The following is a 72,089-nucleotide window of genomic DNA, read 5'->3' on the forward strand; positions in this document are numbered from 1 at the left end:
CAGAAGAAGCGTTACAGGAACTTGTCATTAATGTCTCACTGTGACCCGAAAGCTGCTTGTTGGATGTTTAATGTAAGATTAGAAAGTTCAGCTGGTTTATCTCCTCTCAGGTGTGTGTAAAAGAGAACCTGGTTTTAAAAAAGAGCAAGGTTTTAAATCTACTCTGAGAATAGTGGACATGATGGTAAAGAAACCAGTCCAAAAACCATGGCGATCAGGGCAGAAGAAAAACATATGGCCAAGATGACAGGGAGAGCCATGGCATTTATCACACTTGCCCTCTACTTCTGGATATATTACAGAAAGTCTCGACTTGGACAGATGGATTCTGTGTAAAATCTGTTAAATCTACACCAACCTTTTGTAAACGTACAGAAAGTATATAATCTGTATATGTAAAATATTTAAATAAATAAAAAGCAGTGCTCGTGTTATTACAGGAGGTGACATTTTGTAGGAAAACCTGAACAGTGAACACACCTCGGGGACGTGCACTGTAGGGTTGACAAAAGGCCAAAAACGCTTTAACAACAAGTTTCAGCTCCAGTTAAAGGAAAGTGCTGGACTCAAGTAGTTTTTTTCCACTACAATTCCTAGATAACCGGTTTAGAGTACAAGTAAAATATACTAACTTGTTGATTTGATCATATCACATTCCACAACACTGATTAAACCTGAGGTTCTGATTCTCACAGGGGCCTCTGTTACTGACTGTTTAATACTGTCTCAGTTCTGAGATTCATTTAATGTTCAGTCGAAGTGAATAAGTTTCATATTTAGTGTAAAATATTCGTGTAATCCACCTGTTTCTAAATTACATTATATAGCACATCTATCATGTGCACACTGAAAATTCAAGTCCCAGATGTTTCTAAAACTACACACAACCGTGTGTATATATGTATACAGGAAGTCACACACACACCTCTACTGCATCCTCCAGGAAACACGAATGTAACCTCACCTTTCTCGGCTTCTAATACTCATTCATCTGCTTTAAATATACTTTTTTTCTACACATCCTCAATTCACAGCACCTGTTAATTCTTTATTTCCTTTTTTCTACATCTCTCTCTCTCTCCTAAACTAATCATACACAACCTCAGCTCACCCTTAAGATATAACCGTTAAGTAAAATTTTCCTTCAGCCATCAGGACAATACATTAACTCTGACTTGTTTGACTGATAGCATTTCGCTTCCGTTCTTGCGGTTTTGTAAACATCGAGTATACGGACACTCCGATCACAGGCTTGATCTCGTATAGCTCGTATCTTTAACCCTGCAATTACACGGTTTTAAGCTATTTAGATCGTCAACACTGTACGAAACATTCCCAATAAAATCTTGGACAAATTCTGTAACAAATTAACACGCGTTCTCCGTTTTTGATCACACGATGCGGATTCTCTAATGATAGACGTGCGATTAAAGAAAATGACCACATCCTCAATCCTTACATCATCAATCAGCATGATCTGGGGTTGTGTAGAAAGCGGGCTTGTATGAACGTGTGTGTGTGTGTGTGTGTGTGTGTGTGTGGCTTTCACCTGCCAGTTGTAATACATGTGGCAGAGTTTGTAGGTGAGTCTCTGCATGTGTTCTGGTTTGAGGACACTGCTGTCGTACACCATGTTGTAGTGAGTGGGGGCCACACTGCTGAAGCGCACTTTGTGACTCACGATGAAGTCGTACCTGACAAATCAAGCCATCAGCGTTTAAAACACACCGAACGCAACCTGAAGCTGTGATCAGAAAGACCACCAGAGAAAGAGAAAAAGATGGATGAACTGTGCCTGAAGACTCCACTCGAGTCACGTGACTTCGGCGTCGATGACTGTTCCGGGAGGAGGGCTGCTCAGTCTGGCGTCCAGGAGAGCGAAGAATCTGGAAGAGATGCGTTTCTTCACCACCAACACGGTCAGTTTGGGCCTGTACACAGAAACACTGATGGCTGAGAGAAAACCCAAAAAGCGTGCGTCAAATTTGTTTTATCGAGATGTGTCGAGTCTCACGCGTAATCTTCACCCATGGCCTTGGTGGACTGCGTGACCTGAGGCACTTCATAGTCGACTAAGCTCAGCAGCACGCCGTCGCCCACGCCGTCTCGGTACACCACGATGAGTGACGGCAAACATTCGTTGTATATGAAGTAGGCCTTCAGCGCAGCTGAGGAAAAGAAATCAAAACAAAAAGCCATGTCTTAGTGCGCTTCTTAACTGAAGCGACAATTCTAAAATCCCTCGCTTTTTCTCCCACGTTCCATCAGACTACAACGTGAGTATTTCATCCTGAGTGTAAAGTCGGAATTCAAAGAGACTGCAGTGTAACGAGGTCATTTATGAGCATGATGTTCCTCCCAGAGTGCATTTCATACCCTGCACACTTTGAAAACCACCAGAGAGAAGGACGGTGCTCTCATGGTTACAGAGCAGTGGCACATAGCATACAGAGCACATAGCATACAGAGCACATAGCATACAGAGCACATAGCATACAGAGCACATAGCATACAGAGCACGGCCCAGACACTTTATGAGGAGGATGAAGGTGGCGGTAGCAGCGAGGAAAACAACGTTCAGAGGATTCAAGACTAAAAGATTGTGATTCTGTCCTTCAACTGGAAGGAAATGGAAATACAGAGAAGAGTGTGTGAGATTAAGAGAACCAGCTCAGGCCTGGGTAAAGAATCCTGAGATGCAGGAAGTAGTGTTAAAAGTCTCTGAAATTTCCCACCACTGAGCTGAAAAACTCTTGTTGGATTCATAATCTTTACTGATCGTTTGTAGAGGTAACAATATGCAGATATACGAGGGATTAAAAAATATCAACAAATAAAGAAACCATGAACATGCTGCTATATGCAGAAAGATTATCAACCAACGACAGGATGGTGTAATGTGACGCACCACGAAGCTAAACAGGTCTTCCTGATGCTTTTTATTCCTTATACCACAGCAATTTGACAATTAAACATTTTAATCATTAAAAGAACGATATTGTACTTTTTCTCTCTCCTAAAGTTACGATGAACCACAAAGGGTAATGCCCTCTCTTCTGAAGACTGGTGGAAAAGTTCAAATCTAAAATCTAGTTCATTAAACACAACCCTTATTAAAGCTGTTTACAGAGTCCACACAAGTCATGCTTTAAGTACCTGGACATGCCCGGGTTGAGGCTGGCCACCAGTGCACCGATGGATCTCTTTCCTGCGGCACTGTCATGGTAGCAGTCGATACAAACATCATCAGGTGCTTCAACTGAAAGAGCAGGAGAAGTCACTAAAACAATGTTTTAATAGAATAACATCAGGGTTAGGAGGTGCCACTGTTGATCAGTTACAAGATCAGATATTTATATATTTATATATTGCAGTTCCTCTGCAAGGAGATCTTTGTGGCTATGGTCATGAGGGTCTGAGGTCTGCTGAGGGTGCGAGCCACCACACACTGGCTTGGAGTGGGACAGTCCACACACAGGTACTTCTTCACGCAATCGTATTTATCCTTATGGTTGGCTGACATGATCACAACCCCCTTACACACATGATTTAAAGTGAGTGCTTCAGAACAAGAAGTAATGGTAATCTGTAGACTGAGGCTGTTAATCTGAAATTATCTTATGCCGTATGCTTAGACCCATAAAAGGATATACTGTGACAAAAATCACATAGAAGCAGTTCCACTGCACTGCGTGTGTCACATCACAAAAGGTGAAACAAAACAAATCAAACAGCAATATCCTTAAACATTCAATTTAAAAATTAAATAAATAAATAAAAACAGTTTCATTTGACTTATTTACTAGAAGTGTCATGATCCTAGCTTTTATTTTCCTTAATCGAAAGCTTGAGTATCAGCCGATACCCATCCGATATTGTTTTCTTTAAGATCTACAACGCTCATTATTTTAACTGAAGCACTCGTTTACCATTAAACTTTCATACAGAAACCCATACATAAAGTATGAATATAACGAATTCAATCCTAGTGAAAGAACAGTCACGTCTCTTTTACATGCATCAGTTATATGATTTGATTTCTGTTATCTCTGATGGCTGATCCACTGTTTAATTTGCTGCTATCAGGTCCTGCATCAGTGCCATCTAGGGATGCACGATTATGGCCAAAATGATAATCCCGATTATTTAGATTAATACTGAGATCTCGATTATCACGATTATTCAGTGATTTTAGTGATAACATATTTTTTATTGTACTTTCACATTTATTAAGTTCTCTCATGCTACAATACAACACACAAGTAGGCATGAGAAAACTTGAGCTGGTCAATTATGACAGAATTTAGGAACATCGTGTGAGCCATGACACATTAATTTACCTTCTGATAAACTAAATCTAATATTTTCAGTTCATTTTACAGACTGTATGCACAAAACAACCGTTAACCTGTTTGGAGTGTGCTCCTCTTAAAGATATTTAAAGCTGCACTATTAGACATTTCCACTGTCATGGTTCTGGGCTGGAGTCAGTTCTCGAACCGCTCTGTGTGTATTGTGTAGATATCTGAATAATCTCATATAGGATGTGATTGGGTGAGTTCATTTACCCGTCAGATGCAAAGCGCTTTAGTTTAATGGTGTTCATTAGGGATGCTCCGATCAGGATTTTTACAGATGATACGATCCAGATACCAATCTTTTTTTATTTAAACTTTAATCATACAGTCTATCATAAACAGTTAAATGTAAGCTCTCTGCTCGTGGTCACTGTTAACTGAATTAAAATAATAGCAATGAGATACTGTTGGTTAATTGATAAATAAACGAACATAAAATATTTATTTTTAGATATCTTAAAAACAATAAAGAGTCCTAATTAAAAGTAGACTAACACAAAAGTGATCCAGATTAGGAAAAAGGCTAATAGCTTTCAATGAAATAACGAACTAAGTTTAATGTCAAATTGATATTAAATGCAACCCATAGTAATTAAACATTATTTCATTTCTCATTTCATTTATATTTAATGAAGTTATTATAATAATATATATCCATCCATCCATCCAACCTGGAGCCTATCCCAGGGAACATCGGGTACAAGGAGGGGTACACCCTGGACAGTCCATCACAGGGCACAATCACACTCCCACTCATACACTACGGACACCTTAGACACGCCAATCAGCCTACCGTGCATGTGTTTGGACTGGGGGAGTTAACCGGAGTACCCGGAGGAAACCCTCGCAGCACGACGGGGAGAACATGTAAACTCCACACACACAGGGCCACAGGAATCGAGCCCGACCCTGGTGGTGTGAGGCGAACGTGCTAAACACTAAGCCACCGTGTGCCCTATATATATATATATATATATATATATATATATATATAAAGATTTATTTATAACTAAGCACATTTTCTGTCTTTACATTTTAGTAGTTTTATTTTTGTTTATCAGTTTTAGATCAGTTCCCCAGTACAGTGTCCATGTCTGCTGATAATATTTTGGGGGGATTAAATTAAAACATGGAAACTGGAGTTGACTTTTCTAGTGATATCTGGCAACCGTGAGTTTAAATGAAGTGAATTAGAGTTAGTGAAGGAGAGCGGCAGTGCACTGTATGTTTACAGACGGAACAGTTGCTACTCTTGATTATGATTGGTGAGGAATTTTTTAATAAAGAAGTCTGAATTAAACCCACCTTATAGCGTGTTAATGTCATGATTTCTCCTCACGCAAAGCGCTGGAGCTCGAAGCGAACCTGGCAGCTCGAGGGCTAAAATGCTAATGCCGTTTCTGGGTTTTGGCACTACAAAATGACCTCATCGCTGCGCTGCCCTATGGTGATTGGCTATAAGTGTAGGAAGTGCTTGATTTGATCTGCAGTTGAGTTTTCTATTAGCGGAGGACGAACTTTAAACGTTAATATCGCAGTCGATCATGTTCATTTAATCGTGGGCTGTCAAAATCGTAATCGCGATCGATATTCGATTAATTGTGCAGCACTAGTGCCATCTATATTATTTACCCATAGTAATGTGGGTTTTTTCTTCTCGCGCCACTTTATTTTATTTATTTTTAAATCAAAGTCCTTTCTCTACAGACTGTTCTGTGTGAAAAGCCCAGGAGATCAGCAATTTCTGAAATACTCAAACCTGCCCATCTAATACAAACAACCTTGCCACAGTAAAGGTCACAGAGGTCACAATTTTCACCCATTGTGATGCTTGACGTGAGCGGTAACTTTTTATGCATTGACGTGAACATTAACTCAAGTTCTTTTTATGCATCGTGCCGCTGCCCCATGAATGTGAGGGTGTTTCTAATAAAATGGACAGCGAGTGCATTACTTATTCAGTCAAATAATGAATATAACGGTCGTTACATTACTAGTCACATGTACGGTTTTTCTAAGCAATACAATACATTTTCTATACCTTAACCCCTATAAAGTACGGATGCTAACCTGAACATTTTCAGCATAGTAAAATACTTTAATACTTGAATCCTAAACAAACTACATGGTCACACTTGATTCTACCCAGTGTGTGAGACCCACCATCTGAACCTGTTGCACCGCTCTCTGCTGCAGAGCTCTCAGCAGAGCCTCCTGTCGATCATCGTACTCCATCCTGCACACAGAAAAAAAATGAAATGGCGGGGGGATAAAAAGTGTTAATGCTGCAATTAAGACATGATCCTTGCTCAACATGGCTCTGGTTCAAATAAAACACTACGCACAGTAACCACTGCCTTCCACTATGAAAAAGAAAAGCTGTCGAGAAGCTCTTCATTTTAGAGCGTGCAGTTCGGGAAACACGTTTATTTGCCGAGACCATTGAAACGTTTGTGCCTAACTGATGGACTGCAGCTGAATACGGACAATATTAGAGCAAAGTTCTGCACTACCTAATTGACGAGGACCGCTTTAATAATTTGAAATTAACAGTGCTACACACTAGCGTCCCTTTCATGAAGCTCACGAGGAGTGATTTTTAAAAAGAGCCCAGGACGCAGTAATGGCACAGGCTACAATTTCTTTCTAAACACTGGTCAAGTGTGTTGGCTCACATTCCCGGCCTCTGAAGGTGGATGCCCACGGGCACTTTGTTGAGGGTCTGCAGCAGTGAGTGAGCGACGTCAGCGTTACGGCGCGTATGGGACAGCAGCCAGGTCTCCAGAGGCATGCTGGTCATCAAAGGAAGCCCTCGCATCTCTTTAGACCAATCCGCGTCACATGGGTTGTACTCGTACTGCGCACACACACTACACTCAGCAAGAGTGCGACACGTGTCGTGTGCAGTTGTGTTCTCTGTGGTCCCCCTTACTGCTCTCGCTCCCTGTAGGATCCTCTCAGCAGGAAGAACTCTTCCAGTCAGATTCAGCAGCTCGTTCTCAAAGCTTAGACCCCATGTGCTGAGTGTAGTCTGAACACTGGCATTCCTGGAAGAGATTCACTGAAAAATTCAGCAGTGTAAATTGGTATAGCGTTCATTTCAAACATTTAATTGTACACCTTCAGATCAAAAGGCTTTTAAGATCATGAAAAACATTCTAGTCGGGTGTCCACAAACTTTTGATCGGCAGTGTATATCCATCATTAAACTTAAGAATGATATAATCAGAAAAACCATCACGCTATATGTTCAGCCTCGTGTTGCCCGGGATAGTCTCTGTAAAGTAAATACACATCCCTTATATGCATGCTACAAATGTTTCTTTTGTAAAATTTGTCTCTGGCTTGCACGTTAAGGATAAATTTCTAAATTTACATTTCTAAAGAATGTATAAGTTTCTGTAAAGCTGCTCTGTGACATTGTACACTGTTAAACGCGCTATTCAGACAAAAGCAGAATTGAATTAATAATGCAGTCGCTTTTATCCAGTACCTGCTCATGTTGTTGATGAATCTGTTGAGGCGGTTCTCCCACTGTTCTGGGGTCAGTCTGGTGTGAGTGGAAAGGTCCTTCATGATGTTAAAGTCGTGCGCATCTTATCAGTCAGACCTGAGCAAGTTACAACAATTAGTGCGATAAGAAGCAGACAATGATTAAGCGCTGTGTTTCTCCCGCTCTGTGAGGGAGACCTGTGAGGTAGCAGAACTCCGGGATGAGTAAGACAGGTCCTGGTGGAGGAGCTCCTGCAGGACCCAACCTCCTAACATGACTGACCAGCAGAACCTGGTTCCTATCAGTGATCTGCAGATCGTATTCCTAAAAAATATATATTATATCCCACAAAGAAATTAAGACGGGAACAAAGTCAGCAGTGAAATGAGGCTCCTTTAATACTGACTACGTTTACATGGACAGCAGTAATCTAATTATTGACCTTAATCTGAGTAAGATAATGTGATTAAGGTGTGTACATGAGTCGCTTTTAGAATACTCCTGTCATGTTCCCGTTTTACATGTTTTAGAACATAATTAGATTAACAGCCCGCGTCATTACATCACCGCGCCACGCCATCCGACGTCCCTCCAGAATTTCACGTATCAACATACAGTTCGTCTTCGTTATGGTACCGTATACAGTTTTGAGTGTTTTTATTTATTTTATTTTTTTTTTTACGAACGCTTTAAATGCAGTTAATTATTTGTCATGCTGTACGTGCTAATAGACAACTGCTTGAAGCGGTGGGTGTATCCCAAATCGCATAGTTACCTTCTATATAGTAGCTGAGATACATGTATTTTTCCCCCCTACAGGCCTGTAGTAGGAAAGTATGCGATTTGGGACACAGCCGAACTCTCCTGTTCGCCGTAAAACATAAAACTGCCGTGTGTGATCGTGTCCTGTTGCAAAATGCGGTGAAAACTCCCACACGACGTTCATAATGTGATTAAGATGTTTACATGTCTGTAATACATGTCCATAATGCGACTAAAACAGGAGTACTCCACCTGTTTTAACCCTCTTATCCCTAAGTTCCCACAGTATTATGTCCCATAACCCTATATTCCCCAGAGAAACAGCACGCCAACCCTGAGTTCCTGGGCCAAAATCAACATTTTAATTTGAACATTTTTAGGCCTTGAAACAACTTATAATAATGTATTTGTGTAATATTACTTTGAAAATGAAGCAGTTCAGTGTTTTTACTAAACTTAGAGCACAATTCTTAACTAGAGAAATGACGAAAAATGCTCGCTAAAATCCTTCTACTCATTTAGAAGTACCATACGAGCATCAGCGTGGTCAATATATTTATAAATAATAAATAAATAAATGCACTTTAGTGCCAAAAGTCAAGTTTCTGGTGATAATCAGAGCAGCAGGTAGTGTTTTCACGAATGCACAGAAATGGTCCCGTTATGACTCCAGACACCTGCAGTGTCAGTCGCACTGGTTGATGCTGAAGATGAAGACGGATCAGGGTCTGAATCAGGAGAGATTGCGTCTCTATCAGTTTCGGCTTCTAGAATCCTCGCTCTCACCTGTGTAACTGTGTGTTTTTTCTTTTTTTCACTGTTTTAGATGTACCTGTGTTCACTGTAGGTGTAACTTTAGCCGGAACATGATTAGCTTGTCGCTTTGGCATTTTTAGTTCACTTCTACTAGTACACCAATATTCACGCTTGGATCAGCTTCATCGTAATGCCGGCGTAAGAACGTAATTACATCGTGACGTCATCAACCTTCCGGGCCAAAAAATAATAATTAAATAAGTAAGGAATCATAGCAGAGTAATGCCGGTACACCGGCCTTACGGGGATAACGTTTACACTGTAAATCCTCTATAGCGGCCTTACGGGGATTTGGCATAGACGACCAAGCCGGTCTATGGTCCTTACGGGAATAGATCAAAGACAGGCAAGCCGGTTTTTCAGCCATACAGGGTAAGAGGGTTAATTAGATTATTGCTTACTTCGATTATGACCTTAATTAGATTAAGGTAAGTAAAAATTGCTGTTCACATGGTAGTTTCTTAATTAGAGTATGGTCTTAATCGGATTAAGAGTGGATTATTGTTGTCCACATAAACTCAGCTACTGTTTAAAAAGCATCTCAGGGAAATTCCTCAAGATATCAAGTGAGAAATGCCAAGAATACATTTCTGGAAAAAGGGCATCTACTTTGAAGATCCTAAAAATTAAAAATTTATATCCTAAATTATTTTTGATCTATTTTGGATTTATTTTTTTCGGGGGGTGAATAAAGAATGAATGTGTCTAAATGTTTGACGGTAGTGTATGTTTCCAATGCAAGTGCTATAGTATAGGTGTGCTGGGTTATATCTTATATAGGTCTATTAGGTTATGCACATGTCTATATGCAGTGGTTGTAAGTTAGTATACAAGAACTGTGGCTGAATATCCAGTATATAGTTATTTATCTCTTTATTTTCCTTTATTTACGTAGTATTGTTTTGGTATAATTTTTTTTCCCCATTTTATTAGATTTTTTCTGCCCACACTCCAGTCCAGTAGGTGGCGGTAATGCACCTTTAGCGTTAAAACAAAAAAAGAGAACTATAGCGCCTTAACCCACACTGCGCATGCGCGAAGCCGGATGACTCCGCCATTAAACTAGTAAAAGAGCTCTAATTAGCCAGTGAAGCTAAATGTCGTTCTGCCACGTCCACTTATAAAAGTAAATCATGCAGTATTCTCAGACTGGGCAGTTATTGACAGAGTGAATTCATCGTTTTAAATAGAATCAAAAATAACATCGACCTATTTGCTAATCTCATTTCGATTAGCTTGCTCATTAATTACACTGCGCATGCGTGGACTGGACTGCCTCCTCAAAAGCTAGCACCGCTAGTATATTTGTATAATATTAACAATAATATTGAACCAGAGGACTGAATAAAAAAATGTTATAAAATGTTATTTCTCACTTCTTCTCCTCTTGTTCTTCTCCGTGCGGGTGTGAGTTATCTTTGGTCGGTTCCTCGGTGATTCGGTCATTAGTGAACCGAGCTCCGACAGTGAACCACTGCGCCGTCACCGCCTGCTTCATACTGATACACCTGAAACACAGGTGTTAACACCGTTAACTACACACATACACACAATACAGCACAAAACAGAACGGGTTCGGTTACACAGAACCGAATATACTCACTTCAGTTTGGGTCTAAACGGGCCAGAACTAACACTAACACCGCTTTCTGCTCCTCACTTCGACTTCTCGCGCTCGCGGTGACGTCACCAACGTAACGGACGTTGACGTAAATGTGAGTCTGTGAGGAGAAAATAAAATAAAATAAATCCAAATATTATTTCATAAAAAGCTTCATTATTCTCTTCTTCTTAAACACGATACAGGATAAGATATACAAATACATAAAAAAGTGCTCCTTTCTAATTAAATTTTAATTAAAAATATACTTTCTTACTCTTGTTCAATTTAATTTTTTTAATTAATCGATGATTGTAGACGTGTTGAGGTTTCACGTTCTTTGTGCTTTATTATCATAAATATACACTTTGTATAAACTTTTGAGTTTGGACACAAAATGTAAACATTCCTCATGAATCCAGAACATTCATTTGTTTATTATTTAGAAAGTAATAATTAAACAGCTGAATAAAATGATCAGATTAATCACTTGCAACATTTAGGATATGAATTTCTTGTATTAAGTGAGGTTTTTAATTATACACAGATATATTTTATTTGTAGTTTTCATATTTGACTCAGTACATTACACTACATTTATTTAATCAACTATTTATCAAGTTTAAAAAAAATATTTAACTGAATGATTGTTCAAGATCAATAAAAATCTTCAAATAATCTATCAACACCATCAATACATCTAATCAGTAAATTAAAAATCTACATTTATTCAGTTGATCTATTGACTGGTTTATTGAAAGGTTTACAGCTTCGGCAGGTAAAGAAGCCGTGGCTTTAATCTGATCTTCTGATTTCTAATGATAATTAAATGACAAAATACAGAATTAAAGAATATCTTTATTTAAATTCAAAATCATGAATAAAATCATTTAAAAATATGGACTACAAGTCATTTCTACAAGTGTTCATACAGACAAAGACCACAGATGAAACGGATTTAATAGATACAGGACAATTAGGACAAGCAAAGTGAGAACTAGAATTATCATTTATTTATTATTTTTTTAAAAAATTACAACTGTGTTCAAGATCACAGCAAAAAGACAGTAGAGGAAACAAAGGAACAAAAATATTTCACATTTCCTGTTTAAATTCAACAGTAAAATCACATGAACTGAAGACATCGTGACTTTTTGAAACCGGTCGTTGCATTTTTGAGTCAAACGGAGCAGGTAGTGATGAAGAAGCTGCCTCGAAATATCATTTCTGTTCCTCGAAGGGTAAAAAAAATAAATAAAAATAAATTTTAAAAAACCACCTTAAGTCCTAAATGTATGAAAAATAAACATTATGTACATTTTATGTCTAATTACAGTGAACCTGACGGAGAGTGAAGCTCACAGAGGCGAAGTGTTCACGCTACAGCAAATTTCACCGGTTGACGCTAAACTTGCTCACTTAGGAGGTGCATTTCTCTGTCCCGGGATATTCCTAGCACTGTGTGTGAAAGCTCCGGAGATGTCCAGCATGGAGACGTGTGTGTATGTTGATGTGTACACAGTACCAATGGTCAGGATGTACTCATGTCAGAGTTTCTCGTTCTCCTGAAAAACACACATGCGTGCACACACACACACAGTAGAATTGTAAAGCAAAACATTGGAATATATATCTTAATCACATCTCATAGTCCTTTTATAGAGTCTGAATCAGTTTGACTGATTCATTTCGAGTTTATTCAGAGTCAAATCACTTTCAAGTGAGAATCAAATACTCATCTCAGTCTAGTTTGTTTGGAAGTGTGCGACTCTCACTAGAAAATTATTTGACTCCGAATCGTCTCGAAACGAATCAAACAATCAAACCGATTCAGACTGGACAAATGGACTAATAGAAGAGAAAGAGCAACAGGAAAGAGGACAGCCTTCCTGCTGAAAGCAAACCGGATCACAACCTTACATTAGATTGTTTTCTATATTTTTATTTTAAATCAGTTGTGTTTTTCTTCTTTCTGCACTCGACTGAGGAAACACAGCAATGATAAATAAAAAAAATTTATCTGTCCAGCTTCCTCCTCTTCGTCCCCCAGAATGACGTGTGGGTGACGGATTGACGGATTTAAAAAAAGATGTCTGGGCAAACTGTGACCTCCTCGAGTTAAAAGTGAGCATCCAAGGAAATTTAATGTGTTAACTGCACTACATTCTGCAGTCACAGCACCAGAAAAAATATGTACATCTACTGTACATGTTAACACACAAAACAAGCTTTTGAGTATTAGTTACCCTGTCTTACTGTACAAGGCACCTGCAAATAATAAAGCAAGTAATTAAAAGTTCATCTATCATTTCACTTCCACTAATCAGTCTTTTGACCAGTCTAAAAATAAAAAGACTAAAAAGAAACTGAGACTTAGCAAGAAAAACTAAAGATATGTGGATGATGAAGTCTCAGTTCCACCACAGCTTCAACAGCCCTGGATCTTCTCCTTTAAAGCTTGGAGAAGGGCACGTCTTTCGGACTCTTCTTTTCCAGGGCTGCCCGCGCTGACTTCATAAGATCCTGTGTCTGCAACATGTTCATGTTCCAAGTAGCCTGGAGACGCAGAGCAGAAATCTCAGATTTCGACCGCTCTACTTTGTGTTTGTGGCCATACTGTGTGTGCATGGGTCTACCTTGAGGCTAAAAATGCTATTCATGTCTTAAGCAGGTTCTTACCATCAGTCACACTGTGGTCTCAGGAGTAGAGGAGGTTGATTTTGGTTCCCTGGACAGCAATGGGACTCCGGCCTGCAATCTCACCTGCTATTTCCAGAGCTCCAGCAATCATTGACTATCAGGGAACACACGACTGCAGAGATGAACAGAGACACACACTTGCCTTCATTTATACTAAATAATTAAGCTACATGAAAAAAATAAAATAAAATACACGGTACAACCCAAAGTCACATTCTTCTGTTATCATTCCATATCTTCCATGTGTCAGTCCAGAATTTCACCTTTTTGTGATCACAGAAATTAACACAAAATCAAGAAACTCCACAATATTCAGAGGAGCTTCCACTTTTTCAAAGTTACTGCAGATTTGGGCCAAAACGTGTCATGACACGTCATCACCACAACAGGCCTTCAGCACAGGTTACTCTACTTCCTGAACAAGTGCAGACCCGGATACAACTTACGTTCACATTCATGGGACAATTCACAGTTCCAGTGTAACCGAACTCGGACCACCTTCTACAGGTAGTCTCGGGTTCGGTACCGCAGTGCACTTCCCAGTCCACATTACGACTGTCACATTACCAACTTTTCATGCAAACTGCTCTGTTTTGGACTAAACTTCCAGGGTGAAATCCCACTAGAACAGCTACACTGGAGAATTTTTCTGTCTAAAAATGAACAAATTTCAGGTTTTGTAGCTCTTCTTTGATAAATGACAAGATGGTAATATCAAAATAGTCCACTTTGTATTAAAACAAGACATCTCATGCTCACTGTGGTTTATTTAATCTTCAACAAACTGCAAATGTAAATAATTGTTCAGAGTGTGCCCCCTTGTGGTCAACACTTTCATAGGGGCTTGTACAAGTCAGAACAATCAGCCCATTCTTATCTTCTCATCACTTACTATCTCTATACGTGATCATATGGACAAAAATAACTTGTTCACAGATCTTGGTGTAAACATGTAAGCAAGCAATGTATGGCAAGTTAATGTTCCTCATACCTTCACCTGAAACCAGGCATCCTGTGTGCACAGACAAATATCACAGGCTGTGATTAGATCCACTCCTGCGAAAGAAGAAATCAGATCCACAAAAAAACTGTTAGTAATTCAGTCTCCTGCAGCTAAAAGCCCCAGTAAAAGATAACTCTCTGATGGTTAAAGCTTTGCAGGAAAAGTGACAGCAAACAATATGGATGGAACTTCCCAGAGTTGTGGTGAGTGTATGAGATGATGGTACTTAACACTCCCAACAGACCTGCTTCCACACAAACGCCTTGCACTTCCACCACCACGGGCTTTGGACACTAGACACATCAAACACAAAGTTCAGTTTATATACCACAATGTATTACTCTAATAGGTTATTGATTGTACAAATACTATATGCATGTAGAACCCCTACATGCTTTGCGTTTAATTTATGTAAGGAATAAACATGCGGTTAAACGAGCTTCATTTTGGTAAAATGTTAATATAATGATGTGTTCGACCTTATATACAGCCACAATACCAACTGTAACAGTGTTGACTTCACAAAATACAGGTTTTTATTTCCTGAATGTAACAATGTGTCATATGAGGTTTCCACTTGAGAGTGACCTGTACAGTGTCCTCCACTAATATTGGCACCCTTGGTAAATATGAGCAAAGAAGAAAACCTTTTGTTCAAAAAAATATTCACAAAAATACTCTGCTCTCATGGATAAACAATTGCAAACACAAGTTTATGAAAAAATATTTGTTAAATAGGTGTACAACAATTATTGGCACCCCTATGAATCCATGAAAAATGTATTTGAAGTATATTCCTCTTGATATTTTACTTTTTTGTACACTTGGGAAACTAGGAACAGGACATTGTTCAACTATGACTTCCTGTTTCACAGGGATAGGTAACGCATATGCCAAATTCTCTTACTCATTCAGAACAATAAGTGAGGCCAAGATATATTCAGTGGTGCTTGAAGGTTTATGAACCCTTCAGAATTTATTATATTATATATATATATATATATATGAAAAGATGACCCAAAACATCAGATTTTTACACAAGTCCTAAAAGTAGACCAAGAGATCCCAGTTAAACAAACGAGACAAAATGATAATATTTGATCACAGACAGATTGTGCACAAATGGAGGAAATTCAAGACCATCATTACCCTCCCCAGGAGATATCAACCAACAAAGATCACTCCAAGAGCAAGACAAGTAGTAGTCTGTAAGGTCATAAAGGAGCCAGGGTAACATCTATGCAACTAAAGGCCTCTCTCTCACTGTAGTGAAGGTAAGGGTTCTATTTAGTTTGACTTACCTAGGGCTGCTCCTATCACACAAACCATTGAAGTGAATAGCATGGAGGTGGTATTTGAAGTTAAAGCAGGCTGTGGAGTGATCTTCAGTAAAGATCAACATTCAAAGATGGGGGGGGCTACGGAAATCATTTGTTGCCTCAGCTGGTAAATACAGTAGCAAATGTACCAGGTCATAAGTTGGCTAACGTATTGGAGAGACAATCCGAGGTGTTCAAAGAAGAGTTGGGTCCACTGCTGGAGAGAGAACTCCAGAGGCTGGTGGAAGACGAGATCATTGAACCAATGCAGTTTGCAGAGTGGGCAGCTCCCATTGTTCCAGTCAGGAAACTGATGGTTCTATCCCAATTTGTAGGGATTATAAATTCGCAGTAAATCCAGCTCTAGTGTGGAGCAGTATCCAATTCCCAAGGTAGAAGATTTATTTGCTCATTCGGCAGGAGGAAAAATTCTCCAAACTGGACATGACCCATGCGCATCAGAAGATAATGCTGCACAAAAATTCCAATAAGTATGTTACAATCAACATGCACAAGGGATTATGTACTTACAACAGGCCACCATTTGGAGTTGCTTCAAGTCCAGCGATCTTCCAGCGCACAACAGAAGGGATTCTGCAAGACATCGCACGTGTCACAGTTTATCTGGATGACATTTTAGTCTCAGGGTATAATGAATATCTGCAGAACTTGGATGAGGTACTGAGTAGGATAGAAAAGAGTGGACTGAGACAAAGAAGGAGCAAGTGCGAGTTCATGGGAGAAGTAGAGGTATTTTTAGGTCACAAAATTAATGCCACAGGATTACAGTCGAAAGACAGGTCCTATATTATGCTTGAGGAAGCTGGCATTGTAGCCGTGAAATCAGCTAACATTAACAAATAACTGGATATCGCAAACATTACATGGAGCATAAACGCTAACGCATTGCAATGTTATAAACTACCTTCTAATGGACCACCATGCATCTATAAGAAAATAGCACAAGCATTGAAAATGCTCATTTCACATCATCAGGGCAATAATTAAGAAGTTCCAGTCAACTGGAAATGTTATGAATCAACCTGGAATTGGACGCGTGTCTATATCGTCTCAACACACTGAAGAGGACGGTTCGAGTGGACAAAACATCTCCAAGGATCACAGCTGGAGAATTGCAGGAGTTAGTTGTGTCTTGGGGTCAGAACGTCTCCAAAACTACAATCTGAAGTCACCTACATCACCACAAGTTGTTGGAAGGGTTTCAAGAAAAAGGCCTCTACTCTCATCCAAAAACACACTCCGGTGTCTTCAGTTGGCCAGACACTACTGGAACTTCAAATGGGATCATGTTCTATGGTCAGATGAAACCAGAATAGAGCTTTTTGGTAATAAACACCTGAGGTGGTTTTGAAGCACACAGAGAGGTAGCCATATGGAAAAGTACCTCATGCCCACGGTTAAATATGGTGGTGGATCTTTAATGTTTTGGGAATGTTTTTCTGCCAGAGGACCTGGACATTTTGTTAGGATACATGGATATTAAATGAAAACCTGACTGCCTCTGCCAGAAAGATTAAAATGGGCCGTGGTTGGATCTTCCAGCAGGACAGTGATCCAAAACATACATCAAAATCAACACAAAACAGTTTCCTGACCACAAAATCAACAAGTCATTTAACACTAATGAGCAGTATTAAAAATATTAACATGGATATCTGAGTCTGATAATAAAATTAACTTCTACTTACAGTCGAATGTCCTAAACACTGCAAAATTTAACACCCTTCCGTCCAAAAGAAACCAAAAGGGGGTACAAACTTTTACACTCCACTGTATTTGGTTGAAATTGCGCTTATAGAACAACTGAACAGCAACGTTTCCATACAGGTTTTAGTGAAATGTTTAACAATAGCAACTCGACTTGAAATGGATGATGTTTTATTAGAGTGGCCTGTGCCCAAATCCTGCACGACTGCGTATCTAGGTACACTACACACGGTCTGAACGAATGGAGTCTCTACCGCACCTAGTGCACTAGAGATAGAGATTCCATGCAAGATGATTTGGGACGGAGCCAGTGCACAGAAACCGTTTCCCTGCGAGAGGCGCAGGTGGAGCTGGAGCTGTGTGACTGATTTGTGCACCTGTGACTACAGAACTACCTCAAGTCTCCACACAGAGAGCTGTTCAAGAGAAAAACACTCCTAAAGAACAAATCACTGCGTCAGCGAGACATCAACCCTTTAACTAGACGTTCATCCCAATTCCACAGAAACACCGCGGAACTATTTAGGGCTGAGAGACAGTTCAAAAAGCACTGAAAATAAAGTCACTCGGTAAACAGTTGCTCTCTGCGTCACCCAGACAGCGAGGCGGATAAACTACAAGTTCCCGAGAAGCGTCAGATTTACTAAACTAACTAGTTCACCGTTTATCCGGCGCTAAATAAACTCCCACCGAGTTAACTCAGGTTAGTACTTCATACGAAAACAGCCGCAGAGCTAACAAGCTAGCAGCTTAGCGAATAAATAAGGCCAAACGCGTTCACCTATAGTTGGGTGTGAAGTCTACAAGTTGCTCAGTGCTGCGTTTTCTCTCCACTTCTGTAGTTCTCCGTCATTATCCACATTATCCCTTATTTCATGCTATACCAGCGTAACACAAAAATGATAATAATAATAATGATAATAATAATAATAATAATATCTGTATACCGTGTTGATATTTCTGTAAAGCTGCTTTGAGACAATGACTATTGTAAAAAGCGCTATACAAATAAAATTTAATTGAAATAATAATAATAATAATAATAATAATAATAATAATAATAATAATAATAATAATATCCTTTTACATCTCTCCACTTACTGTATTTTAAGACTTTCCCAATGTACCTGACCTATGCTGAATTATTGAGTTATGTTTAGGAATTTGGGACTGCTTGAAAATGATTAGATTATAAACATCTGTACTTGAAGGCAGCAATAAATGATGTCACATGATTTAAGTCATGTTATTTCTATCTAGCAGTTCTACTTCAAAGGCTTCAGAGACTTGTTGCTCAACCCACTTGCATTAAAGGGATCATAATTTTAGTATTAACAAATTGTTGTTTTTTCATTCACCTATCAAGGCCTTGGAATGATATGAATTTGACAGTTCTGTGAGTGTAGGATTTTGAGCAATAGAGTATTATCGAAGTAGAAAGCAGGCACAATATTTCAGCTTTATTCAGTCAATTATTTACCTTCAGTAAACAAAATCTTGATAGTCGAGTTTCCTCAAGACCATGGATGTGGGAATGAGGAGACCTGCTTCATTCTTCAGAGCTCTACACGGCCAAAGGTTATCTTGGGTCTCAGTAAATGAGGGGAACAGTTTGTGTCTAGGCAGGATATCATGATCGCTAGATCCAGAACTGCGTGAAACCAGACACCGTGGCAACTTGGAATGGACTCTTTGATCATTTAAATTGGAAAAATATATGGTCCACGCAAGAAAGATTTTCCCTCACAAACAAAGTAAAAGAAATATCTTTAAATTGATTCATAATATTTACCATGTCAAAAATTTCTTAAAGAAAAAATGCAGATCTGAATTTTACACTAATTACTCTTTTTTTCAGAATGACACTGAAACTCACCTTCACTTGCTTTGGTCGTGCGGTTATACTTTGCAGCTTTGGGAAAATGTTCGTTTGTTTATCTCAAGTTTGGATTTGTTGAAGTGGATCTAAATGCCTGCTTTATAATTAACATAATTCCTTTCCTATGTAGAGTTTATATTCCTAAATGTAAGTTGTCGAATTGTAAACCTATTATTTTGGTATTCCTACAAGAGATAAAACATTCATTGGTTACAATTTCATCTTCTCTTAACAAAAAAGCCCTCAGAACATGTACAGTTTGCATGGCCTACAAACTTTTTACAGTAATTAATGTGGAATTTTCTTTTCATTTTGGCAGTTCCCTCTTTCTTTATCATACATTTATTTAAGTTACTGTCTAGTTCTACTTCTGTTTTGAGCTATGGTGTTGTTTGTGTTTTCTATAACTATTACTTATATTGCTGTTATTCTTAATACTTATTGTTATGGTCTATTTTGGTTGTACCATACTGTAAACTGAATGTTCCAATAAAGCATTAAATAATATTTTAAAAAAGACCTTACTCAAGCACATGAATAAACAAGTAACTTCTGGATAATAAACCAGGAAAAAAAAAAAAAACTTTCAAATTAAACCTGACAATTGACCCATTTTCTAATTTCTTATTTTTCACTTGTGTGAGATTGAAAGAACGAAAAACAACTTTGATTTGTAAATGAATAATGACATAAGCCATTTTTTCATTTTCTGATATTTGGTTCTTAATTGAATGTGAAAAGAAGGAATGATATACAGATTATAAATCCCTACCTCATCCCAGAAGTAATGCACATGGAGACTAGTGAAATGTCACAGGAGTCTGAAGGACAGGATGGAGGGACTACAGATGAGGTGAGTGAAAACAGTGTAAATAGTATTAGCAGTGAAAGACCTGAATGTAGTTTTACTGTAAACGCCAGTGTAAATGATGGTACTGCTGAAAGTGTGAATGTTAGTGATGAGAGTGAGAAACAGGATAATGTTGTGGCTTTGACTACTGAAGTTGCTCAGGCTGGTGAGTAAGAGGAGGGCCTGGTAGGTGAGCTGAATGATCTGTCTCAATGTACAACATCCTATTTTGGGATAAAGATTGGATACAGTTTTGAAAGGGACCCAATCAAGCAACCAGCCATTCAAAGCTTGCTTACACTAGTTATATAGGTATCATTTGAGGGTAGCTTTTGCTTATGGCCATACCACTCTGACAATGCCTGATCTTGTCTGATCTCTGACACAAAGCTGAGATGGGCCTGGTTAGTACTCGGATGGGAGACTGCATGGCAATAACAGGTGCTGTAAGATTTTGAATAAGGCTTTCCCTTGCTTTAGTGTTTTAACCCTCTGGGGTCTTCAAACTTGACCGCACGTTCTGCTGGTTTTTTTCCTCATGCCGCGGAAACAACTTAAAATATGCCATAATTTTTGGCCATACAGATAAGTGTAAGACATCTTTAGAAACTATAAAGGGCCTATTTTTATTTGTGTACACTCACAATAACAAAATATTCTGCTTTTGTAAAATAAAGAAAATAAACAGGGTGCACTTTCAGCTGTCTCTGTGTCTGCGAGAAACTTTCTGAAACGTCACAAAAATGAACCTGTGTCCCATCTGGCAATCCAGAACCAGCTGTCATGCACCTGGTCCATTACAAATGTTGTGGATTTTTGTTCTACTAGAGCTCATTCTAATCTTTATTTGAGACTGGTATTGTTTAGAGCAGCGTTTCCCAACCTTTTTTTCAGTCAAGGCACCCTTTGAAAATGCTAGACAGTGTTAAACCTGGTTTATACTCGACATGTCTGGCAAAAATGAAGTCATCGCTGAGTGGGCGGTCGAGCGCGTTGAGTGTGTGGGGCCTCATTTCTCAAGGCGGTTTGTACGGCATTTTTTGTAATTTGCCACACCGCGCCGCTTCCGGAAATGAATGACTTGGCGGTGACTCTTGCCGGAAGGTACGATTGTACAGGCATCTCTATGATCCATGCATGCGGGACCATAGAGAGAGGCAGATGGCACAAAATTCATGGAAAGGTTTTTAAAATAGTGATTTAGATTTGCTTTGTACATACTGCTGAGATGATAAAGCCAAAGCTGACAGTTTTTTGGGGTGCACCATGTTTTCATTCATCAGTATCTTCTCAAATAAACACAGTCACTACACTACACCATCAGACACAGTGATTACACCTCATTCTGCTGTCTTTATACACAGAGACATTTACACTGATGGTGAACATCCAGAGTGATCATTCTGTAATATCTTTCTTTTCTCTCTATACATAAAGAGATATTTACACTGATGGTGAACATCCAGAGCGATCATTCTGTAATTTCTTTCTTTTCTCTCTATACATAAAGAGATATTTACACTGATGGTGAACATCCAGAGTGATCAATCTGTAATACCTTTCTTTTCTCTCTATACATAAAGAGATATTTACACTGATGGGAGAATATAATAATCACCTGGTTTTGTAAATGTGAGAAATGACATCTGCAGGAAACTCGACTTTTTGCTGATGTCTACAGTAATTGCTAACATTTACAAAATGAGCCTACAATAAATAATAAGTCTATTTAATGAAAGTGAAGGTCCATGTTTAATAAAAATCTTAATGGAATGAATAAAATAAATTGAGGTTGTTTAGTTTAGTTTTATACATGTTCTCATATTTATAGCTGTGTTTTGTTGTAATGTGACAAGTGATAATCTCAAGGTTCATTGGGTTTTATATGATTATTATTATTTTATATATAATTTATTATTATTATTGTTATGCGTGTGTGTGTCTTTGTTATTATTTCAGACATCAGATGTTTCTCATCTATATTAAATGTTTTCTACACATTTGATCATTTTAGAAAATGTTTGAAGGATTTTTACACACACCCCTGCTCTCATCAGACAGAACCTCGATTGGGAAACACTGGGTTAGTTACTCGTCTGACCAATGTGTTTAACTTACTCTCCATCATCCCCTTTATTCTGAGTAACATTCATTATTCACACAAAAACTACTTACACACCAATCCTCACTAATATCAGGATACTCGCTCTCATTAAGGGAAAACCAGAAAAAATACATTTCTGCAGATATTTAAGTAAACTTACTCAGTGTATGAGTTCTGCTTCTTTATCTAATGATCTGCTGAGTGTTTCTAGCACTTCCTGGTATTTAAATTTTGTTTATATATTTGTATAGAGCTCTGACAGTTGTTCGTGCACAGCTGAATGAAGTCACGAGATAATAAATGAAGGTAATGAAATGATAATGTGTGTGATGTAGATTTTACCAGACTTTTAATTCTGTTCTCTGTATTTGCAGCGTTTTCAGGCTTATACTTTCAGTATTTACAGGCCTTTGCTCGATGGATCAGAAAGCTGTATGATAACAAACCAAATCTGTGTGTGTGTGTGTGTGTGTGTGTGTGTGTGTGTGTGTGTGTGTGTGTGTGTTTATTACCCTACCTCACTGCCCCTCCCCCTCTGCAGAATAAACAGGTAGACAGTGAAAGTGAAAGTCAGTCTCTATTTTGTGTGGAGGGGAAAATACAGCATTTCAGGAGTAAAAACACAGTGAGTATCTACATCTAAAGCTATAATATATAAACACACTGAATGTGCACTAAATGCAGAAGAGTTTTGTGGGTTTGTACTGAAGTTTGAATGTGCACAGGTTGTTTTATGACTTGATACAGAGACTATTTCCTGTAAGTGAACTCTGTGCTGATACAGGGTTTGATTTAACACACCGATGTTGGAGTGAATCTATTAGTCCTTGTTCTGATGCACCTGTAACGTCTCCCTGAGGGCAACAGATCAGAGCCAGGGTGAGAGCTGTCCTCAATGATGGTTTTTCCTCTGCTGAGGCAACGGGGGGTGTAAATATCCATCAGGGAGGTGTTGTGGATAAAAAATGTCATAAAATAAACATAAGGGAGACCTAGCATCCAGCAAAGGGGAGAAGAAGAAAAGATGGGCACCTAGACACATAGAAGCGGGATTAGGCGGACATTGACGGATTGGAATTACACTTTAAAGATCTTTAAGAGCAGTAGTAGTCAAAAAAGTCAAAAAGAGGTATACGAGCTGAGCTGAGGAGTGCTAATACACACACACACACACACACACGCTCGTACAGTCAAGGGCGGGCAAGTAGACACAACATACACACACATGAATAACTTTAATAATCTTATTGTAATAGAGAAACTCTCTATAAAAAAACAGAATAGTAGGATATGCAGGACAGTATGGAGGATATGCAGGAGCTTAAGCTCATCACTTCTGAGAATTCTCATCGGTGTGGATCTCGTGTGGTGGAACGGAACAATAAAGCTGGACCCTTGCTTCTTCTCACTCACGGCTGGTGTCTTTTTTTCTATCTCCAACTGGGCTCAGAGGTAGATGTGAGTGTTGGCTTCTATGTTGAATTTTAAGTGTTTTTGGGTAATAGGCTATATTTGAGCCAACAGAGGGGAGAGGTAATAAATACACTTATAAATGTGATTACTTGATGAACGTAGACAGAACTCTATAAATGTGAAATGTTTTGTTGAAGTTCAGATGAATCTCTGATGTACAGAATCTTCAACAGAGTTCTGCAGAAAGATTTTGAATGCCTGTCATTCACCAGAACAAATTTGCAGTTGATCAGTCTGTCTAAAAGAAAAAATCTAAACACACAATATAAAATTCCTGCAGTGTGAATAAAGCCTTTGTGTTGCTTTTAGCAAACATGTCTAGTACTCTCGGTTCAATGTACACAATTTACCCCATTTAAATGCATTTTGGAAATTGTTCCACATGGCCTTAAAGTGTGAATATTCACTGTACGCCAAATAAGTAATCAAAGAATGGAACTGAATTTTTTCTTCTCTAACGGACCATTAATCACAATTATAAAAGATGATGCATCAGGTACAAAGTATCAGGGTTTTTTCCCCCTCTTTTTCCCACAATAGTTGCATGATTTTTGCTACACCCTTTCCACCGTGTGTGTGTGTGTGTGTGTGTGCGCGCGCGCGCTAAAAATCACTTTGAGGTAAAAATATTTTAAGGCAGCCACTTTCACCTTCCTACAACAATTGGTGACTGGTCTGAGGTGAAGCTTCTTGTCATGTTACTGTGGTCATGGATCACATTGTGGGGATCTCTGTAATGTAACCGTTTCTGTAATTATCATTACTTGCCTTTGTGCTTCTGTGTCTTCTGTTGGTGCTTTATTCTGCTTTTTAGGGCCCGAGCACCGCTGCTGCAAAGCCCTATTGGATCTGCTGTTTATTATTGGGGCAAGCACCGAAGGTGCAGCGCTTCCGGTGACCACCGGAGGTGCAGGGCCCTATTGATTTTCTGGTGTTTATTGTTTATTTCATGCATTCTTGTCGTTTTTAAGGGCCTAAACATGGCTGAAAACTCCCAAAACTCGGTAGACGCGCCAGCACCAGTGAAAATGTAACTTACATTGGGCATGGTCAAGGAGCTCCTTTGCACCCCTGAAGGCAGGCAATGGTCGGGATGAAGTTGCTTCGATGTGCACGTGATTTACCATATATATATATATATATATATATATATATATATATATATATATATGGGGTAATAAAGTGTAAAATATAGATAATTCACAATAATTTGATATCAGATATCAGTTAGATTCAGCTTCGGACACAAGTTCCAGGTACTGATCGAGAAGGAGTGGATCAGCTTCGGACACAAGCTGACCTCGGTGCGTATGAGCAGTGAGGGCGTGGTTGTGTGTGGGCGCGTGAACGCATGTATATTTAACCCCATCTTTCTCTCTCTGTGTGTTTCTCAGCGTGTCGGCCTTGGAGATGAGAATCACGCCAACTCGGAACGATCCCCTCTCTTTGTGCAGTTCATCGACTGTGTGTGGCAGATGATGAGACAGGTCAGCTACTGATGCTTTACACCACAACACTGTTGAATTCTCCAATCTGATTGGTCAGAAGGCGTTGGAGACATTTCTGTAACAGCAAGATTCTGATTCCAGCTGCAAGGGAAATTACAGCTTTATAGTGATGTGCTCGTTCCTATAGTAACAGCTCTTTCACAGGGTCTAGTATGGCGTACGCAATACATATTCTAAGCTTAATCGTAAACATATTATAAACATGTCACTTAAAGAAAAAGACGTATGATCATTGTGATCTAGTTAAGATTTATAAGTTATCTATTTATGGAAGTTTTATGGAAGTATTCTCCAGTGTCACGGCAGAGAGGACATTGCACTTTCCAGTTTCTCAGTAACATTGCAAGTCTTATTAATTTCAAGAGTTAGGGGGAAAAAAGAGAGGCTTGTGAGGGAACTATTGTTTTATTTTAATGTTATAAAGTAAGAGATCATAATGAGAACTAACTCTCTTTTCCAGGACATTCCAAATTGTTCTTTGGCTATGCCCCATGTTTGTGCAATGGTTCAGACCGGTTTTTCCTCTTTTCGCAGCTTCAAAATGGCTTGCTTTTCTCCCATAGACAGGTCTCTGGTCTTCATGTCGGTTTATTCTTTTTAACAACAAATGCTGTCTCCACAGGTGAAACCCAGGGCTCAAACCAAGAGAAGACATTCAGAGCTATTCATTCTTTAAAGTCCATTTAACGAGGTACACCAGGGCAGCGAGAAAAACCCATCAGTCACTCGTTCCAGTATTTTTGAACAGTTAATGAATAGGATGGCTTCAAAAAAGCTGCCATATTTTAAGCTGTGTAACACATCTAGATGTAAATATGAGGAAATGAAAGCTGAAATTCTGATCTATCGTCTCATATTTGTCTTTTATCTCAAACCCAAATGTCTTCAGTATACAGCAAAAGCAAGTGAATTGGCCTTGATGTTCCAATACTTTTGAAGAGGACTCTAATTGTAAGAATTAAATATAATTTCCGTACTGAACAAAGACTGATTATCTGTTCAGGCGTTATTGTGCAGATCCACATTTAAGCATCTTACTATACACTGTTAAACCCAGTGTTTGTGTTCTTTCTTTCAGTTTCCTTCTGCTTCTGAGTTCAAAGAGCTTTTTCTCATCCCCATCCTGGATCGCCCCTACAGCTGCCTGTTTGGTACATTCCTCTACAGCAGTGAGCAGGAGAGAATGGAAAAGGTACGCTCCACATTTCTCCACTAATGGGGGGAGGCTTTCCAGCCTGTCTGATTTTTCTGAATGGAAATGAATTTGTCTAAGTGTCTTATGACTTCTCTCTCTGTCTCTCTCTCTCTCTTTTGTTTTTAGGAAGTACAGGGTAAAACGGTCACTGTGGTCCTACGTTAACAGTCAGCCGGAGGACTTCACTAACCCGTTCTATGTGGACTGTAAAAACCAGGTGCTGTATCCACTGGCCAGTCTCACACATCTGGAGCTCTGGGTGGGTTATTATGTGCGCTGGAACCCACGCATGAGACCTCAGGTGCTTATACTGCAAACCACACTCTGTGAAATTATGGGGAAATGCTCAAAAATAGTGTTTCCAATATATACCAAAATACCCAGTTACTTGTATAACTGAACAGTGTCACTTCAAACACATGATGAATGTCACTTTTTATTACTAGATGTTTCTGGGTTTTAACACCAAGTTTGCTTTAAAAAAACAAAACTATTTCTATCAGCACAAAGCTAAAAAAAACACAAAAGCTGGAGTAATGGGTCGGTAAGCATAAAAAGTGCCGTACACAGTGGAACTGGACACACGAGGATCTCTGACACTGTTGACTCTTCAGTGGTTCCATTTTCAGTTCTAGTTTGTAGGTACAGGTTTCAGTCTTCAACAACATTGTAGTTTTCTTTTTAAAATGCACTCCTTGGTTGTGCTCACTGCATTACAAACTCAAATCCAACATTGTGAGATTATTATTTTTTTTTTAAGTGTGTTGAAATGGAGTTTTCTTGTGATTCCTCTATATTCCTGTATATTTCATGATTGGCTGGTTAGAAAACTACATGAACGTACAGGTGTTCCTAATAAAGTGGACGGTGAGTGAACATGACGTGGCTGAAACGATTTCCAAAACACTTCAGGAGCAGCTAGCGATAAAGATTAAGGTTACACCGGCTTGATGACTGATCTTTTAATAATGCTACATAAATAAATAGAAAGCGAATGGAATGATTTAGAAAATCGGTGTCCCAGAACGAAACTGATGTTTGTGTGCTTTGTTGATTATGTAGATGCCGCTCCATCAGAATCTGAGAGAGTTATTGTTTTTGCGTGAAGAACGTGGAGGAGCTCCAGAGAGAGGCCACGTCATCCTGCTCCATCTCCTCATCCTCAGAGCATACTTCTCCCTCCTCACATAGTGGCACACCACTTCACACTGCTGTCTAAATACACACGCGCACACACACACACACATACATTTAAGAGCACACACTGTCTTTACTCAATGAATACACTCAGGCACAAGTAGGGAGTGGATGAGTATGAAGCGGGCACACACACACACACATTCCTGTTTGCAATTTTTTTAACTATAGAGAAGTAACCTAGTGTCACATTTTATAAATCTTTAATACTTAAAAATGGATCTTGGATCAATGAGGTTTTCTACTGTTCTCAAGGTTTGGCATGCTGTGCATCCTGAGATGCTTTTCTGCTCACCATGTATGTAAAGAGAGGTTATTTGATGTTACCATGGCCGTCCTATTAACTTGACCCAGTCTGGCCATTCTCCTTTCGCCAACAACGTGTTTCCACCCCGAGAACTGCCACTTACCGGATGTTTTTCACACAAGTGTGTGTGTGTGTGTGGAAATCCTAGGAGAGCCGCAGTTTCTGGAATACTCAAACCAGACCATTTAGAATCTACAACCATGCCACGGATAAAATCACTGGATTACATTCTGGTGTTTGATGTGAATATTGACTGAAGCTCTTCATCTGATCCTGCTTGATGTTGTACATTGTGGTGTTGCCATATGATTGGCTGATTGGATAATTGTATGAATGAGCACATGTACAAGTGATCAGTGAGCACATCTATCTACCATAGAGGTATTTTGGGGCAATACTTGACAATGTACCTGACTTTGTTAGATTTGTGGCCAAGTTGAAGAAGCTTTTGACATCCCAATGGAAAATAATAAATAAAACAATCCAGGACAAATTCACTTTCAGTATTTTATTTTTACATTGTTTTTTTCCCCCTTAATGTTAATCTCTTTCTACAGAACCGGTCCAAACTTCATATGTCAATGTAGTAAGCAAGATAAACTGTCTACAGATAAAGAATCTAAGCATGCATCTGTTTTCACCCTTATAGAAAAAGTTTTGCAGTTCCTATCCAAAAGACACCAAGAGCCCAGATGTCCTTAGAAACTAAATGTACCCTCCAACTCGTGGCCTTTTCAGAAACTCGATTCCCAGACGTCGCCACACTGATCACAGTGCATCCTTCAAATCCACCGTGCAGCGGAAATGGACCAGTCGATTTAAACGGATTGCTGAAAATGTACGTTGTTCAAGGCATTTTTGGATTTGAAATTTCGCTGCAAACAGTCGCCAGAATCTGAGGCAAAAACACACGAAGGAACGAGATCACGTCGTCATTGCCTCGTCTCTGGTGTTCTACATTTTTGACGAAAGTAACACCAGAGATGCTGCGTTAAAATGGTCAAGAAAATTACACCAGAGTAAAAAAATCCCATTGGGTTAGATTATAAACATCGACTGAAACTCTCGATAGGACATGACATTGTTGGAGAGTCGCATACGAGCGGACATTCAACAATATTTAGTAGAAGCCTTGTGGATGTTTTCGTCTGTGTTCGTCTGTAATATACTGGACTGTCCTACCAAGAGTTCGACCACATACACATTCAACTGAAGCTCATACAGTCAGCATACTGAACTCTCCTTTTTGCCATAGTGCGGCCGCTTAACAGGATAAGGCCTCAGAAGTCAAGCACCAGCAGCTTGTGGCTAAAAAACTGCAGCAGAATTGAGCTCGGCTAGGAGGTGACGGGTGACGGAAAAAAGCCGGGGAACCCCGGAAAGGAAAACAGGGCTGTGTTCCAAATCTTTTATCGCCTCCTCTTCAAACTCCAAAAACCTCTGGGCCCTACAGCTAAATCCAGAGCTGAGGAAAACAACCGTTCAACTAAGAAGGCCTTCTCAAACACAATGTTTGAGCGAAGGGAGGAAATGATCAAACACAGATCAATTGGAACACAGCCCATACAGCAAGACCGTAAAAAGGTGCCATAGAGCGTAAATGATTCAAAAAGACACAAATCTAAGCCCAGTACAACCAGTTGAACATGAATAACACGCAAAGCACATTTCACAAGCATGATATCTTTCAAAAATGTCCAAAAGTACAAATTCCCTAATAAAGGAAAAAGACATGTTTGTGCTAACATGTAAGACTTGAGTTTCCACATCTTCCAAACAAGTACACCTGAGCGTCTTCGTTACTGTAAGCTCGGCTCTGCAAATCTGCTACCACTGTTGTACCAGTAAACACACACACAGACAGAGCAAAGATTGGTCAACAAGGTTTCTTCAACACAACCACCTTTTGATACACGTACGCTCACTTCATATTGTCAGTCCCTTTTTAAAAGTGAATTAAACCATGAGCAGCTATCTTCTCAAAAGTCCGGTCAATTTCAGAGCACAAAAAAACTGCCTATATACATGACAATTCAGTCCCACGTCTCTGAAAGAAATGCAGAGCACAAATGTACAAATCACTGTGATTTCTATTTTTCTTAAATATGAAAAGGATGCTTGTAAAAAGATGATAAATCTTCACTGGGAATTACTTTAAGGTCATCAACAATTAATTTATAAATCAGGGGAGCCTGGCTCTGGTCCTGAATTCCTGTAATCATGCACAGTGTGATGATTTCTCATCTAACACTCCTACCTAATGACCCGAGGACTTAAATCGGGTGTGATTCAGGAAAATTCCCAAACTGTACTGGACTGTAGTCTTACAGGACCACAGTAAGGCTTCCCCGCTCTAAAGCGTTTCCTATAGAAATATTTATTTGAACATGATGTGGATAATCTAATCACAGACTCTGGATTAACGGTGCACACAGCGATGCTTTCACACAAAAGTGTGATGGACACTAAAAAGCTGGAGCAACACTAATGCATGAATAGTTTGTCTCAGAGTTTGTACTTTCAGTTAGAAACACATTAAACCTCTGCACAGTTTCCAACTTCATATGAATAATATTGTAAACAGTCGTATTAGTGAGAATGAGGACAAACAGTTAAATATTCACAGAAAGTTTGACTTAGTCACAAAGCAGATGCCCCTCCCCTCCCCCCACTGGGAGCATGTATGCGTTGAGCAGTGCTCCCTCTTCAGGCTGGGAGATGTATCACAGGTTACACCACGTTGTCTTCTGTGGGCGGCTCAGCACTGGGGGGCTGGAGGAGAGTTTGTTGAACTGTAAAATGACATTTTCACTTAGGGGTGTACTCACTTTTGTTGCCAGCGGTTTAGACATTAATGGCTGTGTGTTGAGTTATTTTTGGAGGGACAGCAAATTTACACTGTTCCACAAGCTGTACACTCACTACTTTACATTGTAGCACAGTGTCATTTCTTCAGTATTGTCACATGAAAAGATATCAGCAAATATTACCATAGCAGGCTGAGAGTTTCACATCAACAAAGGTCAAGCGTGCTCGTTAGAATATCAGCCTGGAAAGTTTTCAAATCGGTCTTATCAGTGTTTTTTTGCTCGCTCATTCACACTTTGCACTATGGTTACGATAACAGTCTATCTTTCTGCCCAACATGGAGAAAACTGGCCACGTCAGCCATTTTGACAGCCTGTGGTGTTGTCTGGTTAAAAATGTGTGTAAGTTTATATTCTAGATTATATTTGTAGTACATCTCCTTGCACATGCACTTTTTCCCCTTAATAGTACAGGGACATACTTGTGCATGAAAAGCAGATAGAACAGTATAATCAAAAAGAGTGCGAAGAAGGGGAAAAAAGTAGAGTACTCGTGACCCCGCCCTCCTTTAAGCCAACCAATGAAAGCAAAGCTCGTTATCAAACAAAATCAAGGTCTACAAAATAACCTGTTGGGAGAACACCACATATAAACACTACACCTTAAAGTGATTAACATCCTATATAAGGTTTGCATAATTATTAGCTTCTCCAATTCAGGAAAATGGGTCAAAAAAAAAAAGGTCAGAAATTGTAAAATGCCTATCAGGGGGCTGCAGCACACTGACGATCCCAAAATTATTGAGGTGTGACCTCCCAAGAAAAATGCTTTGTGATGAATACTCGACAGGGGGCAAAAAACCACGGAGAAGAAAAGGCGCTAGTTGACTGCAAAAGACTAAGAAGAATAAAACGTGAGAGAACCCATTAGCCAGCACTGCCACCATGTTTCAGAACTGCAACCTTCCACGAGTGTCCAGAAATACAAGGTGGCAAGTGCTCAGAGACATGGCTACAGTAAGGAAGGCTGAAATACAACCGCCACTGCATAAGACTTACAAGCTGAAGCATCATGACTGGGCCAAGAAATACCTGAAGACCATTCCTTATAGGTTTCATGGACCAATGAAATAAGAGTTACTATAGATGGAGCAGATGGACCTTTTCCAACACCGCCATCTTGTGTTTGTGTGTATGTGTTGCTGTGTTCATGAGGCAGTTTTGCTTAGTTTTTTCTTTAAGGTTTAATGTTCTATATTATTGTGAGTGTGTGTTTATGTATTTTAGTGTGAGCTGTAGTTTCGTTTTGTAATTTTACGTGTTTTATTTCTTCCTCCCAGATTTCTGCACTGCAGTGTATTATTAGAAACAGGGCTTCTCTGTGTAGGAGAACAGTTGTTTTGTGTTATTAACAGCAAGTTATATCGCTTATTGTGAACCGTTATGTGTGCAGGAGGCGGTTCAGCTGGACGGAGAGATCCTTTATGCGCTGTGAAGCGAGTGTGTTCTGTGGCGTATCGGCACCTGGACAAGCACAAGATCGAGCCGGTGCTCTACATGATGGAGTGGTTCATGTGCGCCTTCTCCAGAACTCTCCCCTGGGCCTCGGTCCTCAGAGTGTGGGACATGTTCCTGTGTGACGGTCAGACACAAACACACACTTGTCCTTCTTTTCTTTCTGTGTTGATTCTCTCTCTCATTCTTTCTTTGTGTAGGAGTGAAAATGATATTCTGTGTGGGTTTGGTGGTGTTGACGTCCATGCTGGGTACTCGGGATAAGCTCAAGGCCTGTCTGGGTCAGTATGAGACCATGGAGGTCCTCAAAGCGATTGAGCCTAGATACATGCAGGAGGGCTTCTTAGTGCTCCAGGTAATACAACAGAGAGGAGGAGGAGGATGGGTCTCTCACTACTGTAACATTTCCTGTTATTACTGTAACTATGCGAGTCCATGCCATGGTGATCAAGCATGTTTTATCCATCATCACCTTCGTATTTCTACAAAATTAGCGTTCATAAATATTTATCATCGTCTTTTACATGACGTTGTAATGAAGCCCATTCTAACACATTAAGTACAGTAGAATGACATTCTATTCCAGTTCATTTTTGTGACTGATTTTTGCTGTATGTTCTGGAGTTGCAGGTATCGGCACAGGACGTGGAACATGAGCAACGCATGCAGCTGAAGCGCTGGAAGAAGAAGTGCGGCGAGCCCGGCCCCAAACTCCCTCAGAGAATGCACAGTGCTCGCACCATCATGGCCACCGAGCCTCATACACACCAAGACCTCCGCCAGAAACCCACCATTATGGTCCAGTACCCATCGGTCCCTGAGGAGAAGTCCGAGTCGAACCTCAGGAAGAAGAGAGGGAGCCTGAAGAAAAACCAAGCCCTCATTCCTAACCCCTACGCGCTACCTGGCGAGTCTAAACCTAGTCAGATATTGGACATACAGCTTCTGAACCAGAAAAATCTAAATCTTGTACTTCCAAATCCACCATCGCATCCACCACGGCTCCCTACAATGCAGGAAAATCAGGTCAAAGAAACAAGCACTTCTACAGAGCGACTCGTGCAGCGTCCTCGAATTCCTCCATCGATAAGAAACTGGCAGAATCTATCCCTCTGCAACATCTATCCCTCCTTACTGCTCCTGTACACGGATCACCTTCAGCGTAGCGTCCTCACCTGCTGAAATGTGCTCCTGTCCAATCCGGACAACCTGACCATGATGAGCTCCCTAATAATACAGAAAACTCAGCCACCATTTTGGATCCATCTACAGACTCAAGCCCTCTGCTAACGCACAACGCACCTGCCACCCACGACTCGCCTGCCGCTCCCGAGTACAAAAAGAACACTCATTGATTTTTTTTTTGTTGTTGTGCGTGTTAAACAGTGTGATACGTTGAGGAATTGATTATTGGCACACGTCTACTGAATAGCAAGGATCGTTAAGTCTTTAACGTGTTATAGTTTACACCGGAGGAACTGCAAGCAATCTGAGAAAGGGAGAAACCCGTCAGCTACTAGAGGGCACACTTGGTCCAAAAATGTACACACACTCCACAAAAACTCTGCAGTGCCTGAGGACTGTTTACTCACTCCAGTCTTCAGAAGGGAAACTACCTACAGATTCACTTTTGAAAGACTTTCACAGGCATCACAAACATTTGTTTATATTACACTCGTATCAATTTGGCAGGTTTTTTTCTTCTTAATCCGAAGCAACCACCACTTCTTTGTGTTTGTATTTCACAAATTTCCTTACCACATCTTACAAGAGCTGCACGACAATCACAACAATCCTGTACAATAGGCACAGCCTTTTCATTAACATAACCTCAGTGAAATATCCTCTGTCTGTATACTTTACACGCAAACAAAACAACTCAAGCTGAGAACTTTATTGCTGATTCACTTTATACCACACCGCCTTCTAATATAGATCTGATCTATATTATATATATACGTGTACCTTAGATAACGCCTCTCTGAACGCCATGGTGGGACGTTCCCGAGTTGAAGTACTGTACAAGTCCGAAGCATTAGATCACCCCAATTACTCTTGTATACTCTTTCCATACCATCGTGATCTTTGCCTGACGAAGCCATACACAAATCATAATTGACATTTGGGGCCTAATTCTAAAATCACCACATACCAAATGCACAACCGTTTTGTCTTGCTGCCATCACAAAATAAAAATATTTAAACCTTAAGTAACAGGGTCACAGAGGGTGTATATATTTTTCACACTACATGAAGTTTGGGGATCCTTATAGACTGTGGAACAGAAGTGTACTCAGTGTGTCTCCACCGTTTTATTTCATATTGGAGTACAACCATTTTTCTTTTTTACCATTAAGGATGAAACACTTGTTTCTTTTAAAACACCGTCTTTAAATGTTTTTCTACCTCCTAACTAAACCCTCGGACTTAAGACACGATCTTTGGAGCTGTTGACGCCCTGCTCAGGGTTAAACAACAACGTCTTTACATTACCTTCATTAATAAATTGTCAATCTATCCTCTTGGTTTTTTTCTTTTTTTTTTGGAGCAAAAGTCAGGTCCTCTCTCATTTCAACGGGTCCTCTTGTTGGTGAATACACAGCAATCTTCTAAGGGTATTAGGATTTCTCGGAGCAGACATTGTAGCAGATAGTTGCAGAGTTTCTTCTGTGTTTTAACCACAACGTCTTAACCATTATTTTAACACTGAGACACACGACTCCCTTTAATTCGTTAACAAACACATTTGTAAGAATTCTGGTCAGCAGAACCCCCAAAAGAACACCTGTGTCTGTCTGTCTCTCTCTCTCTCTCTCTCTCCCTCTCCCTCTCCCACCCCCGCACACCCACATGGTCATCAGAGGTCATAAATGTACTGCTGGGACATGGGATGTCAAAGCATAGACGAAAGCTTATGTATTTAGCGACAGTTCTGTGTAAGTATCCTCGTTGGCGAACCATTTTCTGAAATCTCGTTTATAGTTTAAACAAAATGCACGACTCTTTTAAAACACCGTCTTTAAAAAAGGTTTTTCACCCTTAAATTAACCTGGTTAGAAGGTAGGATATGTAATACATATTTTCATTTTCTTCAGACATATTGTCACTTCAGTCTCCACAATGAATAACTCCGAAGGTTTTGACCTTTCTTTCAGTAAAATAGAACAATGACATCATACAGCCTTGAAGGACTGTAGAAATTTTTATTTTACATCCTAAAGGGTTAGGTTTAGAAGGCATGTAATACGCGCGTTTCTTATAAAACACCGTCTTTAAAACGTTTACCTCCTAAAGGGACCTATTTAGAATGTATGTAAAAACTTTTTTTTTTTTTTTTTTTTATATTTCTTCGGGTATATCAATGTTTTAGAGTATTTATTTCAGTAAATTTTTATTCAAAGTCATTTGACTTTGAATGTCACATTCAACCATCATGTATTTTCTAACAGCGAAGCTATACAAAACAAACCCCCACAATCTAAATTTAATGTGTGGTTGCGAGATAAAAATTCTAATTTATTGAATTAATTAAATATTTAAAGTTGTACACATTATTTTGATGAGTTGTGTTGACATAATAATGTTGATAATTACATCAACTTAATGCAGAAATTACACACAATATTAATTGATTTAAAACAAAATTTACGTCGTAGTACATTTACATTTATTCATTTAACAGAGTGTTAGAGGACCTGTAGACTGAACAAATACTAAGGACATTACAATGTGATTATCATTTCACTTACAATTAAATTCTACTAAAGCAATGAATTTGGGGGCGTGTTCTCAATAGTGATATGACCAATAGTGGACTCGTGTATAGGCTACACCGGCTAATACATTTGATGTACTATTTTGCACTAGTACACGTAGCTAATGCTAGTCATATTTAGCAGTGTCATTTGAATATCTACACTTTAGTTTACCGTAGCAGTGGAAAAGAAGGAAAAGGTTTCATTTGACAAATCTGCTCATCTAGAGAGGGCTTTTCATTTGTGCTATAGGAAAGATAAGCATGATTACATTTCTGCTTATTCATGTAAACTACATTGTTTAATCTAATTTCATATATTGATACATTTTTTATTTTATTTTTAAAAATCTTTTGTCATTCCCACACGTAGCCTTCTAGCTCCACAGCCTTTGGACTGTGGATAGTAGATAAAAGTAGTAGACACAGTGTGCAATATGTGCAATGTTCAGTACGTCATATAATAATAATAATGAGTCTTTATTGATCACATATACATTACAGCACAATGAAATTCTTTTCTTTGCATATCCCAGGTTGTTAGGAAGTTGGGGTCAGAGCACAGGGTCAGCCATGATACAGCGCCCCTGGAGTAGAGAGGGTTAAGGGCTTTGCTCAAGGGCCCAACAGTGGCAGTGATGCCCCCATCTTGAATCATATGACCGTAAATACTTAAATGTGCAGTCATTTGTTTCTTTTTTTCACTTTTTTATTCAATTCCTACTTATTCAGGCTGAGTCATGTAGGCTGCATTGAATTTTATTTTCAATTCCCTCATCTCTTTTTCAGTGACTTTATCACTAGCACGTTGCACTGCTTTCACGATTGGGGTGGCACGAGGGGCAGACCTAGCAATGACACAATCCCTGGCGGTCTCATGTTTTTTTACTGTCTCCATGCTTCTTTACGGTTTCTTTTTTAAAATGACTCGAACTGGTAATGAACTCTGTTTTACCAGCAATATCTTGTCCTGCTTTAGCACAAAAGGTGCAGTACATTTTCCCTTTGTCATAGCGTAACCAGGTGAACTCTTGTAGCCAAGCTGATTTAAACTGTCTTGTCGGGATGAGGGCCGCAGGGACGGGAGAAGACTCAACTCGCTGCGCTTGGCTGTCATCATCTATAAAAGATTGCACACCGATTGAAACGGGCTGGGATGACTCAAATGTCACTTGAGAACTTTCACTGGTCGAGTTGGTCTCAACATCGTCGGCATCTGATGTAGAGGAGGCAGGGTTTGGACAGGCAGGGGATGAGGAAAAAGTCTGATATTTTTCTTCTCAGCTGACTAACGTTAGTTAACTACGCAGTTAGCTAGCCTACATATAACGGATAAATTCACATTCTAACAAACTAAACCACATCAAACTAAATTAAACAACTTTAATAAAAAGGCTCAGGCAGGGTTAGGTTAGGGGATGACTCAACCCAACACTCATTGGTGTGGGAGGTGGCACAGGCACAAAACCTTGTCCTTCATTCTGTATATATTTCTCTATATGTATTTAACATTCTATGAGAAAATATCAGTTGTATAAAAAAAATGGAAAAGAAATTATATATATATTTTTAATCTATATATTGTGTTAAAAATGAATTCTGCCACTTTAAAAAAAAATGAATTTTCATGAATCTCATGAAAATGAATCAACGTAAATGAATCACATGAAAATGTATCACTTGAATATGAATCTCATAAAAATGAATCATACGTAAATGAATCACATGTAAATGAACCATATGAAAATGAATAAATAAATTAAAGACTTTAAAAGAAAATCTGTCTAAATGTGAGACGTTTTAGGTGAGGTTAACTATTGGGGGTTGGAGGATCAGTTTAGAGAACATATTATTTGTTTCTGATGGTAAGTTCAGGGTTAGGGTTGGCCCCTAAGTTTCAACATTGGAAAAAGGAGTTTTTATTGGTTAAAAATTAGGGGATTAGAGTTTATTGTTTGGGTAAGCCCCTAGATTTCAAGATAAAAAATGGTTTTAATGGTTGGAATAGAAGTTCTAATTGGGTTTAAGGGTACTGGATCTATGTTCCCCATCCCTATTGTCCAACTTGTACAGATGAAATTTAATCTGGCCCAAATTTAGGGCCGAACCAGGAAAAAGTTCCATTAATTTTGTCCATGTTCCCTCTCAGATCCTTCTTCCTATTGATTACTCCCCTCCCCCCTGAGAAGAAATGCCTTTCTCTCTATTAATATATACCCCCACACACATTTTATATATAATATATTATATTTATATTTTTGTGTCACGATATGGAGGTTGAGATGGATGCAAGTGCAGATTTTTCAAGTTTAACAAAGAACTAAACAAAATACAAAAGACACTGACATTGGGGCAAATCACTGTGGCAAAGATTAAACATAAACCAAAGAGAAAAACACAGCACCAGGGACAAAGGTAAAGAAAGACAAACGTGAGACAAAGAGTGCAGTGAAAACTGTGACTAAATACACAAGTGCTTACCAGGAATGTGATCCAGGTACAGGTGGTCATGTGACTGTGATGCAGTGGCTGCTGGGAACTGTAGTTCAGATTTCCTTCTCTGATTACATGACATAATGGTGAATGGTGTAATATGTGGTAATGTACGGGTATTACTCTGTGCGTGTGTGTGTGTTTATACAGAGGCTGAATGTGTTGGCCACTCTTGGGTAACTTACCCAAAATACATCAGAGCATCATCACAGCTCTCATTACTGTAGATGGCCAGCCAGAGACATCGTCACCGAGCTCATCAATGAAAGGGTACAGATGGCTACACACCTTCTCTTCAGAGCAAAGGGAATCATGGGTGTGGTCAGATCTGATTGGTCAGAAGCTGTTAATAAATCTTTTAAAAATAACTCCAGCTCTGACAGCAGTGCATATGCAAATCAGTTCCCAGGTTTATACAGTATGAACACACTCATTATAAACTATCCACGCTATATCGTCAGCGAGAATGCCCAATTCGTATACAATGAGATCGTATATACATCACGTCTTTGTGTATGTGTTCACGTAGGTGGACTCGAGCAGTAACTTTGAGTGGCAGAAGCAGCTGTGCTAATACTGGGACGTGGATCTGGATAAGTGCGTGGCCAGAATGGCTCTGTATCAGTACATCTACGGATATGAGTACCCGGGAGCCTGCCTGCGTCTGGTCATCATCCCGCTCACAGTAAAGACGTGTTAACAATACGTTAAGAATTCATAATGCATAATGTAGTGTAGTGCATGTTATTATAATAACATTTATTTAAATACTATGCGTAATGCATTACGGAGGCTTTATAACATGCTTCGAATGCGTTTATCGCTCGTTATAGGCGTGTGAAAGAGTGAAGTCTTAAAGATACGTTCGTGTGTGACCTTTCCATCAGGAACGTGTTTAATGTAAAAAAAATCTTCTTGGAAATGACATGCTTGTGCTTGTTTGTGATGGTTTTTAGGACCGGTGCTACCTGTGTCTGATGGGTAACACCTCGAATAACATGTGTGTAGAAGGTGTGAGCTTGATCCTTTCACCGTTAGCCAGACAGAGTGTCTTGTTGTTGTCCAACACGGCGGTAATTTTCTCAATCCACAGGCACGTCCACAGGCACGTCACTCACCACCCACTTGTGCGTGTCGGCGGTGTCACTGCCGAGGGACGTTTGATGGCACTACACTCCAGTGTGAGAGGGTCGCCTTCACCATACAGCTCGTCCATGCTCACTGACTGCGGGTTGAGCACGTCGGTCTCGATGGGCTTGTAGAAGGGATTCACCTCGCAGCCCTCTGTCTCGTGGAGGGTGCGCAGTGCGTCAGCGAGGGCACGGTACGCCGTGGTCTAACCGCCTCTTGTAGGGCACACCAGCAAGAGGCCCTGGTGCACCAGCATGGTCTCATACAGCTGGATCACCTTTGCGGTCATGCTGGAGAAGGGCTGCAGGGAGCGGGCACATAGAGCTGCCTTGATGTTCGACTGAAGCACGCCGTAGTCGTGCTCGGGGACGCCCACACCAGGAAAGAGGTCCGACAGAATACCGTTAAACGCACACAAGAAAGATTGGATTGACTCGATTGACACTAGGTTCAAGATTTTCAGATTATGGATGTTCAGATGTTCCAGGATTCTTTACTTTTCATCTAGTATAACATTACAAGGTGCTAATGTTATATACCTTAAATGTTTTTTTAAAAAAAGTTATATAGTATATGATTACAGCTTTTTAGTTGCAAAGAATTTGCAAATGTCAGTTAATTCTATTTCCTAATTTGTCCTGGAATTTCCTCCTAGTGTCTGATTCCAGGGATCCTGTGATAATGACCTTTGATAGTAAAGAAATATTTGGAGTAAATGTAAACTTTGGTGTTCTTTACTATTTATCAGTTTATTTTATTTTAAGTTCTGCGTCATCCTTGAGTAACTTGGATTGAAGCGGCCTCCAGGTTGTCCCAGAGCTCAGTCCTGCCTGCGTAGCCTGGGTTCATCGTGATTAAGGCAGCTTCCTACAAATGGAAGCAGGGGAAATGATAACGATTCAAACCCTTGCTAATATTCTGAAATCGATTGCAACACTGAGTGAGTTTGTTCCAAGAATCGATTCAGCACAAATCTCGAATTAAAGGTTAGGGGAACAACCCACAATATTAAGTACATAGGATCATTATCATGATTAACAGGGCGATTCCTAATACCTGGTGTCAATTCGTAGATACCAGGTAATGGGAATAGAGTCGATTCAAAGGAATCAAGCTTTGGAGTCGACTCTATAGTCATTGTGAATATGGAGTCAACTCCAAAGCTTGATTGTGGGGGAAGCATGACTGAAGAACCTTGATTTCTCAGTTGGGGAACAATCCCAAAGAAATAGTCGGGAGAGCGTTTGGCATCGTTGTGACAAACGCTGAATCTCACAGCTTTTTTTTTAGTTTTTAATTACTCAACAACTAAGACACAACCCCTTCGTTTATTCCTTCATTTTCATCTTTCACTACTTTTTTTTATTTTGCATTTTGTTCTGATTCTTTCCCCCTGAATGTCTGGCTAGAACTTTCTGGAACTGGGAGCTAATGCTAAATTTAATGTTCTGTTAGAAAAGACAGCTTGATGTGTGGTTTCATTAAATTCATTCGATTTAAATATCTTGTCTTTCTAAGAAAAACTGCTGATTAAGCAATGCACTATACCATATTCATGAGAAAGTAGAATTTTGTATTTGTTATTTGGCGTTTGTGTAAATTCAATACGTCGTTTTCAGCTAGTGATTAAAGAATTGGTTCATGAGTCATCTTTGTCAGATATGCTGGTAGCGCTTTCTGATTTTAGTCATTTAACCATTCAAAAGAGTTATTTGTGTGTGGAACAGTGTTGCATTGCACCCACGAATACCTGCAACCTGGAATGGAAAATAAGATTTATTTTGTTGTAGTTTTTTGTTGTTGTTGTTGTTGTTGTTGTTGTTGTTGTTGTTGCTCCAAAACTGAAAAGTGTTCAAATGGAAGCAGAAGTAAGTGTAGCTTCTTAAATTGTGTAGGGTAACACAGTGTTTTTCAATCTTTTTTGAGCCATGGCACATTTTTTACATTGGAAAAATCTTGCAGCACACCACCAACCAAAAATGTTACAGAATGGCACTCTGTAGCCTAATACAGTATATATAATTACAATATAGTTTCTCAATTTATTTATACTCACTCAGTGTGAAACCTGGGCATGTTTATATGAACACAAAGCCGATATCCTGGCAGGAATTTAAGAAAGGCATACACAAAGCTCTTCAACAGCTTTCAGTCTCTCTCTGTTTTTAGTTTTTATAGCAGTTAGGCTTGAAAAGCTCAGCTCACACACATATGTTGTGGAAAATGGGAGCAATGTCAAAACTTTGTTGGCCGGAATGGGGAATTCCTTGGCAGCAGTCAACCAAAAACTGTCCAAAGGAAGTTCAGCAAATCTTAGCTTTAAACCACGATCTTGTTTCAGTTCAGTTAGTTCCTCCTGCTCCTGTAAAGTTATGTCCTTTCCAACAGCAGTCAAGGCATTCAGTGGAGGCTGAAGAGAAATAAAATGACAACTTCTCCTCAAGAGTTTTCAGATGTTTACCTATTACCTAGTGCAGCAGGGTGATCTTGCCGTTCCTCTGTGAGTGGGAACATCTCAAGGTTGGCACTTTGCACATGTTGTTGCCAGAGGTGCACCTTTAAATGGAATCCATTTATTTTATCTCATTTCGGCCTTGCACCCGTGTGTTCAGTTCATTCAGATGATGAAATATAGCTGCCAGGTATGCCAGCTTTGCACACCACTCATCACTTGCAAACAGATTTGAGTAATCAGACCTCTCGTTTGTCAGAAACACTTTAAGTTCCTCCCGCAGCTCATACACACGGGCCAGCAACTTGTCATGCTACAACCATCGGACCTCCGTATGGAGCAATAAGGCTTTATGCTTCGCTCACATTTCCTCACGCAAAGATGCAAATATACGACTTTTCAAAGGTCGTGTCTTTACAAAGTTCCCTATGCGCACAACATCATCCAACACAGGAACTAGTTCTGCTGGTAAAGTCTTTGCAACGAAGGCTTCATGGTGCAGAAAACAGTGTGTAACAATAAGATCTGGGTTTCTTTCCTTCACTCTGCTAACGAAGCCTTAGGTGTGCCCGACCATGGCTGCAGCTCCATCAGTGCAAACACTTGTGCAATTTTCCCACTTAAGTCCTCCCTGGTCAAGATATTCCGATTTGACCCAAAAAATTTCCTCTCCTGTTGTTTTTTTCTGGCAGTGCCTTACAAAATAGGAAGTTTTCTCTAATGGCATCTCCATCCACAAAACGCACATTGACCAAGAGCTGAGAATATCCGTAGACTCATCAAGTTGCAACGCAAATTTCCTACTGATGCGTATTTTTTCCAAAACATGGCTTTCGATGTCTGTAGACATGTCATCAATACGTCTGGCGATTGTGTTATCTGAGAGCGGGAGTTTAGATATGTCTTTAACCGCGTCAGGGCCGAGCATCTCGTTGACAGTGTCTTTGCGGGCAGGTAGTATTAACGTCTCTGCCACAGTGTGGGACTTTTTTCATTTAGCTACAAGTTCAGCAACTAGCTTTGAGGGCTTTCTTTTTTTACCTTTGTGGTTTTTCTCATTAATGTTGCCTGTTTCGGTGTTTTCACGCAGGCAAACAAAATAGTCCATCGGCTTGTTTTGAAGCGACGGGTGTTTCGCTTGGAGATGGCGTTTAAGCTTGCTTGGCACCATGCGCTATTGGACTGCTTCTCGCCACACACCAAGCATAATGGAGTCGGGGTCATCTCATCACTGGTGAAAGTAAATCCTCACGAAAGATAACTTTTGCTGTATTGCCTCGAGCTCACCGTCTTTGCTTTCTTTTTACCACCACTCATACTAGGCCCTTCACCTGGGTCACAATCTTGTCCAGGGCCCAGTTCGGAGTTTGCATTTTTCCTTTTTAAAAACTTCTCCATCAGTGCCACCACGACCTGTCGCATGCGTCACTAATTCTCTTGTCTCTAAGAAGGTAGGAGGCAATTACCTGCTGCCACAGGGACGAATATTACATTACTCTGCCAGTCACTACATTACAGCACAGACACTCAACAATGGCTTACTATTTGCAGATAATAATGAATAAATTTAAATAAAAAAATAATTTTAAGACTAAGTGAAATTGGACAATTTCTCACGGCACGCCTGACGATCTCTCACGACACACTAGTGTGCCACGGCACAGTGGTTGAAAAACACTGCTCTACGGTATGTAGACTGTATTACATGCGTGTTGAGCAGAGAGGAGATATTATAATATTATACAGTATCTGCAAATATAATGTGTCTGTTGCTGAAATAAGGAAGAGACTTAGGATTCTCCTTTTCAAATCTGAAACCAAATTGCTGAAGCAGCACAATACTTACCTGAACAGCACACTCTGCGAAGTCTTTAGTGTTTTAAATTAAGCATTGGTGGTAGAATTCTCGCCTGCCATGTGGGAGGCCTGGGTTCAATTCCTGGCCAATGCAGAAGTGAATTTTGAAAGTTAAACCTTCACCAAAAGAACATTACAAGCCTTATCATGCACAACTGAGTTTTGGTGACGTTTGTGTTGCTTGAGCCTTCACCCAAAGCACTTCACAAGCCTTATCAATTCCGCCCAAAAGTAGGGTAATGGACAAACTCCATGCTGCTGAACTATGGAAGAGATTCTCCTTTAGAATTTTAAACCAAATTGCTGAGGCAGCACAATACTCAGCTTTAAATCACACTCTGCGAAGTCCATGGATTTTTAAGATAAGCATTGGTGGTTCAGTGGTAGAATTCTCACCTGCCACGCGGGGGCCAGTCACACGTAGGTGTAGAGCGCTGACTAGCCAATAGAAAGCGAGGATAATCCAGGAGGAGGGTCGGACGAACCTAACGTAAAAACATCGGTTCAAATATTTATATTATATTATCTGTTACACATTGTATCTATGTAATTTTTTCAAAGCGGCATTGTCAACATTTACTATTCCGATACTTTTTCAGTGTGTAAAATTAACTGTTAAAGAAGAATGTGAAATTAACAGTTTGTCAAAATTAAAAAACTATCTAAATAATATATGCAGGGTGTGTTATAGTAAGTTATTGAAAATGTATTCCAAATAAGGAGTAAGTAAAACATTTACAAATACAAGCTAGATTAAACATATTTACAAATACACAGGACAATTTTGTTTTGTTTTATTAAATACAATGTTGTCTATACACAATTCCACAATGGTAGAGAGAGAGAGAGAGAGAGAGAGAACACAGAAGACGTAGAATGAGATTCATGGACAACAGTATTACACAGGATTTGTAACTTTTTACCAAAATCCAACCTTGTACTTGGCTTGCAAGTTCACCTACCTTGGCAGCATTGTGGCTGCGGATGGTGGGACTAACGTGGATGTCAATCGCAGAATCGGCAGAGCATTTGCAGTCTTCCAACAGCTACAACTGATTTGGGCTAGGCGAACTATCCACACCAACAGCAAACTTCGCCTGTTTAATAGCATCATCATCCCAACCGCCATCTATGCATCTGAAACTTGGAAGAGCTCGAGGGCAGTCATCCACAAGCTGAATGTGTTTCAACAACGATGCCTGAGAAGAATACTCGGTGTATCATACCGTGATCGTATTTCAAATGAAGAAATTCTAAGAAGAACAAACTCCCGCAGCCTGGCAGAAATGGTCGTAGAGCGAAGAATGCGCTTTGCAGGACACATTCTACGGATGTCTGACCACCGCCACGCAAAGATCACGCTGCGCTGGACGCCGCCACGGGGGAAGAGAAGAGTAGGGCGGCCGCGGAATACTTGGCGACGAACATTCATGGAAGATCTACGAGCGCTCGATGTCAAGTGGGAAGATGTGGAAATCGACGCTTCCGACCGAGCCCGCTGGCAAATGCTTGTTGCCCGATGCGCCCCGCTGCGCGGACAGAACTAACTAAACTAAACAACTTGGCTTGCAATCAGACATGCCATGCACAGACCTTAAATACTGTGTTTCACAACAAAGTTATTTTCAACAATCCACCTCTGGGATTTGAACCCACGCCCCCGAAGAGACTGGAGCCTAAAACCAGCGCTTTGGACCACTCAGCCACACTACCCCAAGCTGGCAAACAAGAAATCTGGCATGGGCGTGACAAATGGGCTGTTGTGAGACTCAAGTGCCTTTCGCCTAACCAGCTCTGGCGGAGACATCTAACCATTTCCAGCTGAAGACAGAGCTAAGGCGTGGTCTTTTGGACGCGATTCGTCTAGGCTTAAGACCCCATGGTCCACGGTCACATCGGTAGTGTTTGCGGAAGAGCTCTTCTACTATGACCTTACATCCCACTTACGGTGGTGCTTGAAAGTTTGTGAACCTTTATAACTTTCTATACGTCTTCATTACCAAGACCTAAAACATCATAAGATTTTCACACAAGTATTAAAAGTAGATAAAGAGAACCTAATTAAAGAAACCAGACAAAAATATTACACATGGTCATTTATTTATTGATGAAAATTATCCAATATTGCATACCTGTGAGTGGCAAAAGTATGTGAACCTTTGCTTTCGGTATCTGGTGTGACCTCGGTGTGCAGCAACAACTGCAAACAAACGTTTCCGGTACCTGTTGATCAGTCCTGCACGTCAGCTTGGAGGAATTTTAGCCCATCCCTCATTACAGTACAGTTTCATCTCTAGGATGTGGGTGGGTTTCCTCACATGAGCTGCTTGCTTCAGGTCCTTCCACAGCATTTCTATTGGATTGAGGTCAGGACCTTGACTTGGTCATTCCAAAACATTGACTTTATTCTTCTTTAACCATTCTTTGGTAGAACGACCTGTCTGCTTGGGGTTGTTGTCTTGCTGCACGGCCCACGTTCTCTTGAGATCCAGTTTACGGACAGATGCCCTGACATTTTCTTTAAGAATTTGCTGGTATTATTCAGAATTCAATGTTCCGTCAATGATGTCAAGCCATCCTGGCCCAGATGCAGCGAAACAGGCCCAAACTGTAATGCTACCACCACCATTTTCCAGAAATGGGATACGGGTCTTATGCTGGAATGCAGTGTTTTCCTTCCACCAAACATAACCCTTCTCATTTAAACCAAAACGTTCTAGTTTGGTCTCACCTGTCCACAAAACGTTTTTTCGAGTAGCCTTGTGTCTTGTCCATGTGATCTTTAGCAAACTGCATGCAGGAAGCAATGTTCTTTATGGAAAGCAGTGGCTTTCTCCTTGCAATCCTGCCATGCACACCACTGTTGTTCAGTGTACTCATTATGGTGGACTCATGAACATTAACATTTGCCAATGCCAGAGAGGCCTTTAGTTGCTTAGAAGTTACCCTGGGATCCGTTGTGACCTCGTGGACAATTACATGTCTTGCTCTTGGAGTGATCTTTGTTGGTTGTTGGGGAGGGTAACCATGCTCGTGAATTTCCTTCATTTGAACACAATCTGTCTGACTGTGGATTGGTGGAGTCCAAACACTTTAGAGATATTTTTTTTTTACTTTTCCAGCCTGATGAGCATCAACAAATCAACGGATTAGCAGTCCCTCCCCTTAACCTCTCGGCCACCTCTTCCAAGGCCTGCCGCTTTTAACGAAAACTATGCAAATGAGGGTTTAATGTTTGCTGACTAGATGACCGCTTCTCAAATAGATTTTAGTCAAGTCTTGAGGTATGAGCTGTGCTGTCATATAAACTGAAGGGTGACGATGCGACGAGACGGCCCAAAGGTCTCACAGAACGGGACAATTTCATAGTTGAGCCGTCGCGATGCAATCCAATCCTTGGGCGGCTAGGTACCAACTACCTATGGACTGCCCATCTCAGCGAGTTAAATTTCTTTGGAAAATGTAACTTTTACCCGTGACCTGAGAAGGATTACTCGGTATAGAAGATGGATGGATGGAAATGTAACTTTTATCCTTACCTGGATATACACAACGACTGTGGAAAAGGGGGGCATGAATTGGAACGTTCGTGAGGCAGCATGCTGTGGCCAAAAAGCGTTGAAATACAGCTCATGGTTGCGAAACACGTAGCCACAGTGCTAGCTTTTCACATTTCTCCATCTCTCTCAAGGATATTCAGCTGGCCTGCCGTATTCGCGGAGAACGCGCTTAAACGACAACTCTGTCTAATATACACAAAGGCTCTTTTAAGAGTCACTTCACTTCATTCAGCTGGCCTGCCGTATTCGCGGAGAACGCGCTTAAACGACAACTCTGTCTAATATACACAAAGGCTCTTTTAAGAGTCACTTCACTTCATTCTTCACTTCATCGTCTCAGAAAACAGCTAATTTCATTTCTTGGGCTGTTTGAATATTTAGAATGTGGTACAAAGAGAAGGGGACATATATATATATATATATATATATATATATATATATATATATATTATAATGCTTTATATTTCTATCAACATATATTTTTTTTATTATTCGTTATTAATGAGTGAACTTTATTATGATAAATATACTGCTATGTATATTACATAATGTTTGTTTGTTTTATAGATGATGATGAACAGTGCAGAAGAGCCGTGTATTGTCCTTATGTGAAAACTAGACAATGCACAGTAATGAGCTGTGTCTGTAAAATAGCCCAAACCTACCTTCTACTTCAGGCGGCGTTGTGTGTTGTGCTGGATGGAGCTTGACTGCCCTCCTGGGCCCAAACTCGGGAACGGCAATTTCCCAGCAGCGGTATTCTGTCATAAGAGTACATTTGTAGTTAGGCCCGAGTAGGGTAAGAAATATTACATGGTTTATATTACTGTGTCCCCTTTTTAACCCGTTCATGATCATTATTGTATACATTTCAAAGATAAAGGTAATGTTCTTCCCTATTTGTGGATATTCTCGAAGTGAAATAGATGAGGCCACCTAGGGAACACTAAGTTATCTAGGAGCAGCGATGAGAATGACATGTCTAATAACATTAGAAAATTCATTAATAATGTTATTATAATAGAAATCAAGGTGTGCACTTTAACATTATAAAATATACATACACAGCAAAATCAACAGAAACAAATCCACTCTATTGGAGTTTCATTTCAACACTTTTAAAGTGTCCGGAGGGGTCCACACTCCACAGTGACATTTTAACACTTTAATAGAGTTCACATCAACTCTTTGTATAGTTGAAATTGAACACTACTCAACTGTTAGTTTCTCAACACCAGTGTGTAGTGTTAGAAATTAATTCTCATAGGAGTAATTCATTAAATCTCATAGTGTTAATTGCGTACTATTAAATGAGTTGCCTCTAACACTATAAAGTGTTAATATGCTACTGCACAATTAAAATAACATTTAAATGATTACAAATCTAAAAGGCAAATAAAGAAAAAAAAACAAGTTGGTTGCTTTATAATAGTTTTCTTTTTTCAAGGGCGTTAACATTACTGACCGCTCAGGTCAAGTCTTTCTAAATATAACAATTGGGCACTATGTACTCTCTTTGATTAATCTCATTAGAGCACTGCTGGTCAAATAGCCTAAAGTGTGTCAGTTCATTCACAGAGATGACAGAAAACATATCTTTAGTTCTTCTTGCTAAGTCTTGAGTTTCTTTTTAGTCTTTTTATTTTTAGACTGGTCAAAAGACCGATTAGTGGAAGTGAAATGATAGATGAACTTTTAATTACTTGCTTTATTATTTGCAGGTGCCTTGTACAGTAAGACAGGGTAACTAATACTCAAAAGCTTGTTTTGTCTGTTAACATGTACAGTAGATGGACATATTTTTTCTGGTGCTGTGTTACTGCAGAATGTAGTGCAGTTAACACAGTAAATTTTCTTGGATGCTCACTTTTAACTCGAGGAGGTCACAGTTTGCCCAGACATCTTTTTTATAAATCTGTCAATCTGTCACCCACACGTCATTCTGGGGGACGAAGAGGAGGAAGCTGGACAGATACATTTATTTATTATTGCTGTTTCCTCAATCCAGTGCAGAAAGAAGAGAAACAACACAACTGATTTAAAATAAAAATATAGAAAACAATCTAATGTAAGGTTCTGATCCGGTTTGCTTTCAGCAGGAAGGCTGTCCTCTTTCCTGTTGCTCTTTCTCTTCTATTAGTCCATTTGTCGAGTCTGAATCGGTTTGATTGCTTGATTCGTTTCGAGACGATTCGGAGTCAAATAATTTTCTAGTGAGAGTCGCACACTTCCAAACGAACTAGACTGAGATGAGTATTTGATTCTCACTAGAAAGTGATTCGACTCTGAATCAACTCGAAATTAATCAGTCAAACTGATTCAGACTCGATAAAAGGACTATGAGATGTGATTAAGATATATATTCCAATGTTTTGCTTTACAATTCCACTGTGTGTGTGTGCGTGCACGTGTGTTTTTCAGGAGAAACTCGGACACGAGTACATCCTGACCTGTACATCAACATACACACACGTCTCCATGCTGGACATCTCAGGAGCTTTCACACACAGTGCTAGGAATATCCCGGGACAGAGAAACGCACCTCCTAAGTGAGCGAGTTTAGCATCAACCGATGAAATTTGCTGTAGCGTGAACACTTCGCCTCTGTGAGCTTCACTCTCTGTCAGGTTCACTGTAATTAGACATAAAATGTACATAATGTTTATTTTTCATACATTTAGGATTTAATGTTTTTTTTTTTTACTCTTCGAGGAACAGAAATGATCTTTTGAGGCAGCTTCTTCATCACTACCTGCTCCGTTTTTACTCAAAAACATAACGACCGGTTTCAAAAAGTCACAATGTCTTCAGTTCATGTGATTTTACTGTTGAATTTAAACAGGAAATGTGAAATATTTTTGTTCCTTTATGTTTCCTTTACTGTATTTTTGCTGTGATCTTGAACACAGTTGTATTTTTTAAATACTAAATAAATGATCATTCTATTTCTCTCACTTTCCTTGTCCTAATTGTCCTGTAGTTGTGTTGTGCTTCCCTTTATAAATGCATCATTGATGGCTTTAATTGAGGTGAAAGAATAGGATGCAGTTTCCATAATGCAAATATTAAGATGCATCAATTATTGAGGATTGATGCTAGTGGATGATCACATCTTGTCCACACCTTCTCCGGCCTTGTGCGCAACGATTGGTTGGCTGCACGTTTCCGGAAGTGTACTTAGGCCTCGTCAGTCTCCATCCCAGGACAGATCATTGCCATTGCTTTGTGTATAGTGAGAAGTGCTTTTCATGTATGACTATCACACTTGTGTATGACCTTATGCCTGATTCGACTTTGTTTATGCTCTGCCCGGTTACGATTCGAGTGATACTCTTGTGTATATATATGTACATATTATTTTGTTAATTAACACACTAATAGGCACCTGTGTAAATAGTGCATGGTTAAGAGTAGTTAGTAGGAAGTCAGCGCCATTTAGCTGGGGAGTGAGGGAAGACGGTGCATTTTATTTTGTTTTCTTTTCTTGTAAGTAAAAAGTCAATTTACCATTATAACAACAACAAAAATTCAAATGGAGGAGATGTACATTGTAAAGTTTTCAGTTTCTTGTAAGTTTCTTTTTCTTGTTTAGTTAGTTTTCTTTCTGCACAGTTAGAGGGTATCTTTGTTTATTATTTTGGCCTGGTCGGCTTCTGAAGTGAAAACCACTATAGATATATAAAAGGTGAATAAAACAAAGCAAACACAATCTTGGTCTCGCCAACCCTTTTTTTTTTTTTTTTTTTTTTTTTGTTGTTGTATGTTGCGGCCTGACCTAGACCATAACAGAATTGGGGGCTCATCCTGTGCTTTCCCTCCTTTCGTCCCGTTTCTCTTTCGGCGTGTTTGTCTGGCGGTTTTATCTTTGTGGTGGGGGGAGGGTGGGTGTGTGTGTGTGTGTGTGTGTGTGTGTGTGTGTGTGTGTGTGTGTGTGTGTGTGTGTGTGTGTGTGTGTGTGTGTGTGTGTGTGTGTGTGTGTGCGCAGGTTATAAGATATGGCTACAGAATTTAACCTGGATCAGTTTACCTTTTGTCCACGTTAGAGCAGTTTGAGCGATGCTGTAAGGATGGTCTGTTGCTCCTTGCGGACTTTTACAGCGTATCGGCTGCACGGAGCGCCACTAAGCGAGACATCAAAAAGCTGCTGTATGAGGAGCTTGTAAAACAGCGAGTCATGCTTGAGCCTACCGAGGCGGGTGTTGCATCACCGGTCAGTGGTTCCGAGGATTTGGCTGCAGCGGAGGCTGGGGCCAAGCCCGAGGAACCGACGCGCATAGATCCCGCGGTAGTAGACTCTCCATTAGAGGAACCCATGCTCGCACTGCAACTGAAGAAACTTGACCTTGTCATCAGCAGTATCAAGCTCAGCTACAGTTCCACACACTGGAGCTGGAAACCAAGAAGGAGGTAAAGCTGAAGGTGCTGGAGTTAGAGTTGGCGCTGTGAAATAGGCCAGCTCCCGGTTCACCTGCGTCTCCTGCACCTGCGCTTCCTCTGCCTGTTCATCAGTCATCGCCTGTGCTAGAGCTTGCGCCTCGTGGCACCTCGTCTGAGAGTCCTGCTGGTTTTGATGTTAGTAAACACATTGCTTTAGTTCCTGTGTTTAGGGGAAGTGAGGTGGACACCTATTTCCCTGTGTTTGAGCGCATTGCTGCCACTCTGCAGTGGCCTAGAAATATTTGGTCTTTATTGCTACAGTGCAAGTTTGTGGGAAAAGCTCAAGAAGTATGTTCTGCTCTAACGTTGGAACAAAGCTTGGAGTATGACACAGTTAAATCAGATGTGTTACGGGCATATGAACTTGTCCCTGAAGCTTATCAGCAGAAATTTCGAAAGCATGCCAAAACCGCCATCCAAACATATTTTGAGTTCGCGCGTGAAAAGTCTGCGTTCTTTGATAAGCGGTGCGCCGCAGATAAGGTCGTTACTTTAGATCAGTTAAAGGAATTGATCCTGCTGGAAGAATTTAAGACCTGTATTTCTGACAAACTTGTGGTTTATTTGAATGAGCAAAAAGTCTCTTCACTCGCTGATGCTGCCGTTTTGGCTGATGAGTTTGTGCCCACGCACAAAACTGTATTCTCCCCTCCGCGTGGTGATCTTTCTGATCGCAGCTACAGCTCCAACGCTCCTGTGAGCGCATCTAGAAGTGCTAGTGAGTCCCGTGAATGTTTTTACTGTCGCGAATCTGGTCACCTCATTGCTGCTGGTCCCGTTTTAATATGCAAAAATCCACGGAAAGCACAAACAGTCCTAAGAGTGTGGTTTTAGTGCAGGTACAACGACAACACTGACAGTTTGCATTCACTTTCCTCAGTTGATGCTGCGTTTGAACCTTTTATTCTGGATGGCGTAGTTTTGCTCTCTGACCGTAAACCACTGTGTATTCTGAGAGACCCCGGAGCCGCTCAGTCCTTTATGGTGGAAGGTGTCCTTCCTTTGTCTGAGCACTCTAGCTGTGGCGTAGATGTTCTAGTTCAGGGCATTGAACTTGGTGTAGTGAAGGCCCCATTGCATACGCTGTAAAAATATATATATCTGTTCATGCAACTTAACTTATTGAGTTGTCTTTTTGCTTTGACTTAGTTAAGTTGTATTTATGCAAAATAAGTCATTTCAACTTAAAAAGTTTTGTTGACATAATTAAATAATTGACCCAACTACTCCTTTCAAGTAATGCAGACTTCCCGAGTACAGTTGAAATACTGTTATAAAGGTAAGGTGAACTTAACTTTTTCAAGCTATCTGTACTAAAATTCAAGTTCATTTAACTTAATGTGGCTTATTTTCCTAACTTGCATTAGCAAGTTCAACCAAATAAATAGCAACCCATTTTCCATATGAAAGACTTGATCAATTGTTTCACTTATAAATTTACAAATGTAAACAGAACAAGTCAAACAGATTCAAATATCCAGAGCTACAATAGCCAGTGTTTTTTTTAACTCTCTAAGCAAAAGGTTTTTATATTGTGGTAAGATCAATTTGAGTAAACAGAAATCTATTACAATTTTTTTTTTTTTTAAATACAATGACATGAATTTCTCAAAATAAACAGAAAGTGCAAGCAGAAATCTGTTTTTGCCTAGCAAAATTACATTTCATTTGCCCAGTGTTTAAAGGTGAAAATATAAAACAAAACTCTCTTAGAAACTAACATACACATAACACACCACCACATGAAATCTCTTTTACAGAAATGCATAACACCCATCTCTACTTCAGCAGTTTATTTTTAAGTGAATGTACTCGTGCACTGCAGGCATCAGCTGCAATGTTCATGAACAGCCTCTGAATCACCTCAAAGGTGTATTTGAAGTTTTTGGGGTAGTTTATGTTAAGTGCATAAAGCAATCCCATCAAGTTGACAAATGCATTTGGTACATCACCAAAATTGTGTAGAACGACAACCTTTTCGATTACAAAAGCTACATCACTGCAGTCACATGGAATAGGGTCCATCACATCATCCACAACTGTACTGATTCCAACAGTCACGCCCTTGATTAACTCTTCTTCAGAATCTGTGCGCTGTATTAAAAACAACAACAAACTTTAAAATGTGCTTTCACACATACATCCTCACAAGCGCAGCGACTTAAGAACAGCATGAGTGAACCGATCTTAACTTTACTAGTTATCACACAAGATGCATTAATATCAGAAGGTGGTAAAAAAATACAGTACAACTTCCTGAAATTTATCATCTGTCATGAAAATAAAATAAGGTAAACTCCATCAAAATATCTGGAAATATCAATACATGGACTTCTGTTATCTGAATTTCTTCCAACATCCCTTCTTACTTTCCTCACAGATCTTTAAGAACTGAGATGGATTCTCCCGCATGGACAGTGGCAGCCCCAACTGTACTGCAACCCTCTTCCATTTATTTGATGCCTCAAAAGTACAAATGTTTGATATTCAAATTATGCAGGAAAAGAGAAATAGCAAGAAAGGAAATGACCACAGTATTTACAAAACAAGTACACTTTAAATAAATCTACTCACATTTTTATCCAGGCTCTCCAGTATGGCATTCATTTCTGTGATGTCTGCATAGCGCCTTGAGCGGTACAAATACAGCAGCTTTGAGACGTGTGTTTGTCAAGACCCTCATAAAAGAACTTGCTCAGGTCCATCGACACAAGTCTGGTGAATTCTGCGCTGACATTCAGTCAATACAGAACATCAAACAAACATGACACAGAAACATGTTAAACAACACTGAAAAAAAAGGCATTTGAATTTTCACAGTGCGGGTCAAAGGTCATGAGGTTCCATTCCAAAGTACTACAGCACTGCTGCCAAGTCCATAAAGTTACATTTTACTTTAGGTAAAAGAACAAAAAATGCAAGTTTAATATTTGTTTCATATTGGGTATGACAAAAAAGACAAAGTTACTTCTGTGCCTGAAATAATTCTATGAAGAAAAGAAAAAAAAGTCGTTAAAAAATGTAATAAACAGTGTACACAAGCAAGATCAGGACCAAAGTAATAGATTCTCACCAAATCTCTTGATATATTTCATGGCCAGCCGTTCATATACATATTGATATTGTAAGCAAAGCTAATGAGGGAGTGCAGCAGTGTGACTCGTTTTACAACAACTACGCCACCCCGAGGAAACGGGGAAAATAACCCAAATATAGACACACAAATACGTTCCACTTAGAACAGGCAAGACGCATGGGTTTCCATACAAAAATACATTTTATTTTGAAGTTAAAAAAACTGGCCAAGAATTATTTTTAAAAAAAAGCAGCCAACACAGTCAGGCGTTGGTCAAATAAAACAGTCACAAGAGAAAATGAACAATAATCATAGGAGGACTGAGGCTTCCTGTATGAAGGGCAGGCTAGCACGACAGCACCAGCTGTACAAAAGGGAAAATCACCCCACTAATCAGAATCATACCCACAAAATTCACTGCAAATAAACACAGCAATAATAACAACCCTTAATTAAGTAAAGCCCAAGGTGCAGCAAAGGACCTCCCCCAGCCTCTGGAAGCACTCAGCTCCTACAAGGAGAAAACAAAAACACAAGTGCAGTAACCAACACAAAACAAAACAACAAAACAAAGCAGCAAAACCAAACAGAATCAAGCAGCCAAAAGCAGCCAAAAGCAGCTCAAAGCAGCCTCAGAGCGGCAACGTGGCTCCGTGAGGGGGGGCTATACCAAAATGACTGCTCTCACTCAGCCTGCACTTAATGCATGCAAGATCAAGGACGAGCTGTGGATCAGGTGGTAGAGCGGGTTGTCCACTAATCATAGGGTTGGTGGTTTGATTCCCGGCCCACATGACTCCACATGCCGAAGTGTCTTTGGGCAAGACACTGAACCCCAAGTTGCTCCCGATGGCAAGTTAGCACCTTGCATGGCAGCTCTGCTACCATTGGTGTGTGTATGTGAACGGGTGAATGAGACACAGTGTAAAGCGCTTTGGATAAAAGGGCTATATAAGTGCAGACCATTTAATACTCACGACGGAACATACGAAAATCATATGATAGCTTCTTTATTATGATAAAGTATTCTTTAATAGTTGTGACAGCAGCAGCTGGCGCTCCGACCGGGGCTACATTAAACTGCCATGCTACACAGATGAGAGCCCTGACGGCACACCGCACTGAGAGCAAGCAGCACACCACACATGCACAGTCTCCACAGCCCAACGTCACACTCTGCAGTCCGTAGCAACAAAGGGAAGGGGCGGGTTTTTGACCATGACGCATTCCGTAAGGCCTAAACAACAGCTTATATACTATCCTAGGAAGAGAGCTCATTGGCCACGTAGTTAACAAGGGTAACGTTTAATCTCGGCACACCTCACCACATTCGCATTACAGTGGAAGCAGGAGCATCAGAAAATTACAAGTTATATATATATATATATATATATATATATATATATATATATATATATTACATTTAAAGACTTGCATATTTAAACAAACTGCTTAAAATCTAAGTGCAACCATAGTCACAAATATTAACACAACCATTCAGGAGTAAAGTAACTCAGAGCAATGATGACTTATCTTTTCCTTTGTTGTTTTATTAACTTTAACGATATTATATGCGATGCATTGTAGTATATGACTGTTTTCATCCACTTAAGATAGGACTTGGCCTGTAAATTTGTTTACTTGACCACTCACCTGTGTTAACGTAAGCACACATCACAGAGCACGCGCCCACACAGAAAGCATGCGGGTGCCCGAGTCAGACAGTTTAGTGATGGGAAGTTCGGATCATTTTAATGACTCGGATCTTTAAATCTCGTTCAGCAAAATGAACTAATCTTTTTTTTGAGTCACTTCGTTCATTTCAACAGAATAAAATTAAAATGTTACATGTTAAATTCCCCAACACATCTAGGACTTATGCAAACGTTGATCACATTTGGAATAAAAAATAAACTATAGGCTAATGCAACCAAGGCCGAATTATGAGAAACATAAATTATTATTTAATTACATAGCACTAGGCTACGCAGTCTGTTAGTTCACCTCACCTCCCGATCCGAGTCGTTCTTCTTTTGTCACGTCACATTTGATTAGTTCACGTCTCAAGTCTTCAGGTTCGAGGCATTCGTTCATCATGTGACTGCCCCATATTCCGAAGGCAGTGGGGCTGTGAAGTGAACCAAAGACTCCAGAGGTGAACTAATCAGTTCTGTTTCCGGTACAGAACCTGTGGGGATGTTGCTGCGCATACGCGTCCAAAAATGAACGAATCACTCTCTGAGACAACTCGTTGTTCCCGAATCATATTAAAGATTCGCTCAAAATGAACGATTCATTCATGAACGACACCTCACTACACAGTGCGCGAGCACTTAATTAAGTTATCTCTCACGGTTTTTGCTCTTGTAACACCACACACTTCCTGCTCTGTATTCTCGCATTCACATTAAAAAAGAAATAAAATAAAATAGATAAATTAACACTGAATGCGGTGCACACACACATATTTACATATTGTGATATGTATCAATATCTTGGAGAATAGCTTATCATGTTGCCTGTGAATATCTTCCTCAGGCTAACCTCCCCGCTGATTTTTGCAACTCATGGAGAGAAATTGTTGATATATTAAACATGTATTAAGTGACTAGAAGAAATAATACGTAGCTAGTTTTGTTTCGTTACTTTTATAGATATTTAGGTTTAGTTCGTTGGCTAGCAACAATTTAATAAGATTAGCCAAACTATGTGTGGGTTAGCTGCGGTTTAATTCGATGTAGAAATGACGTAAACAATACATGTATTGTTTACTATTATAAACAATATACTATTATATAGTACATGTTGTTTTTACAAGTGATGAAATCAATATGAACAAATATTTACTTACCAAATTTGACAATGGTGGAAGATTTCAATCTTGCCCGACAACATCTATCGTCTTCTGTCTGCTTCGCACTTCACGTTAGATCTCGTGATGAATGTTCAGAATGTAACATCATTGTTGTATTGATTCAGCATATGCTTTTCAGTTGAGGTGACAGAAACTCTCAACTGAAAAGCATTCAACTCACAAACTAGTTTTGACAGTGAAAACATGTTAAGTTGACTGAAAAACTAAAAAAACTATTTGTTGTGTCAGCTTAAAAATTTACTTGGGGACAACTTAAACTCAAAATTATTATTATTATTATTATTATTATTATTATTATTATTTTTTTTTTTTTTTTTACAGTTGTGAGGAATTAGCCCGGGGAAGGGCGGCGTACAGACCCACAGGAGACAGAAGGATGGTTGCAAGCGGTGGTTTATTGTGGCTAGGGTGAGGTGAATGGGTTATAAGTGGAAGAGTGCGGGGTTTTGTGAAGGCGTGACGGCCGGCGGAGTCTACTCGTGGCGGAGGCGGGATTCCCGAGGCGGGGCGGGGGTTTTCCCGAGCCGGCGTCCTCCGTGTGTGCGACTCGCACTATCCGGCGGTTTCGTCCGCGCGTGCGCCTTCTGGAGAGAGGGAGAGAGAGAGAGAGGGAGAGAGAGATTAGCGTGGGGCGTGAGGTTACCGTCGTGATCGGAGATTGCGAATCGCTGCAAACACGCACGGAGTCCGTCTTGACGCTGCGATATTCTCTTCCCCCTTCCCAGCCGGAAGCGCGCCCTTTTATCCTCCTCCACCGTCGCCTGAGTGGTGGGACTTCCCCGTTGGATCCGCCAATCGCTGGCCGGAGTCGCGTCAGCCCCGCCCTGCCGCGGCGGTCCTTCCGGCTGGCGGAATGTTCGGCAGGAGGCTGCCCACGTCGTGCCGGTGCGGCAGTTGGAGAAGGAGCGATTTCCTTCTTATGTGCGCCGGCACTCTGCCGGTCGCGACAGTACCCCCCCCCCAGCTCCGAGCCTACTGCCGCTCGGTGGTGGGCCCAGAGGGTGTCGGTGAGGGCTTCTTTTAGGGCCTGGAAGGCCCTTTCTGCATCGGCTGTCCACCTCACCTGGTCTGGCTGGCCCTTCTTTGTAAGGTCTGAGAGGGGAGAGGCTACAGCAGAAAAGTTAGGCACGAACCTGCGGTAGTAGCCCGCCAATCCCAAGAAGGCACGTACCTGGTTTTTTGATGTCGGACGCGGATAGTCCTTCACAGCCTCGATCTTCTTTAGTTGGGGCTTCAGCATTCCCCGTCCGATACGGTATCCCAGGTACTGGGCTTCCGTCAGCCCTGGGTGGCATTTCTTTGGGTTCACTGTCAGGCCAGCCTCCCGGACGATGGGGCCCACCCTGTCAATCCTTGCTTGCCCCTTCACACGTCGCCGCGATCTCCGGGGCCCGGCTCTCGGTACCACCCGGAATCCGGGCCAGTCTCGTCCCAGGAGGAGGGGCACGGGGAGTTTGGGGATGATTCCGACCTGAAGGGGCCAGGTGCCGGCTTCGCCCCGGATCTGGACCTCGGCTGCGGGGACTTCCCGGGTGTCCCCATGGACGCAGGTCATGGTGAGCGTCCCGCTTGGGCGGCGTCCGTCAGGCAGGATGGAGGGCTGGGCGAGGGTCACCGTGCTCCCGGTGTCCAGTAGGGCGGTTACCGGTTTCCCTTCGACCCACACCGTCAAAGAGGGTGCCTCCGGCGGTTGCCGCTGATGGAGGGCGCAGCCTGCGAGCCATGGTTTTGTCAGCAGCCAGGCGGCTTCCCTCTCCGGCTCTGTAGGCATGGACTCATTTCGGGGGTGTTCACAAGTGGGCGCCCTCTGGGGGTTCCTCCAGGTGCAGGGCCGGGTCTGGCGGTCGGACCGGGGGCCCTGGGCACCGAGGGGCCGATCGAGGTGCTGCTGCTCCCCGGGGTCGAGCTCTAGGGTGGCCAAGGTTCGCTCCAGGACAGTCAGGAGTTCCTGGGGCGTAGTTGTGGCGTATGCCCCCACAGCCTGTCTCTCTGCCCGTGGTAGCGCCCTCAGGAAACGGTCGACCGCCACTTTCTCTGCCACCTCTGAGGCGGTATGCCGATCCGGCCGGAGCCATCGTTTGGTGATCCGGATGAGGGCGCTCATCTGGCACCGTGGTCGGGCACCTGGTCGATAAACCCAGCGATGGAATTCAGTAGCTGCCTGGCCAGGGGTTCGGCCACACCATGCCAGGACTCCCTCCTTCATCGCCAGGTAGTCTGCGGCCTCCTCCGGCTCGAGGGCATAGTAGGCTGTTCGGGCCTCTCCCGTGAGTAGTGGGCCAAGGGCGCGTGGCCAATCTTCACGGTCCCACCCCTCCCGGCGGGCGATACTCTCGAAGGCTTCGAAGTACGCCTCGAGGTCCTCTTCGGGGCCGAGGGGGGGTAGTAGGCGGCGGATCTCACTGCTTGCGTCGGGGAGAGGCACGGAGGCGGCGGGGGCCTCAGTCCTCATGGCGATCAGTGTCTGTATGGCGACCTGAAGGCTCTCGGCGAGCTGCTGTGTCACAGCGTGCTGCTGGAGGCAGGTATTGCAGGGTGCGGTCCATTTTGGGGGGGCTCCTTTTTTTTTTTTTTTCCTCTCTCTAACGCGTTTATTTATAAAATTATTATTATTTTTTTTTATTTTATTTTTTTTTTTGTGTGGTAGGCGGGTCTGTACTACGCCTGCATCCTCCACCAGTTGTGAGGAATTAGCCCGGGGAAGGGCGGCGTACAGACCCACAGGAGACAGAAGGATGGTTGCAAGCGGTGGTTTATTGTGGCTAGGGTGAGGTGAATGGGTTATAAGTGGAAGAGTGCGGGGTTTTGTGAAGGCGTGACGGCCGGCGGAGTCTACTCGTGGCGGAGGCGGGATTCCCGAGGCGGGGCGGGGGTTTTCCCGAGCCGGCGTCCTCCGTGTGTGCGACTCGCACTATCCGGCGGTTTCGTCCGCGCGTGCGCCTTCTGGAGAGAGGGAGAGAGAGAGAGAGGGAGAGAGAGATTAGCGTGGGGCGTGAGGTTACCGTCGTGATCGGAGATTGCGAATCGCTGCAAACACGCACGGAGTCCGTCTTGACGCTGCGATATTCTCTTCCCCCTTCCCAGCCGGAAGCGCGCCCTTTTATCCTCCTCCACCGTCGCCTGAGTGGTGGGACTTCCCCGTTGGATCCGCCAATCGCTGGCCGGAGTCGCGTCAGCCCCGCCCTGCCGCGGCGGTCCTTCCGGCTGGCGGAATGTTCGGCAGGAGGCTGCCCACGTCGTGCCGGTGCGGCAGTTGGAGAAGGAGCGATTTCCTTCTTATGTGCGCCGGCACTCTGCCGGTCGCGACACAGTGTATGGTTTATCTTCGTTCTGAGGTGGTGTCTGGCTTCGTTAAGGTTGCAGTTCGACCTCAGTTGCCAGTTAAGGGAGTTTTGTTTATTTGTGGTAATGATTTAGCTGGTGGAAAGGTTTTCCATTTACCTGTTTTAACAGACGCTCCCGTGTTGCATGAGAGTGATGAGCTTTTGCGTGAGTTTCCCTCTGTCTTCAGTTCCTGTGTAGTGACACGTGCCCAAGCTCACAAAATGAAAGGTGCTGTCGATATTTCAGACTCTTTTATGTGTAGTGATGATCCCTTGTTTGAAAATCAAGATTTGTGTTCTAGTCCTGGGGTTCTTCCCGAATCTAAAACTTCTTCAGTATCTTAAGAAGAGTGTGGTAAATGGGGTGTTGGGCGAGAACAGCTTGTGGCTGCCCAGAAAACAAATGTTTCGCTTTCTCACTGTATGGCTGCTGCTGTAGATGGGGCAAAGTTACCTCAATGTTGTACTGTGTATTTCTTTGATGGGGATGTATTGATGCGTAAGTGGACTCCCTCGAACTCTGAGCATGATTCGAGGTCAGTTTTTCAATTTGTGCTTCCAAAACCATACCGAACCCAGGTGTTGAGTATTTCCCATGACCATTATCACGCTGGTCACCTTGGTGTGAGGAAGACATATGACCATGTTTTAAGGCATTTTTTTTGGCCTGCTATGTGGTCAGAGGTTGCCAGGTATTGCCGCTCCTGTCATGTGTGTAAGGTTGCAGAGCAGCCAAATCAGGTTGTTCCCCCTGCTCCACTTCAACCTGTACCTGTTATGGGAGAACCTTTTGAAACAATTTTAATAGACTGTGTGGGTGCCCTTCCCCGAACCAAGTCTGGTCATTCATACCTACTAACTTTGATGTGTGCTGCTACTAGGTGCCTTGAAGTTATACCCCTGCGTTCTGTAGCTTCTAAACTCTATAACTTCTAAAGTTATACCCCTGCGTTCCCATGTCTTTCAAGTTTTGTACCACCTTTGGTTTGCCAAAATACATCCAGTCAGACCAGGGTTCAAATTTTATGTCTTCTAAGTTCAGGAAGGTTATGACACAACCGAACGTGCGTCATCAGGTTTCTAGTGCTTATCACCCAGAATCCCAGAGTGCATTTGAACGCTTCCACCAGACATTGAAGTCTATGCTTCGGACCTACTGTTTAGGTCAGGGAAAAGACTGGGATGAAGGGATTCCCCATTATTGTTTACTATCTGTGATAAGAGTCACTTGGTTTCAGTCCTGCCAAGTTAGTCTTTGGGCACTCTGTTCGTGGACCTTTAAAGGTTTTACAGGAAGAGCTTGTCTCCAAGTCCGGTGAAACCCCCAACTAGGAATGTCCTAGATTATGTTAGTTCCTTTCGTGAGCACCTACATATTGTTTTTGAGTTAGCCAAAAGTTCTCTGGCATCCTCTCAGGCCTGTATGAAGGTTCATTTTGATAAAAAGGCTGTGGTGCATACATTCCAAGCGGGTGACAAGGTTTTGGTTTTTCTGCCATTACCCGGCTCTGCTCTCCAGGCTAGGTTCCCAGGTCCTTATGTTATTGAGTCTAAATTGAGTGATACAGACTATGTTGTGAAAACCCCTGACTGGAAACGAAAGTCTCGTGTGTGCCATGAGAATATGCTCAAGCCTTATATCTCTCGTGCTACCATGGATGTTGGCTCTTCAGTTGCTGTTGTCACGTCAGTAGCTGCTGCCTCTATGAGCGTGCCACCATCTGAGTATTCTCCTGAGGTGGATGGTCTCAGTTTAGGTAGGGCTTGTTTTCCCTGTGATCAGTTACCAAACTCTGAATGGCTGGCAAATATCCAGTCTAAACTTGCGCACTTGTCAGAGCCAGCCCAGGGTGACTTAATAAGTCTTTTAAAGAAATATCCATCACTTTCTTCTGATACCCCTTCTCATACTACTGTCCTCAGACATGACATTGATGTGGGTAATAATACCCCAGTTAAACAAAATGCTTACAGGGTTAATCCCACTAAACGTGCCATTATGACAGAAGAAACAGACTACTTGCTTGAGAATGGTCTTGCTGCGCCTAGCTGTAGTCCCTGGTGCTCGCCCTGCCTACTAGTTCCAAAGCCTGACAAAAGCTATAGGTTCTGGACAGATTATAGAAAAGTCAATGTTTTAACTAAAGCGGATTCGTTTCCCCTCCCAAGAATAAAAGATTGTGTTGACCGAATCGGAAATGCAAACTTTGTCACAAAACTGGACCTTCTAAAGGGTTACTGGCAGGTTCCATTCACACCATGTGCATCTGAGATTTCCGCATTTGCAACACCAGACAGGTTCCTCCAATATACGGTTATGGCTTTTGGTCTAAAAAATGCTCCAGCTACATTTCAGCGGCTAATGGCACAGGTATTGGGAGATGTAGAGAACTGTGAAGCCTACCTCGACGATGTGGTCGTTTTTACAGACATCTGGGATAGTCAGGTATTTGTGTGTTAGCCCATGTGTTTGCTCGTCTAAGTTATCACTGTATGGGTTTAGCCGCTACAGTGCAGTGCAGAGTATATTATCTGTCCTTATGCTCTGCTCATATAATTTTCATGTAACTTATATATATTCACAAACTCATATAAATATTTACACACCTTGTTTTCCTGCTCAGCATGAGAGGATGTTACTGTTTCAGTTTCAACTCATTTACTGGTTTAAAATAAAGCAGCATCCATTTTTCCTCACACTGACTGTGTGAACTTGTGCTTGGCAGTATTTTCCTGCACACCCTGTCTGATTGGCCTCGCCTCCGTTCACTGAAGATATAAAATTACAAGCTGTCTTCTTTTATTCATTTGTCATAGGAATTTGGCATATGTGTTCAGTTACGTAGTGACAAATCGCTCCAAGTGCAGAATGATTCAGGGCTAAAGAAAAGATCTTTGGGGCTACAGAACTGCATGCCCAGCCCAGTTTATGCCCCTGTGCTTGAGTTTGTTTTTGGATGAGTAGAGGCTTTTTTCTTGAAACCCTTCCAAACAACTTGTGGTGAAGGATGTAGGTGACGTTGGATTGTAGTTTTGGAGACTTTCTGACCCCAAGACACAACTAACTTCTGCAGTTCTCCAGCCGTGAACCTTGGAGATTTTTTGTCCAGTCGAACCGTCCTCTTCAGTGTGTTGAGACGATATAGACACACGTCCAATTCCAGGTCAATTCATAACATCTCCAGCTGACTGGAACTTCTTAATTATTGCCCTGATGGTGGAAATGGGCATTTTCAATGCTTCTGCTATTTTCTTATAGACACTTCCCATTTTGTGAAGATCAACAACTGTTTGCCGCACATCACAGCTATATTCCTTGGTTTTACCGATTGTTTACATTTACATTTATTCATTTAGCAGACGCTTTTATCCAAAACTGACTTACAAATGAGGAAATACAAGCAAAGAGATATTATATCAAGCGGAGAACAATCCAAGTAGTGCTACTATACAAGATCTTTGAGGTCTAGAAAAGTAAAGTGTGCAGAGTAGAGGTGTAAGAGACAGAGTATGTAGCTGTTGTTGGCTCAAATCTAGCCTATTACCCAAGAACACTTAAAATTCAACATAGAAGCCAATACTCACATCTACCTCTGAGCCCAGTTGGAGATAGAAAAAAATACACCAGCCGTGAGTGAGAAGAAGCAAGGGTCCAGCTTTATTGTTCCGTTCCACCACACGAGATCCACACCGATGAGAATTCTCAAAAGTGATCCCAATACACTGAGCTTAAGCTCCAGTATTTATACTGTACTTACACACTAAATAACCCATATGTTTCAAGAAGACTGTGATCTCACTACCAATAGGGTTAAAAAAGAGCTAATTTACCTTACTCTTATGTTCCAGAAAAGGGCTATTTCACTTACACATAGAATTGAAACCAGGGGTTTTAATTTACACATAAAATCAGAACCCAGGCATTTCTAATAACCCAGAACATCAAAAACCAGAGTTTTCAGTTACCCAGAGAATCAGAAACCAGAGTTTTGAATTACCCAGAGAATCAGAAACTAGAGTTTTGAATTACCCAGAGAATAGAACGTGGACAAGACTAAACAACCTAGAGGGACCTTGGTCTTATTGTTATCTCGCGGGGGGGCAGCTTGACTCAGCCACCCTTATAACTGACTCCTCATGGTTCTTTCTTAAAATTAAGGCCTTCCTTGCGAGACAAGAACCTTCACCATTTGAGTCATGAGTAAGTTTACATTTTCCTGTATATCTAGTTTATAATTTATTTTCATATTTGCTCTATATTTCTTATTTTATATATATATTTATACTACTTGAAAAGCAGTTTACTGTACTTCCAACTTCTTAATATCATTACAGTTCTACTGTCCTGCATATCCTACTATTCTGTCTTTTTATAGAGAGTTTCTCTATTACTATAAGATATTATAATATCTTATTACTCCTTTTTCATTATTCTTATAAAGTTATTCATGTGTGTGTATGAGAAAGAGAGAGTGTGTGTGTATGTTGTGTCTACTTGCCCGCCCTTGACTGTACGAGCGTGTGTGTGTGTGTGTGTGTGTGTGTGTGTGTGTGTGTGTGTGTGTGTATTAGCACTCCTCAGCTCATTCCAGCTAATTCCAATTTGTCAATGTCCGCCTAATCCCGCTTCTATGTGTCTAGGTGCCCGTCGTCAGTCCTTCCTCTCCCCTTTGCTGGATGCTAGGTCTCCCTTATGTTTATTTTATGACATTTTTTATCCACAACACTGTGTAGCCTGTTCGGTGAGATAGGGTCTGATTCTCTTCATGTTGTAGAGAATGAACCTACAGGACCATGCAGTTGTTGATGTGTGATCTGTAAAGGTCAAGCCATCATCAAAAATCAACCCAAGGTTCCTGGCTGCCCTGGGTCACTGTTATTAATGATTAAGGGAATGTGGCCTATGTGTTACCTCATATTTATACTATGGAAAATATCTTTGAAGTGCAAACAATATGTGTAACTGACATTTGGATATGTTAATGAAGTGAATTCAATATGTAACCAACATTTAGAATTATTACTTGAGCATTATTGTATAATCAATATTGGTTAAAAAACATCATCTATATGTATAATCAACAGTTAGAAGCATAAACTAAATCCATAGAACAATGTTTGATCAGGTTATATTCTGAGTGGATTTGAGTTGAATGAAACACTCTGTGTTTCAGTGTACAACAATTGTTCTTCTGTATTAGCTGTCTCCTGTCTCCACAGCAATAAAAACTGGCAGTAGATATTCACATGCGTGAGTAAATAACTTTGAGGCAGATACAAATTAGGGAGTTAGGAGAGGGTGTTGTGGATAAAAAATGTCATAAAATAAACATAAGGGAGAAGAAGGAAAAACGGGCACCTTGACACGTAGAAGCGGGATTAGGCGGACATTGACAGATTGGAATTACGAGCAATTTAAGAGCAGTAATAGTCAAAAAAAAAAGTCAAAAAGAAGTGTACGAGCTGAGGAGTGCTAAAACACACACACACACACACACTCGTGCAGTCAAGGGCGGGCAAGTAGACACAACATACATAAACACACATGAATAACTTTAATAATATCTTATAGTGATAGAGAAACTCTATAAAAAACAGAATAGTAGCATATGCAGGACAGTAGAACTGTAATGATATTAAGAAGTTGGAAGTACAGTAAACCGCTTTTCAAGTAGTATAAATATATATAAACTAAGAAATATAGTGCAAATATGAAAATAAATTATAAACGAGAAATACAGGAAAAAAACAGGAAAATATAACTTACTCATGATTCAGATGGTGAAGATTCTCGTCTCTCAAGGAAAGCCTTAATTTTTAGAGAACCATGAAGAAAGCCAGTTATAAGGGTGGCTGCCCCCCCTCGAGATAACGATAAGACCAAGGTCCCTCCCGGTTGTTTAGTCGTCTTGCTTACGTCATTTTTTTAACCTAGGGAAATGGGAATCTTGGTTTTTGAAAACCTAGGTAAAAGAGAACCCTGGTTTTTGAAAACCTAGGTAAAAGAGAACCCTGGTTTTTGAAAACCTAGGTAAATAGAAACACTGGGTTTTTGTTTCCTGGGTTGTTGGAAATGCCTGGGTTCTGATTTTATGTGTAAAGTAAAACCCCTGGTTTCAATTCTATGGGTAAGTGAAATAGGCCTTTTCTGGAAACCTATGGGTTATCTAGTGTGTAAATACAGTATAAATACTGGAGCTTAAGCTCAGGGTATGGGGGATCACTTCTGAGAATTCTCATCGGTGTGGATCTCGTGTGGTGGAATGGAACAATAAAGCTGGACCCTTGCTTCTTCTCACTCACGGCTGGTGTATTTTTTCTATCTCCAACTGGTCTCAGAGGTAGATGTGAGTATTGGCTTCTAAGTTGAATTTTAAATGTTTTTGGGTAATAGGCTAAATTCGAGCCAACATTTGGCACCCCAGATGGGACTGGGCTAAGATCTATATGTCTGGAATCTCTCCCGTGGGACTTCGCTCTCTAAGCAACAGACAGGCCGTATAGGAAAAGGCATTGCAGACGCCTGTTATTTCAAAGCTCTGTTTTAGTGGTCTGTTGTTACGATTGAGAAGCCCCGGGGTGGGAAGAAAGACTAAGTGGGTCTCCAAAAGAACCTGGAGTGAGTGAGAAGAGGTAAGAGAGAAGTGTAGATTGTAGAATGTACTTTTTATAATTGTAATAAAGAAATGGTATATGTGTTGTGTGAGTGAAAGTCCTGCAATACCGCTGGAGGAAGGGAAAAAAGGTAGAAAAAAGAGTAGAGAAATAGAGAAATACTCCAGGGCGGGGATAGAAAGCAGGTGGAAAATGAGGCCTCAGACCCCAGATACCGGCTACTAGACTTGACTAGCAGTCTAGTGGTGGCTGCATTGGTGGGGACCCCTAATACCGCTGGAAAAGGATTAGATAAAAGATAGATTAGATTCCAGGGCTGGATAGAGAGGGGAATAAATCCTGGGCCCAGGTCCGGGTCGTGCAATACAGCATGCCCGGTGTACGAATGGAATATGTACTAACAAATGTGTGTGCTTAAAATATATGTGCTTATAATATGTATAATATGAGTGTGGTGTGAGAGCGTGTAAGTTTTGGAGACAGGGAAAAAGTATTTATTAGTGCTCTGAACAAGAGAGCTCCATACATTTGACGCTTGATAAGATTTAGGGAAAAAGAAAAAAGGGGGGAAAAAAAGGGAGAATAATAATAATAATTTTTTTTTTTTTGAAAAAGTTGTATTTAATTTATGTGACTGTAAGCTTCATACATGCGAGCTGGTGTGAAGGCGTTTTATATTCTGAGACCACAATGGTGTGTATGTAATAACTAAATATGTGTAAGAGAGTGTGTGACACAATGTGTATATGAGTGTGCCGACGTTGTTGATAGAAAGGGGTGTATGTGTGTGTTCCTATCTGTTCTTATCTGCACAAGCAGGCCTGTCTTCTGTGTGGAAAGGAAAAAAGGAAAAGAAGAAAAATGTGTGTGTGTGTGCGCACTTCAGATTGAGCTGACTAATATAGAACAGTGTGAGATTTTTGTTTTTAAATTTGTTTTAATGTTTTGAATCTGATATGGACTTTCTGTGAGTCGAGTGTGACTGTGTGTATTATAACTTTATTGGTATCAATAACTGCTGTTTTAAAAACTGGAGGAGCATGCAAGAATTGTAAACAAACAAACAAAAAAAAAACATTTATTTTTTTTGTTTTTTAATATTTTAGGCATCTGTCAGACTGCCCATTGGGTGAATAAGAACTTCCAGACCAGTAATATATAACAAAATTGTTGAGAAATCAGGGAGTCAGTCCATTGGGACCTTTTCATTTATATTCCATAAATTATGAAGGTGTTGTTCAGTTAAATGACAAATAATAATACAATTTAATTTTTGTTTAATTACCCAAAATTGGGTAATGTTGAATAGGTAAATATTATGTCTAAGAATATTGTAAACATGTAAGAATTGTCTGTTGTGTGAGGCTGTGTGAATTACCTAAAGTTAAACTTAAAACTTATAAGAGTAATTGAATCATTTAACTTAATTAATTAATCATCATAAGTAAATTGAGTGTATGTACTTTGAGTGTATGTGAGTCCCTAGGGAGGCTGGCTGGGCCAAGTACCGACGGAAGGGAAAAGCGGGCATAAATCGGTACGAGATAGGCTAAGCAGGCGGGAACAACGGACAAGGTAGGAGGAAAACATTTGGCTGTGAGGCATAACTTAGTGGATTTGGGGGGTGTGTGCGGCCGACTTTAAGAGCTGAGAGGTGTGAGACACGACCAGAGTTATGGCTGAATGTAAGAAAAAGATGAGCCCGATAGAGAGGGTGATAAGCAAACACTGTACAGATGAGAAGGACATTAGACATTATTGTAAAAAATGGAGTGAGAAGACTAGTGGTGAGTGGAAATGGCCCGAGGAAGGTACTTTTGATGAACAGCTATGCCAGATAATGAAAGAGAGATTAGCTGTATGGAATGAACAGAAAAAAGGCTTGAGAGTGAGGGAGAAATGTGTGAAGACAGAGAAGATAGTGGACTGGTTTGTGGAGGCAGGGAAAGAAGAGAAGGAGAAGGATAGGCGGCAGAGAGAACGAAAAGAGGCGGTGATACGGAAGAAAGAAGAAAGGGAAGCAAGCCTAGGAAAAAAGATAAAAGAAGCCATTCAGGAGGAATTGGCCGAGGCCCCGCCCTCATATAATCCTCAGTACCGCCCTCCAGTGAGACCTGTCGGAAGTGCCCCACCCGCCGGGCTCTACATGATGCAAGACCTGGAAGACAGAGAAGATGAATGGAAGGAAACTGAGGTGGACATAAAGGGAACATTCACCGGATACCAAAGAATGAGGCATCGCATGCGGGAGGATGAAGAACGTATCAAAATGGAAGGAGCTGCCGGATACGAGGATAGAACCCCGGTCGAGAACGAAAGCCCACGGCTGGACCTCCCACAGGTAGGCAACAAGGAGAGGGACAGGGAACTACAGGAGTATATGAAAAACTGGACCCGCACTCCGGGGTGGCCGGAGCACAGGGAGATTCCCCCCAGCACTAGCACCCCGAGGCCAGGGTCACGGCCGATGGTGCACAAGCACAAAGACAAGGAACTGGAGGAAATACAGGAGCAGGAGGGGCATGGGACCAGGGGCAATCAAGAAAGTTGTCGGAGCGAGAGAGGGCACGAGGGTGGAAACGGAGCACGAGGGGCTCCACATACCAAAGGAGGAGGAAAAAGTGAGCCGAGAGACAATGTGGGGCGGATGGTCCGTATAGAGGGGGATGTGGTGCTCTCCCCATATGCTGTCGAGGAGGATAAGGAATTGGAGGGCAGGATTCGACGGCTAGAGGACGGGATATCATACGGCGTGGGTAAAATGGATGAATTGAAAAATCTCGCAGGTCAAGCGTTCCAAATGGCGACTGCTGTGAAAAATAAGTATGCGCACAAGCCGCGTTTGGGAGAGTCAAAATCACAAAGGTCGGGAAGAGCACTGAACCAGTCAGCAGGAAAACATGTGAAAAGCCTGAGTAAGGCCTCAAAAGTCCTAATATATCACCAGCAGAAGAAGAAGCAAGTAAGTTCAGACATGGAACTGGACGACCAAGTGGGGACTGAGAGCGAGGGGACTGAAACAGACAACGAAGGAAAAGTTGAACAAGACGTCAATGAGGAGGAGGACTTGGACGATTTGAAGCTTAGAGGAGCTAGAACACTACGGAACAGGGAAAGCCTGAGGCCCCCAGTGAGATTCGAACCTGGTGTCACAGCATGCTTGGCGCATGCCCGCTCCCAGTCGGAGCCCAGCCTTACTCAGATGCCCCTCATGGTTAAAGGAAAAGCCCTACATTATGCACCCTGGAGTTTCATGGACCTAACGGGCCTGATCCAACGATTACCCAACATGTGTGAAGGGGGGCAGAAATGGATTACACAGTTTGAGGAAAAAACATCAGGACAGCACCTGGCGATAGGCGATATCAAAGCCATTCTCTGCCAAACAGTGGGCAAGGGACGGGCTGAAGAAATTTTCGATGGGGCAGAACACAGGGATTTGATAGACGACCCCAAGGCTGATGCCATCCCGTTTGGCCTATACCGACAAGAAATATGGGATGCTGTGAGGAGTATGTATCCGGCTAAGATGGACCCTGGGAAGCTTGAAAATATAAAACTGAAAGACGAAGAAAACGTGATAACCTTCATACAAAAGTTTCAAGATAAATGGAGGGATGAAACGGGTGCCAAATGGGACGATTCAGTGGCAAGTGTGGGACTGTTCAAACTGCTATTGAAGAAGGCTCTCCCTGGGGAGGTACAGAAGAAGTTAGAGGAAGTGGTGGGGCTCAACGCAATGGAATGGGCTTCATTTCTGGCACATGTGACCCATCACGTGGAGCAACACAGGAAGCTGAAAAAAGAAGCTAAAGATGCCACTGAAACCCTAATGAGCCAACTCTATAAAGCACAGCTCGGCGAACTGACCAGGACTAAACAGGAAGAGAAGGAACGGAGGA

At 41.0% G+C, this 72,089-nt stretch overlaps 2 protein-coding genes, 2 long non-coding RNA genes and 1 pseudogene across 4 annotated transcripts; 2 read left to right on the top strand and 3 right to left on the bottom strand.

Moving 5' to 3' along the window:
* Positions 1 to 1,391: 1,391 nt before the first annotated feature.
* On the bottom strand, positions 1,392 to 10,927 carry LOC108262269 (piwi-like protein 1). The gene is given in 13 exon segments (XM_053684040.1): positions 1,392 to 1,409; positions 1,550 to 1,694; positions 1,791 to 1,931; positions 2,015 to 2,168; positions 2,967 to 3,016; positions 3,139 to 3,282; positions 3,369 to 3,535; positions 6,522 to 6,594; positions 7,034 to 7,215; positions 7,291 to 7,405; positions 7,852 to 7,954; positions 8,049 to 8,175; positions 10,895 to 10,927. Coding segments are annotated over 13 exon segments (1,452 nt in total).
* Positions 10,928 to 11,925: 998 nt separating this feature from the next.
* Positions 11,926 to 17,253, bottom strand: LOC108261713 (uncharacterized). The gene is made up of 4 exons (XR_008397403.1): positions 16,583 to 17,253; positions 14,721 to 15,025; positions 13,709 to 13,841; positions 11,926 to 13,585 (listed from the first exon to the last, which is right to left on the bottom strand). It is a non-coding gene; the product is annotated as an uncharacterized LOC108261713 (long non-coding RNA).
* A 3,589-nt stretch (positions 17,254 to 20,842) lies between these two features.
* Positions 20,843 to 20,961, top strand: LOC128634290 (uncharacterized; annotated as a pseudogene).
* A 4,434-nt stretch (positions 20,962 to 25,395) lies between these two features.
* Positions 25,396 to 27,089, top strand: LOC124627665 (myotubularin-related protein 2-like). Its single transcript, XM_053684406.1, has 3 exons — positions 25,396 to 25,572; positions 26,672 to 26,785; positions 26,915 to 27,089. Exons 1-3 carry the CDS (start codon positions 25,396 to 25,398, stop codon positions 26,951 to 26,953), a joined length of 330 nt encoding a protein of 109 aa, XP_053540381.1. The 3' UTR covers positions 26,954 to 27,089.
* Positions 27,090 to 55,556: 28,467 nt separating this feature from the next.
* Positions 55,557 to 57,604, bottom strand: LOC128634161 (uncharacterized). The gene is made up of 2 exons (XR_008397417.1): positions 57,384 to 57,604; positions 55,557 to 55,885 (listed from the first exon to the last, which is right to left on the bottom strand). It is a non-coding gene; the product is annotated as an uncharacterized LOC128634161 (long non-coding RNA).
* Between the last annotated feature and the right edge of the window lie 14,485 nt (positions 57,605 to 72,089).

This window comes from Ictalurus punctatus, chromosome 12 (genome assembly GCF_001660625.3).
Source record: "Ictalurus punctatus breed USDA103 chromosome 12, Coco_2.0, whole genome shotgun sequence".
NCBI lineage: Eukaryota > Metazoa > Chordata > Actinopteri > Siluriformes > Ictaluridae > Ictalurus > Ictalurus punctatus.

Excerpts from the sequence above, each read along its gene's own strand:
- LOC124627665 (XM_053684406.1), top strand. The coding sequence starts at position 25,396 with ATGAGCAGTGAGGGCGTGGTTGTGTGTGGGCGCGTGAACGCATGTATA. Across the intron at positions 25,573-26,671 it reads TGTGGCAGATGATGAGACAG|TTTCCTTCTGCTTCTGAGTT; the intron begins GTCAGCTACTGA and ends TCTTTCTTTCAG. Across the intron at positions 26,786-26,914 it reads AGCAGGAGAGAATGGAAAAG|GAAGTACAGGGTAAAACGGT; the intron begins GTACGCTCCACA and ends TTTTGTTTTTAG.